The 57,765-nt window shown below is 49.0% G+C and overlaps 1 protein-coding gene and 2 long non-coding RNA genes across 3 annotated transcripts; 1 reads left to right on the forward strand and 2 right to left on the reverse strand.

Annotated features, from left to right (window-relative positions):
* Window positions 1-932: 932 nt before the first annotated feature.
* Gm34974 lies at window positions 933-39,528 on the reverse strand. Its single transcript, XR_001779199.2, has 6 exons — window positions 39,245-39,528; window positions 22,955-23,033; window positions 14,507-14,630; window positions 8,073-9,728; window positions 7,572-7,736; window positions 933-1,786 (listed from the first exon to the last, which is right to left on the reverse strand). It is a non-coding gene; the product is annotated as a predicted gene, 34974 (long non-coding RNA).
* A 5,724-nt stretch (window positions 39,529-45,252) lies between these two features.
* Window positions 45,253-48,069, forward strand: Gm35058. The gene is made up of 3 exons (XR_379526.4): window positions 45,253-45,477; window positions 47,555-47,727; window positions 47,829-48,069. It is a non-coding gene; the product is annotated as a predicted gene, 35058 (long non-coding RNA).
* Window positions 48,070-54,038: 5,969 nt separating this feature from the next.
* Window positions 54,039-55,266, reverse strand: Rplp1 (ribosomal protein, large, P1). Its single transcript, NM_018853.3, has 3 exons — window positions 55,113-55,266; window positions 54,644-54,718; window positions 54,039-54,277 (listed from the first exon to the last, which is right to left on the reverse strand). The coding sequence occupies exons 1-3, from the start codon at window positions 55,182-55,184 to the stop codon at window positions 54,080-54,082; spliced, it is 345 nt and encodes a 114-aa protein (NP_061341.1). The 5' UTR covers window positions 55,185-55,266; the 3' UTR covers window positions 54,039-54,079.
* Between the last annotated feature and the right edge of the window lie 2,499 nt (window positions 55,267-57,765).

Below are 57,765 nucleotides of genomic sequence, written 5' to 3' on the forward strand. Positions count from 1 at the left end.
GATGCCTCCAAGCTGAAGCCACAGGAACGCTTCCAATCTCCAGCTGACCTGCGAGAGGGAGTTGGGCAGCAGAGCTCAGAGGCTCAGAGCACAGAAGAGGACGCAGGGGACGCCCGATCTGAAGTGTGTGTGCTAGGCAAAGGGAAGGGAGGGGTCAAACGTGCACGCGGCGACCTGATGGATCTTAAAGCCACAGGGGAAGGAAACACTCAGACCTAGGACTGTGATTGATAAGCCATTTAAGACTCGAGGTAGGATCATTTTGTGTGTGAACAGGTTAGTAAGAAAGCTTATTGGAATGGCTGCTGGAGACGTGAGGGGGGAATGGAAAGAGGGGGGGTTAACTGCGTAAATGAATTAATAAACACAGGGACTTGTAGAAACCAGCCGCAGTGGAGCCTCGGGCAGGAAATTAACTCAACCCTCTACACCGGAAGTGACAGGAAGCAGCCCTCTCTTCCACCTGGGTCACTTGGGGTGATACCACCTACCACACTACAGCTTTTGAGGGAAGCTTCCTTCAAGGTGACTGGTTTGTAGGTGCTGGTGGCTGGTGCTTGGTTTTATTTTGTATCCAGATCTCTCTCTCTCTCTCTCTCTCTCTCTCTCTCTCTGTCTGTCTCTCGTTCTCTCTCTCTTGTTCTGTGTGTGTGTGTGTGTGTCTCCTGTCTCTCTGTTTGTTTCTGTGTCTCTCCTGTCTCTGTCTGCCTCTGTGCCTCTCTCCCTGTGTCTCTCTCTCGTTCTCCCTCTCTCTGTCTGTCTCTGTCTCTGTCTCTCTCCAGATCCAGATCTGTATGGCACAGACTGATACCCATCCCTTTCCTCTCCAGATCTTCTGCAATAGACCATCTCCCCAGGAAAACCCACCAGCATTCAGCCATCTAATAGCAGATCTACAAAGCCCTCTGGTTGAAATTGCTACCACCTCCTTCACAGATCAAGCCCTCTTGAGTTTCAAGCAGGAATATGAAGGACACTTGCTCTTATGTCAACTATGACACTTCAAGTTGCACATAGCAGCACACAAACAGCTCAAACTCACTGAAATAAAAAAAAAATGTTGTATGCCTGAGCAAGCCTGGTTTCTAACTCCAGCTCCTGCCCACTTTGGGTGGGAACCGCCCAGCAAACCTCTTAGACACAGTGTCCTCTAGTGGTCACTTCTGGTCTTACACCCTCTGCAATAGCTAGCTTGGTAGGATCAGGAAATCAACTAAGGTCTTTGAGCAGATAAGTCTATGAGAGCATTTCTGAGAAGGATTGACAGAGGAGAGAAAAGACACTCCTAGAGTGGGTGGCGCCCAGATATGAGGCTGATGTTGAGGGGAGAGCAATGATGCTCATTTGCCTGCCTTGCTTCCTGTTGATGAGCACATCTACCTCGACATCCTCCCTGAAGCCACCTATTGCTGATGTCAGAACCCAGCTTATTGGGTCTTCTGATATGGTCTGAAGACCAGTGGCTCTCCAGGAATCCCCCAGGCAGTCCAGGCCAGATGAGTGCTGGGACATGCAGCCTCGTAGATTGAGCAGCCAATAGGCAGACAGTTTTGTCTTTTGTAGTATCCGTTCCATCATCCGTTCAGTTCCTCCTCAGCTTCCCATCCTTCAGAGAGGGAGCGATCTCATTCCAAGACGTGACTTACTCTCTTTGGGTCATATGACCATCCAGAATCAACCACCTTGGCCAGGGGAATCTCTGATTAGCTGGGTCTGAATTCTACCTCACAGCTCTGCACAAGGGATGAAGTCACAATGCCTGAGAGTGGGTCCAAATGAAGCTCTCCTGACAAGAGAAATCAGAGAACGGTGAACACAAGAACCAAGTGATACCCAATGGCTCCATCGGTGACAAACACAACCATGTCATGGGACACAGTCAAATGACATTCCTAACCTAAAAAAGGGCTCAGTGCATCTGCCAACCGCTGATATCAGCTCAGCAATGGTAATCTTGGTGGGTTAGGACATATTGTTTATCTTTAAAAACTAGAAATTCTAAACATCAGAAGCTCTGGTAAGTGGGAGCCCTGACAGTCCTCAAGAATTCTTATCAAAGGCGGATCCTGCAGTCTGTGCACACACAGTTTTGTTTTGCTTTCAAGACAAGGTCTCACTGTGCAACTCTGGCTGGCCTAAAACTCATTATAGACCAGACTCATCCCAAACTCACAGAGATCTGCCTGTCTCTGCCTCCTATGTGCTGGAGTCAAAGGTGTAAGCCACTATGCCCACCTACCTCACAACTCCCGAATGAATAAGTACAATGTTTGGTGTCAGAGCAACTGTCTCAAATTAAAGACACTGTGTAAGCCAATCAGAATCTTTGTGAGAGGAAGAAATAGTTCCAGTCCACCAAAAGTCCTACTGATGTGTGTGTGTGTGTGTGTGTGTGTGTGTGTGTGAGAGAGAGAGAGAGAGAGAGAGGCCACATAGAGGCCAGAGGTCAACATCTGTGTCTTCTATTATTCTCCACCTTAGTTTTTTTGAGACAGGGTCTCTCATCAAACCTGGAGCTCCCCATTTGGGCTACACTGGCTGGCCACTGATTTTCCTGTCTCTCCCCAGCCCTGAGACTACAGAGATGCCACCACACCTGCCTTCTATGTGGATACTGAAGATTGGAGCTTAGGTCTCACGCTTGTGCACTAAGCACTTTGCCTACCGCCTTCCCCACCCTGTCTCATTCTTGAAGTCCTTGGTATGTCCAGGTCTTCCTGTGTCATCCAAGACGGGCGTTCCAGAGGCTGAACCCATATACACATCTTGTGAGTGTTCCAAAGATGCCTGGGAGGGTGAACACTTCCAAGTTGGTTATCCCGCCAGCTGACCCACTGGCTGGCTGGCTGGCAGTCTGGCTGGCAGTGCAGCCTGGATCCCAGCAGTTGGCGGAGTTCCCATCTGTCTGCACATCCCACATCCCCAGCCCCACTGCCAACCAAGACTTACGCCCCACCATTAGAGACTTCGTTTGTGCCATTAACGGAGCGTGGGCAACAGCTGCTGGAGCAGGTGCAAAGACAAACAGAGCCCAGCTCTGGAGAGAAATCCTTTGCTCATTGGAGCCAGCTGTAGAGACAGTGTATCAAAGTGGGGGGGGGGGGACTTTCTGCAAGCCACAGAACAGGGTAAGTAAGTGTGATCTGGGCCACTGTCATCTTGGAGTCAATCAGTCTGATGGGCCAGCTGGCTGTCCACACAATCACCCCAGAGCGGAATACCCTTCTCAGAGCCCAGGGTGTTCCCACCTGCTCTTCTCTCTCTACAAAGAAGCTCTCACTCTGCCCCCCCAAACCCCAGAATTTCATCCGGAAGCTTTCAGAGCACGGACTTTCAGGCCCACCCCAGACCTCTGTAATCCAACTTTGCAGCTGAAGTTTTTCCTAATGCACACAAAGGGCTAAGAAGCAGGAGGCTACTAGCTGCCTGGTGCTATTGCAACCACCGAGGTTGCACGGGGGATCACAGACACTCCTTAGGAGAGGAAAGTTCCAGTTTATCAGAAGTCCTGAAGTACTCCCACGTGACCCCGATACACACATACCAGCTCAGACTCAAGTTCTTGGGGAGCCCAATAAAGTCAAAGGAGGGACCTGTGAGATGGTTCAGTGGATAAAGATGATTGATGTTAAAGATAGGACTCACATAATAGAAGGAGAGAACCAACTCCCCCAAACTGTCCTCGGACCTCCTCGTAGAAACTGTGTTTTACTCTTGACAGTCCCCCCATAAATGAGTAAATAAATAAGTAAGTAAATGTGAAATCGAGCAGTGTTAAGGACGTAAGCATGGCGGCATACATCTGTGACTCTAACTCTTCAGAGGTAGAGGCAGGAAGATCCCGAATTCATAGGAAGAGCCTGTCTCAGGGAAAAAAGCAACCCACTAGCGAGTGATTAGTGAACAGGAGGCAGGTATGGGGAGGAAAGGCCTGGGGAGGAAGGAGATGCTGGGCAGAGGGAAGGAGAGAAGATAGCCAATGGTTCTGGCTTATCCAAGGCTAAGGGAATTTCTGGGAGGTGGGACTTACAGTTTGAAAACCAAGACAGTGCCAGGCAAACCAGGGCAGTGGTCACTCTAAAAGGGTGTGGGTAGATGGATGTAGTGGCTATTCCTGGTTGTCAACTTGACTATATCTGGAATGAACTACAATCCAGAATTGGAAGGCTCATCTGTGATCCTCATCTTGAGGCTGGGAGATACAAGTTTCTGACCTGGATCTTGGCATGGAGATCTTGAGGCATAGTGGCTATGAATCCCAGGAGACTAAGGCAAGGAGATCCCAGAGTTCAAGGTCATCTAGGACAAAGCAAGTCCCAGATCCAGGCGTGGTCATACACACCTTTAATCCGGGTCACACCTTCTGCTGGAGACCTACATAAAAAGACTCTCTCTTCTTTGCCTGTTTGCCTGTGGGACTAAGCAACTGCTAGATCCTTGGACTTCCATTAACAGCTGCTGCTGACCATTGTTGGGGAGTTGGACTACAGACTGTAAGTCATCAACAAATCCCCTTACTATATAGAAACTACCCATAAGTTCTGTGACTCTAGAGAACCCTGACAAATACAATGGATTCAGAGGATAGAGGTGGCACCCAACTGGCACCTCATTTCCCAAGAGACTCTCTAGTTGCAGATTTATGGCCCAGAAAGCTCACTGAAATGAAGACTCCTGGGACCTTGGCCAGGCGTCCTGAATCAGATATGCACCTTCACTAGATCCCTGGGGTATCTTGTGCACTTTGGCAAGGATTGGCCTTACTTTGAATTGGTCAGAATTTCATCACTGAGAGAAATAACTGAATGGAGGGAAGATTTGTTTGGGCTCACAGGCTCAGAGGTGTCAGTCCAAGATCAGCTGGTCCTGTCCATTCTGGCCTAGGATGAAGCAGCAGACACAGCATAAGCCATCTCAGACCCCAGTTGTTTCTTAAGTTGTGTATCTTCTTCATTTGTGTGTGTGTTTATGCCACAGCACACACGTGGCTCTAAGATGACAACTCACAGGAGACACTTCTCTCCTTCCACCGTGTGAGTCTCAGGATTTGAACTCAGGTCATCAGGCTTGGCAGAAAGCACTTTTGACTGCAGTCACCTTGCAAGTCCCTCCCCACTCTAGATCACTTCTCAATAAAGCTACCAGCTGGGCACCAAGCCTTCAACTCCTGAGCTTCTTCATCTCCCAACCCTCTGAGTGAGATGAGCCTCTATCTCCGATGAAATGTTCCAGCATTTAACAGGCTGTCCAGTCAATCATGGCCTGAGGGAAAGGCCAATAGGGAGATGCCTGGGATACCCAGATTAGGGGTAAGTATAAGAGTGGCTGCTGGCCCAGCCTGGACACAAGAAACCAAAGGAAATGACTGCACTCTAGATAATTCTCAGGGGCAGTGATACCTTAGGGTTACAGTAAAGAATGCTTCCTCCTAACCCCAGCATCCTCACTCAAGTCACATGTATCTATCCTGTCTTCCTACCAACATATGGGACTTCCATGTGGAAGTCCCATGATGGGGGCCTAGGCCTGCCTTGGGGACCCATTGTCAAGCCAGCCATGGCAAGGCTACATAATGTTCTGTTGGACTCAGGAATCCCGGGAGAATCAGGAAGGACAAGACTGAGACAAGGATGGTACTCAGTTCCCAAAAGACCTGTCCTCACATCAAAACTAAATTCCAATGAGTGCAGAGTGACAGACAGTGCTAAGCACTACAGGGCAAAAGTAAAGAACACCCTGACCCATGTGGTCCTGCCAGAGCCCACCCAGGCCACCTAAGGCTTCCCTTGCCTGTTGGGACAAGCCTTGAGAGCACTGACACCCAAGCATATCACCGCATTAGAATCACCCACTCTACTCCCAAGTTCACCTTTTCTCACCACCACTCACTCAACTTGATCATGCCTCCATCCATGTCCTGCCCCAGAACCAAGCCAATCACCCTGCTCGGCAGCCTGTCTCTTAAACAGCTGCCACTGTAGTCCTTTCTCTGGCCACAGCCTCCCCCACCTTCTCAACTGTGTGTGTGTGTGTGTGTGTGTGTGTGTGTGTGTGTGTGTGTACACGTGCAAGTATGCACATGTTTCTTTGTGGGACTGAATCCAGGTCCTCAAATCAATTGACCAACTACGTTCCCTCCCCAGCCCCTCTCCCTCTTCTTGTAGCGAGCAGCCCAGACATAGAGTCAGAGAGGCGTGCCCACCAGAGCCTACACACCTCTTCCAGACTCCCTCCAGAAGCCTCCAGAACCTAGAAACCTGGGATTCCTGCACATCTGGGACTTGTTCAGCCTTCTCTCAAGTGACGCATACTAAAGGTCATATTACAGGGAGGTCAGCTGCATACATGGGGCTGTGTTGGGGACAGGGACGTCTTCACTAAAGTGTTTACAGAGAGAGGATCAAAGTTGTGGTGGGAAGAGGAGCAATGGCCATAGGTCTGTGTCGTCCTAACACAAGATGCCAATCGTTGTGAAGATCCTCCACTGAGGCCCGCCCTCCAGATAATTTGGCAGATCTGAGTGTTCAGATGAGCAGATAAGCCTATTTCTCAGGTCAGACTGCTCATGAGTCCTGCTTTAGTGGATTTAGACATCTGTGGCCTCTGTTTGCACTTTCACCTTGGGCCTCACAGATGGTCCGGCCAGGCGAATGGCACTCCTCTGACCCTCTGTGGAATACACTGCCCCTCCTCTCCTGGCTCCATAGGATCTGAAATCCATTCAAGACCCACAGAGACCATCAGTGTGCTGCCTGCACTGATCCTTTCAGCTGCTGCCTGAAGCTTTGTTTTTCTGGAAGAGACTCGTTTGTGGTTCGGTATGACTGAGCTCCTAATGGCCAGTCTATTGGAATGTCACAAAAGATACCCCAGCACAGGAGGAGGAACACAGACCAGTCATGGACAAGGAGGGAGAAAGTCCCCCCAAAGAATTCTGCAAGAGCCTCTGGACCCAGCCACATCAGAACATCTTCTGCCTCTGAGCTTCACAATTCCCCAAACCAGTTAGTTACTAGCTAGAGTTGAATTTCTAATAGCATCTCTGATTCATAGAATATGTAGGTTTCAGAGCCTGAGGGGACTTCAGAAACCTTCATTAAAACTTCAGTAGGACTGGAGAGATAGCTCAGTGGTTAAGAGCACTTGCTGCTCTTCCGTAGGACCCAGGCTGAGTTCCCAGAATTCACTTGTCAGCTTGCAATCATCTGTAACTCCAGTCCGATGGCCTCCATAGGCACCAGGCATCTGATACCCATGCAGATGAAACATCCATACATATAAAAAATGTTAACTGTTAGCCTTGCAAACACTCTTGAGGACCCAAATTGAAGCCTATGTTTAAAAAAACCATGCAGGGGCTGGAGAGATGGTTCAGCAGACAAGAGCACTGGCTGCTATTCCAGAGGACCCAGGTTCAATTCCCAGCACCCACATGGCAGCTTACAACTGTCTGTCACTCCGGTTTTAGGAGACCCAACACTGCCACATAGGCATAGGTGCAGGCAAAACACTGATGAGGGTAAGATAAAAATAAATAAGCCCTTTAGGAAATCCAGCATAGTGGCACACACCTGCAATTGCAGCACAGGGAGGCAGAGGCGGGAGGACCTCTGAGGCTTGCTGGTCAGCCAGTCTAGACAAATCAGAATGCCGCAGTGGGAAAGTCTGTGGGGCCAGCAAGATGATCCAGCAGGTGAAGGTGCTCGCCGTCATGCCCGATGACCTGAGTTTGATCCCTGTGGCGGAAGGAGAGAATCAACACCGGTAGGTTGTCTTCTGACTTTTTCACACTCACCATAAAATACACAAATAAATACGTGTCCTCTTTAAAGATTAACCTTGCTGCAAAGGACAGCTAAGGCTGTTCTCTTACCTCTACATGTGTACAAATACAGGTGCACACACACCTACACACACACAACACACACATTGCACCTGTACACACACAATTACGTACACAAATGAATAAATAAGCTTTCACTAGTTGCTGTGTAAAGACTTTGAGACCAAGAAAGGTAAAATGGCTTATCCCTATTCACACAGTACATCTGGACCACAGCCCACGTCCTCACCCTTCATCTCTCTCCGTAGCATCCCAAGATAATAGCCGTCCCTTCCTTCCCATAACAGAAGACTGAGTGCCTTGGGCCCAATCCGCCATTTCTTGTGTCAGATTTCTGTAAGCAGATCATCCGCTGTGTCCCAAAGGAGGGACACAGCAGAGCTCATGCTCTCCCTGACTCAGGGGACCAGCCGCAGTCTGGGCACACTGCAAGGGAGCAAGGGGGCTCCCTAGACTTCAAAGCAGAGCCTCAATGTGTGACTGCCTAACCCTCCTCTTTTCCCCTCTAACAGGAGTCTCTGTGATAATGTCTCCCGGGCCAGCTTCTTTTATCTAACAAGCCATTTCCCTGGCTATTATCGAAAACTCCAAGTAGAGGCAGGGATGCTCTGTGCCTTCTCTCCACCTCCATCTCCCTTTGTTTCCCCGTGTTCTGCCCACGGTGCTCTTTCCCTCCCCGTTCCCTTCTTCTTTCACAGCCCAAGTTGCTAAATTGCACATCGCCAGCTACTCCTGCGAGCTCGGTCCTTAAGTGTTACATGTCTGTAACAGATACCCCGCAAGCTGCACTTATCTTCAGGAGGGGCTGGTGAGGCGTGCGCTAAAATTACATTTCCATTTCGGTGCCTATGTTTTTAAGCTGTTATTTTAGCATTTCTGACTACTTCACAGTTGACACCTACTGATGGAAAATTAAATGAAACTTGGCCAAGAACAAGCCTTCCCTCTCCTCCCCAGGCTGGGGTCTAGCTCATTTTTATAGAGCTACCCAGCTGTAGAGAGGCAGAAGGATGCTCAGACATGGAAACCAAGGGTCACAGCGCAGTCCCAGCTCCTGCAACCGGTGCTCCTGGGGTGGAGGTGGGGAGGGTTGCATGTCACCTGAGCTCTGAATGGTGTCTTCTTACCTGTGACTTGGAACTACACCTGGCCAGTAAGGTTTATGAACTATAAGACATACAATAACTTGAGTATTTTCAAAAGCCCCAGCATATGCTAGGTCAATTATTTCTACTCCTTTTTTTCCTCATGGGTGCTATTTGTCCATGTTCATGTGTGTGCACGTATGCACGTGTACATGTGAAGACCAAAGTTCAATGTTGGTGTCTTTCTCTAGCACTTGGTGCCTGATTTTTTTGGGGGGGTGGGGGGAAGTCTCACACTGAACTTGGAGCTCATTGGTTGCTAGGCTGTGTGTCCAGTGAGTTCTAGGGGTCCTCCTCTCTCCCCTGCCCCAGCACTGGGGTTACAGACACACACTGCTACACCCAGCTTTTCCAAGGGTGCTGCAGACCTGACCCAACGTCCTCATCCGCATGGCAGGCACTTTCCAGACTGAGCCCTCCCCCCAGCCCCTGTCTCTTTTTCCTTCACTATTAAATAAGACAAGGGCTAGACAAGACCATCAGGATGGTCATCAAAGAGAGGCATTTGGGACTGGCTTGTTGTCTAATCTTAAATGACTCCACAAAATAGCTTCCTACTTAACTTGACAGACCATGCCTCAAATGCAGGTGACACCATGACCATGTGGATGACCTCCACGGAGACCTTTAGCAGTCTTCCTAAGAAGAGTGTCCAGACTCCAGACAGCCACACAGGGAGAGAGGTGAGGCTTAGCCACAGAGCGCTGGCCGAACGTGCTTCCGGTTCTGGATTCAATCCCCTGCGATAAAAGCAAGCGCAGTAACAGTGACACTCCAGGCAGCCAACACACTCCAGCTCCCAGCATCCTCTCCTTCTGTCCTCTTCTCCTGTCACACCCCCAAGTGTGCTGTGGCAAAAGCAACTTCCTACCTGCAACCTGGTGGCTCCTCTTCATCCTAAGAAGCATTTTCTGTACCTGCTGTCTTTGTGCTCCCCCTACCTGGTGCTTCTGCCTGAGGACTATCCAGGCGGTCTTGTCTAGCCCTTGTCTGTCTGAAATGTCTCTGTAGTGTTACTACACTTGTACAGTGTTACCTGTAGGGTTAGGCACACACATGTATGAATGTTGGAGGAGTTCAGGGACATACTCCTTTTAAAGGCATAGCAGAGGTAAAGAACAGGACTATCAAATACATCTCACCTGACAGAGTGTTTGCCTAGCATGCATGAGGCCCTGGGCTCGATCTGCAACATCATATAAACCAGGTGGCTCCTGCCTGTAATCCCATCCCTCCGGAGGTAGAGGCAGGCAAGAGGATCAGAAGTTCAGGCTCACCCTTGTCTATATGGTAAATTTGAGGCCATCCTGGGCTACAAGAAACCCTGTCTTGAAAGAGTAGTAAACTCAGTGCTCCAAGGTATGCTAATCATAAAACAGAGAGTGACATTCCTCCACCCACCCACTTCCTGAGTTCAAGGAGTATTTGTTCAAAGAAAGCCACCCTGACCATTACCGGAACCTGCAATGCAAATGTGCTATTGTTAGGGGCTCTTAGAAACTGTCTTGAGAGTTAACAATTACCAGGTATTCCTTGTGACACCTGTGACTTTGTACTTCCTTGTGACTCTTAACTGGTATTTTTGGTATTTTCCAACAACGCCCTTCCCACCTCCTTGAGTTGTGGTTTTTTCCTTTAAATACCCCCTTACTCAGCTACTCGGGGCGCCACGGTCCTCTACCCCTGCGTGGTGTATGACCGTGGGCCCGAGAGCGCTCTTGAATAAAAATCCTCTTGCAATTTGCAGCAAGACCGGTTCTTGTGGGTGATTTTGGGGTGTCGCCTCTCCTGAGTCAGAACGTGGGGGAGTCCTCACGTTGTGGGTCTTTCAGTCTCAGGACAAGAGGGGGACATGAAATGGTGATTGTATATGAAAAAGAAGTAAGAGGGAGAGATTCAATATGTAAACACAGAAACTCAGTTACGTTTACATATATGTAAGTCTGTGGTGGTTTGGATGAGAACACCCCCATATGCTCATGTATTTGAATGCTCTGGTCCACATTTGGCGGAACTATTTGGGAAGGGATAGGAGGTATGTCACTGGGTGGCGGGGGAGGGTGAGGGTTGAGGTTTCAAAACCCCATATCCTTCCCACCTCTCCCTCTCCCTCTCTCCTGCTTGTGGATTAAATGTGAGTCCTCAGCTATTGCTCCAGCCCCATGCTTGCCTGTCTGCTGCCATGCTTCCCGCCCTGATGGTCACGGATTCTAACCCTCTGAAACCATAAACTCCCAAGTAAATCCTTCCTTTAATAAGTTGCCTTAGTCATGGTGTTTCGTCACTATAATAGAAAAGTAAAATAAATTCCTATCCAGATTCCAGTGGGATATTTTTATGAAACTTTAAAAGTTTCTAACTTGTAGGCTGCCTAATTTTGAAATGTAAATTCATGAAATGAACAAGCAAAGGATGCTAATTCATTTTTTTTTTTTTTTGGTCAACTTGACACAAACTAGAGTCCCTGAGAAGAGAGAGCCTCAGTTGATGAAGTGTCTCCATCAGATTGCCCTTAGACAAATCTGTAAGGCATTTTCCTGGTTGATGACTGATGGGGAGACTCAGCCCTTTGTGGGTGGTGCCATCCCTGGACTGTTGACCCTGGGGTCTATAAAGAAGCAGGCTGAGCAAGCCATAGAGAGCAAGCCAGTAAGTAGCAGCCCTCCATGGCTTCTGCATCAGGTCCTGCCTCCAGGTTCCTGTCTTGGCTTCCTTCAATAATGGACTGTAAACCAAATAAACCCTTTCCTTCCCAAGTTTGTTTTGAGTCAGGGTTTTATCACAATAACAACAATAGGTTAGATAGATAGATAGATAGATAGATAGATAGATAGATAGATAGATAGCAAAAAAAGTAATAGTTGCCCTGCTCGATATCAAAGTGTGTTCATAATCATCATCAATTAAAATTGTTAATCCTGGAAGAAGGCACATCAGACAGATGGATTGATGGATCGGACCAAATGTACCAATGATGTACAATGGCCAGATGTACGCCTGCCTATGTGAGACATGGAACAAGTGGTCACATATCTTTTATCTGCAGGTAAGAGTAGCTACAGACAAATAGGTGGAGAGTTGACTTCCAGCTGTCTACATGGGAAAAGCAAAAGCCAGATGCCCTCAAGGGTCATCGAGACCAGGTTAGGCAGGCTACTCTGCTGCCCCACCTCCAGGTCTCTCCTCAGTGCCCCCAGACAAGCTATCTCTGCCTCCCCTGCCCCCACAGCAGCAGGGGTGCTTGACCCCATACAGCCCTCTTTCTTGTACTGCATTTCTGTAACCAGTTTGCCTTCTCCAGGGGACAGTGTATCCCAGAGGAAGAACTGCCTCTCCTGCTGACCTCAGGGCACCAGCCCCACTCTGGGCACACTGGGGGGTGGGGGAAAGGACCAGGACTTGCAGTAAGGGCTTTGAGAAACTTCCCTGCACTCGTGGTTTGCCTGGGCACTGGGCTGAGGGACCAGTATTGATCTTAGAGCAGTATTGAGGTGGGGGGGTAGTAGAGACAGAGAGAGAAAAGCCCAAAAGGCATGGAATTTGCAACTGAGAACACCCTTGATGGGAGGAGTGACCTAATTTCTGTGGGTTGCCCTCTGACCTCCAGGCCCATGCTAATACACACACAAGCCTCCCCATCCCACGAAATAAAAAATTGTCTAGCAGGACAGGAACCCACGGCAACCGAGATGTTTCTCAGAAGAAACCAGTGTAAGGGGTTTGGCAACTGGGAACACAGGAGTGAATGGGGCAAGACATGCTGGCCCCTCCCCCGGGCACCCAGACTATCCAATATGGAAAATACCCCTTCTCCACTACATGAGAATGGGGGCCCTAGCCCTACAGGGATAAAGAGCATCAGTCGACATAGACAAAATTCACCTTGGTCCCATTCCCTCCCGGTGACCTTGGCAACCTCCACTGCTCCCCCAACTCTTCCCCACCCCCCAGGCTTCAATTCCTGGGCTGTAAATTGAGCTCAACCTTTGATTCCCCTCTTGCCTGCCTTTTGAGGAGAGCCCTAGAATTTTCCATGGGGCAGTTGCACAAAAGAGAGCCATTGAGAACTAGAGCTGATGCCTGGTATAGGGACCCTGGACTGTGCTCTGTCCCTGAGAATGGCACAGACTGCAGCTGGGGACCACAGGGACGCCTCTGGAGGCCCCGCCAGTGGCACCGCCTGCCCAAGAGGCTCCGCTCTTGTCAGAATATTAACACCCTGGGTGCATTTGTGTGTCACTCATGATTGCAACCACGGTTCCAAAAGAATTATGCAGCATGCATATTTATGAGACAAGCCCAGACAAAGACTACCGCATTTTAAAAGATGCAATTATCTCTAAAAAGTTCAGCTTTATTTTCATGCTAATGAATACAATATTTTTAAGCAAACCTAATTGGTTTGCCTGGGCTGCTCTAAAGGCCCTCAACTCATTAGAGCTCCGAGGTCCCCTTCAGAGGGGGCTTTAGAGGAACCAGGGGATGCAAAGGGGGCTGAGGCACAGTGCCCCAACCCCCTTCCTGAGCCCTCTGTCTGGGTGACCAGGAGGCCTCCAGGAGGGCCACCCTGGTAGTCTGGGAATGAGGAGATCAGGGAAACTATGGGGCAAAACGAATATCCTCCCTCCTCTGCAGGGTAGAAGCCACACCATCTACCACAGAACTTGAAACTCTGGCTCCCTAGCAGTCACTGGAGTGACATTTAGAAAGGGAATCTTTTCCTAGCCGGCTATCAGCCAAGGGCTTCAGGTCGAAGTGGGTCAAAGGGTGGCGAAGCCCAGGGCCCTTATCCCAACCCCCACCTTGAGTTTTGATGTCCTCTTGCGGGCTGGACCTGGTGCTAGCTAACTCCAGAGACACTGTCTGCTGTGGAAGCCTGTCTCTGCCTGCTCATCACGGCCTGCTGAAGGTCAGGTTGCCTTCACTACTTTACACACGAGGAAAAGGGGCCGATGAAACAACCTGCAGACCCTAGGTGTTCTCCGAGACGAGCCTAAATGACCACCCAGCCTCCTTCTGTGTCTCAGGCAACTTCCTGCAGTTTAAGCTGGGTCCTTTGCTTACATTCCTGCTTATACCCAGACCCCCAAACGCACACAGGGCACAGGGCACAGCTGTGCAGGCTGTACACCGTGCAGGCTGTACCCTATACCCACACTGATGTGGTCTCTGAAGTCCTGCAGCCGCACTATACCCAACTCAGCAGACCTTACTTCTGCTGGCTTCCTGTGGGGCCATTTGAGGATCGTATGCCTGAAAGTTGTCCGGGAAAGATTTATGGGCCCAACCTGCACATTTCTGCTTGAACAACTCCCCTTAACCACATCCTCGGGGCCAAAATCCAGGAGCCCAGAACAGAACGCTGTTCAGGAAATGACAGACAGGCTGCAAAGGCCGGAGGCCGGGAGGCCAGCAAAGCACAAACCCAAGCAAGCATAGGCTGGGAGTTGGGGGCAGGGCAGCCTCTAGCCTGGAGGTGAAGAGAGGGAGAGTCCAACTCTGAGATTTCATGCCTCACCTTTCCCATCTGCAGATGAGGAGCCTGTACCCACTGATCACTCTATGCAGACGTCTTCCATTTCTAGGAAGGCTTTGCACAGAAGAGCAGAGGAAAGAAGCTACACCTCAAAGCCAGAGTCAATCTGTAAAAACAAGCAAACAAAACAAAACAAACAGAAGGGCTGGTGAGATGGCTCAGCGGGTAAGAGCACCCGACTGCTCTTCCGAAGGTCAGGAGTTCAAATCCCAGCAACCACATGGTGGCTCACAACCATCCGTAACGGGATCTGACGCCCTCTTCTGGAGTGTCTGAAGACAGCTACAGTGTACTTACATATAATGAATAAATAAAATTTAAAAAAAAAAAAAAAAAAAAAAAAAAAACAAACAAACAGAAAAATAGGACGAGCGGGATGCTTGGTACCAAGTCCGAGAAGTTGCCCTTTGACCTGCTTGAGCATACACACACACACACACACACACACACACACACACACACACACACACACACACACACTAATTTTTAAAAATAAAAACAAGAAAAAAAAACCTTTATAAATAAGCCACCTAGGGCATGATTCTACCCACCCCTGCTGGGGGTGCACTCTCCATGTCTACCTCCTAGCTGCAGAACTGCCAGAGAAAACTGGTTCAGCAGAGGAAAAGTGGGTGGATCTTTAAACCAAGTCACTGAGCAGAGAGGAACAAGGAGGTTTCAGCCAGGGCTGGGTCCCAGAAGCACAGGGAAGACTGAGGCAGAGAGCCACAGGCTGTGGCACGGTCAGACTCTGCGGAAGCAAGGTTTCAGCGCTTGCAATAGCCTAGAAGCCTTGCTGCTACCTAAGAGGAAACACCTCCCACTACGTGAGGAGGTCACTGGGAAGCAGGAAGGCTGGTCTGAGGCTAACTCGAGCCTACCGTCTGCCTAACACCGCCACTCCTTCCCATTTGGTTACTGCTTTCACCAAATTACCACAGGCTAGAGATGCAGGACTTTGAGCAAGAAGATTAAGATGTGCCCTGGAGAGCTGGGCATGGTGGAACATGCCTGTAATTCCAGCAGTCAGGAAGCAGAAGTGGGAATGTTAGGATGTCAAAGTAACTGGGCCACCCAGAAAGACTCTGTCTCAAATAATCGAGGTCTGGGGAGGTGGCTTAGTCAGTCATCAACGTGCTTGTCCTCAAAACATGAAGTCCTGAGTTTACATCCCCAGAAACCACACAATTAAAGGTCAGTCATGGTGCTGCTTGCCTGTAATCCCAGTCCTAGGGAGGCAGGGACAAGAAGATCCTTGGAATACATTAGCCTGGCTGAACTGGTGAGATCCAGGCTCAATGAGAGAATCTATCTCAAAAGGTAAGGTGGACCACTATCAACAAAGGCATGAATGTCAACATACACAAGCACATACACGTGTACACACACACAAGCATGTACACACCCACACCCACATACCCACACACCCACATATGTCTCTAAGCAAAGGGATGAACTGGAAACCCTGCTCTGAGAGTGTTCGCATCAGAGGCTGGGACAGCCTAGCCAGGGTGAACCTGATTCTGAGTCTAGCCATAGAGTACAAGACTCTATACTTCTCTCTGTAGAAACTAGGCTTCCTGCTACCCACAGGGCCTTCCAGTGGTCAAGTCTGTAAATCAAATGCTTCAGGAGCTGGACTCCTGACCTAGGGGTGTCCCAGCAGGTACCCAACCAAAGCTCAGAGCCACCCCCACCCCCTAGAGTCTCTACACCCGCCTAATAGGCTTGGATTTATCAAAGTAATTTTTAAGGGGGAATTTTATATGAAAGTAATTATGCTCCACTGAACTAATTTTATTAAATAGTGCTGCCTTAATGACAAACAAATCTGTTATTAATTTGTAACTGAGCAGCTATTTCTTTCAATTTGTAGCATCTATAATGAGCCCTGTGGCCATTGCAGCCCAGAAGCACTGTTGTTGGGGGAAGCAGAGAGGCCTGGGAACAGGCAGAGCCCTGAGCCTGGCCCTAGTGCAGCTAAGGACACCATGTACCTCCAAAGGACCCTTCTTTCTTTGGGCTGTTTTCCTCTGCAAGATGAAAGACTGAGCCCGCAGCGCCCTGGGGACATCCACAGGACAGCATTAAGGGGCAGATGGTACTAGGAGGGGCCTTGAATTCTTCATCTTTAAACCAGAGATAACAACAGTGCCTGTCAGGGAGCTGAGTGCTGTGGGCTGAGCATTAATTAAGTGTGCTGTAAGAGCTTAAGTCAGCAGAGAGTGTCACATAAATCCCCCTCCTTCTCCCTACCTGGAGACTGGCCGGGTAGCTCAGCAGTTGAGAGAGAGTACAGGGTTCAGTTACCACATTAGGCGGTTTACAATCTATGTATAACTACAACTTCATCCATCTAAGACCCTCAAGCACACACACACACTTTAAAAAATAAATAAAATATTTTCAAGTAAAGATGACAGGGACCCAACTAGAGACTTAGGATAGCTAGGCCACTGTGCCTACCATCATAGTCAATTTTTATCAACCTGACAGAAACGTAGATATACCTGGGAAGAGACTCTCAACTAACGAACTACATCCATCAGACTGTCCCATAGGCAAATATGTGGGGTATTTGCTTGATTGATGTTTGATATGGGAGGGCCCAGCCCATTATGGGTGGTGCCACATCTGGGCAGTGGTTCTAGGTCCAATAAGAAAGCAGGCTTAGCAAGATATAGAAAATAGCCAGGCAGTGGTGGCGCATGCCTTTAATCCCAGCCCTTGGGAGACTTCTGAGTTTGAGGCCAGCCTGGTCTACAGAGTGAGTTCCAGGACAGCCAGGGCTACACAGAGAAACCCTGTCTCAGAAAAAAAAAAAAATAGATACAGAAAATAAACCAGTACACAGTTCCTACCTCTAAGTTCTTCCTTGGTTTCCCCTCATGATGGATGACATCTGGAAGCTGGAAGAAGCCCTTTTCTTCCCAAGTTGTTTTTGGCCACAGTTTTATCACAGTACCAGCAGCAGCAACAACAACAACAAAACTTAACACCTACCCGATGCTAGCACCTCCTAAATCTGGGTTTTCTTTCATCCACCCCCTCCTCCACCCACTCCCCCACTTCTAGAAGGGCAACAGCCTTCAGCACAGCTAACAGAAAGTGTGGAATTCAGTCCCAGCTTCCATCCTTCTTCAGGTCACCTAGTGGAAAGATGGCCTCAGGGTTTTTAGCTATCCAAAGTAGATCATCTAGGCTGGCACAGCACCATCCTAGAGGACAAACAGGATCTACAAGTGCTCTTAAATGTGCCACCCAGTAGAGACAACCAGAAGTCTGATGGGGAAATGTGGTCCCCTTGCCCAATGCCCCCCGTGACTCAGTCCCCCAGATATCTAAGGTGGGGTGCCCCCTGGAGAACCCCAGCCTCTCTGGCCGTTTTCTGCAGGTACCACAACCTCCACCTGTGCTGGCGAAGGGAAAGGGCAAGAGCTGCAGATGGTGATGGGCACTGTCAGGGGGACATCTGCCAGCAGAAATCCGCAGTCAGACAGTGAACAGGGGTTGCAGCAGGACACAGAACCAGCTCTGGTTTTAATGTTTTGTCTCTTCTATATAGGTGAGAATGGCTCGAACTCCTGAGTCTCCTGCCTCCACTTCCAGGGCTGGAATTACAGTGCTGCCGGGCTTGGTTTATGTGGTTCTAGGGATGGAAACCTAAGTCTTTGTGCAAGCTAGGCAATCGCTCTACCAACTGAGCCGTCAAGAGAACAGAGCCCAGAGGCCCAATCCCCAGCCTAGAGACAGAGCCTCACTGTCAGTGCCCAGGGCAACAGTGCCCCACCCAGCTGAGGAAGCGGTCCCCAGTCCCACTTAACGACCTGCGCTTGATTTAATGTGAGCAGCTGATCTCTCTGCTTCCATTGCAAGTTTAATTTGGTGGGAAAGCGAGTTGGGGAAGTTCTAATAACACGGAGCCGCAAATAATACCAAAGAGAGTTTGCATTACGATAACTTTCCAATTAAAATGGATTAATGGAGGGGAAACAACGGCGGCGGCGTCTAGACAACATATTACCAAGTCCTTGGAGAGGGACCCGGAAAGGAGCTGGGGGAATGCAGGATCCAAACAGGTGAACTTCAGAAGCCTGAAGCACGTCTGGTGATGTGGCGATCCGAGGGACCAGCAGGGGCGCCTGAGCCCGGGTGTCCCATCAGCTACAGCGCCTGGCTTTCTGCCATTTGGGGGAGGGGTGATGATCAGTGCTTGAGGCCCTAGAGGCCTTTGGTCTCTTGCATTCTTTATTAAAATGCAAATAGTACCTTCACTCTGCTGGCTGGCTCCCGAGTTGGGAGGAGCCTGCAGCTACCAGGGGGCACTTCCTGTAGGGGCAAAGGCTACGGAGTTGGGAGCTTCAGGGCAAGACCTCGAAGGATTCCCCACATTTGTACTAGAGTCCCCACATCGCTGAGAGATCCAAGATGACCATCCTTACTCCACCGCAGCCCCCCACCCTCCCCCTGGAACCTGAGTCTTTGGCCTGAGAGAGATACCAAGATCTGGCCACTAAGGCTTGGGCTCCCTTAGGCAAGCAACAGGAGGAAAGACAGTCAGGGACTATGGCTGAAGTCCCTGAGCTGCCTCAGGCTCTCTGCCTCTCACCATCAGGCTAATCAATTCTCCATTCTATGGGGTGCTATGGCAACCAGGGTCCTCTCCTTTGCAGGCTTCTTATTCATTCGTTTATTTATCCACTTACTTATTTTGAGCCAGGATCTCATGTATCCCCAGCTAGCCTCCAGCTCAATGGGTAGCAAACAAAGTCTACCTTGCTTCCTTCTTTCAAGTGGAGGGATTACAGAGGAGTGTATCACCACACCCCTGAGAATTGAACCCAGGACTTTATGCATGCTAAGCAAGCACTCTACCAGCTGAGCCACATCCCTGTCCACATACATAGCTAGGCATCTTCAGAGGCCTTCAGGTAGAGTTTAGCTAATATGTCGCATCTTTTCTGCAGAACTTGACCTGGCTGGCTTTTGATTACCTTTCTGTAAATTGGGGAAACACCCGCCTCTCAGCAGCTTGCCCCCTGTGTTAGTCAAATGGGACATAAGAATTCCATCTCATTTAGGTCACACTTGGCTTTGAAGAAGATTTTAGCAGCGGTCCTGGGGCTGAGGAAAGAGGCTGGCTGGTCTACAGAGGCTAGGAGACCATGAAGTCCAAGATCCCTCCATTTCTCCAGCATCTCCATCCCACATCACATCTCAGCATCCCGAGCTCCTTCCTGAAGCCACCAGTTCCTAGGCCTGGGAAGGCTCTGGTTTCCAAGCAAAGCCCGCCCCAAGAAGCAGTAAGCCAGTGAGTGCTCATGGGTGAAGTGCTGGCCTTGTGCTGCCCCCTGCAGGCCTTTGGTCCTCATTAAGTCACTGAAGAGTTGAAAAAACAAGACCCTAGTGGTGTTTGCTAGGTCTGGATAACTCCCTTCCTGAACCTTAGCTTTCTCCCTTGTAAAACAAGAATGTAGGACAGCAGGGTATCAAAGGCCTTTTAGAAAGAAGTCCAAGTAGACGAGAGTCACTAGAGTCTGGGCTGCAGTGGAGTTCATAGCAGCAGGTCACATCCATCCCTGCTCTGTAGTGTGTGTCCCAGCCCCATTATTTCCCACTACTAGTACTCCTCCAATCTGTGCCTTTTAAAAAAGCAACATGTAGGGGCCTGGTGAGATGGCTCAGCGGTTAAGAGGGCCGACTGCTCTTCCTAAGGTCCTGAGTTCAAATCCCAGCAACCACATAGTGGCTCACAACCATCCGTAATGAAATCTGATGCCCTCTTCTGGTGTGTCTGAAGACAGCTACAGTGTACTTACATATAATAAATAAATAAATAAATAAATGTTTTTTTAAAAAGCAACAAGTAACTTGGCTTACAATTGTGATTATTACAAAATTATTGTGCACAAAGCACACTCACAACCATCTCACTTTGGAGGGAAGAGGAGACTAACCCCAGAGAACAGACTGTCCCTCGGCTCCAGCCAGGCTATGAAGTAGCATGTCTGGTCTGGTTCAGTGGCCTCCGATGCTGCATGCTCACCAATGAATAACCAGGAAGAGGAAATAGGATGAGGGAGGAAAGGGGCGGAGGAAACTCGCATCCTTTATTGATTTAATACATCCTATATTGATCTAATACTGCAAGGTCTCCTAAATGAACAACCATGAGGTGAACTCAGAGAGTAACAAACAACTCACTAACATTTGCAACATCCATGCTCTGCTCTGAAATGAAAGGCCAGTTCTGCCTTCCACTGCCCTGGGTCCCTCTGCTATTCAGTGAAGCCTGACTCCCTTCCTCGGTAACATCTCTTTGCTGGCTGAGGACCCTCTTGACCAGCCCTAAACCCCACCACTCCTTTCCATGTAGATAGGAATGTCATGATGGCAAAACAACAGTTTGTCAGAAAGTTAAATATAGAACTATCACATGTCCGCCCCAAGGGTATTTACCCCCCAAAGATGAGAACATATGTCCACATAGCAACTGCTAAATGGTTGTTCATGACAACACCTTCCATCCTAGTTGAGACGTTAAAAACAACTTTAAGGTCCAGAAGTCAGGAAGTGGATAAACAAACTTTGGTATACCCATTCAACCAAACAAAAGAAAATATTGTCACGTGCTACAGGTAAGCCAGACACAGGAGGCCACATGTAGTTACTTCATAGAAGTAAATATTCAGGAACCCCAAGTCAGAAAGCAGGGAATTGACGGCCAAAAGCTGGTAGGAGGAAGAGGTGGGGAGTAACTAGCTGGTGGGGATGGAGCGTTCTATTGGAATAAAGGGTATAAAACTGCACAGAAAGAGTGACTGCTCATTACTGGGAGTACACTGGGAGCCGCTGGATTATACATGTTAAGATACTTGGCTGTATATCACAGGAGTTCTGATTCATCTCAATTTCCAAAAAATTAAAAAACCTGAAGTGACGGGCTGGCAAGGCGGCTCAGACGGGCACTTGCCGTCAAGGCTGACGGCCTGGGTTCAAACCCCAGAAACCACACAATAGCAGGTGAGAACAGACTCCCAGTTGTCCTGACCCTCATATGCATCCCACATTTGCCTTCCCCCACGACACATACAATAAATAAATGTGAAACACTTAATAAAATATGTTTTTGGTTGCTCAAAGTGACCTAGGTCCAATGAGACAGCTGCACGGGTAAAGAAACACTCTCTACCAAGCCTGATGACCTGAATGCCATCCCTGGGGTCCACGTGGGTGCAAGGAGAGAACTGACTACAGAGTTGTCCTCTGACCTCCACATGCACGCCATGGTCTATTTGTATCCATAAGCATGCACAAACAAACACGCATGTGCACGCGCACACACGTGCATGGGCACACACACATACAGTAAATAAATCTAATTTTACAAAGACTTTTTTTATTAGATATTTTTTTATTTACATTTCAAATGCTATCCCAAAAGTTCCCTATACCCTTCCCCCTCCCTGCTCCCCTACCCACCCACTCCCACTTCTTGGCCCTGGCGTTCCCCTGTACTGGGGCATATAAAGTTTGCAAGACCTAGGGGCCTCTCTTCCCACTGACAAAGACATTTTTAAAAGACCTAGAGACAGCTAAGTCAAAACAACAACAAGGATGGAGAGAGAGAGAGAGAGAGAGAGAGAGAGAGAGAGAGAGAGAGAGAGAAGAGATGAACAGTCAGGACAAACCATAGCCCATTACCAGAAATTTATTTGTGCTGTTCGGTCAGCGGGTTGCCAGCTAAATTTAATATGGATCTATATACAAAGAAAACTCCTTGTTCTACATAATGAATATTTAATCATGCATGGGTCAGGCAATTTCACAGAAGTAATTAAAAGCAGTCTTTTGTTTATTGCTCAAAAATGATAGCAACCTGCTGCCCCAAGCCGCAGATACACTGACACCCTGAAAACATTACCCACTGACACATGTTATTAAAGAGGAATTAAAGGTCACTTTCTTCCTGTCCCCTCAGAAGTTAATGGTTCTAAGCCCTTCTGTCTGCTCAGGCGCAAAGTAGAGTTCCAGGGAAGCTTGCCCCCAGACAAAGCTAGAGGCTAGGGAAGCCTCAATTGATCCACATTTTTCCCAAACATAAATCAGAACATACGTGAGAGACACGTAGGAAAACAACCAGTCAGCTGGGGAGGTTGCTCGGTTGGTAGAGTTTGCCTGACATGGATGACACTCTGGGTTTGATCCCCAACACTACACGGAAACAGATAAACAGGTATGGTGGTGCACAGCTACAAATCCATGAAGGAGGTAGACGAAGAGAGACTAGACGTTCAAGGACATTCCTGGGTACATAATGAGCCTAGGCTGAGCGACATAAGATCCTGAAGAAGAGGACAACCTACAGGGGTGGGGGTGGAGACTAGAACCCATTTCCCAGGTGTTGTGAGAAGCAGTGAGATCACTCACCTTACACTGTATGATGGCTTGAATGAGAAGTGCTCCTCGTTTTGGGCCTTTGAACATGTGGTCTCCAGTTGGTGGCACTCTGTGGGGAGATTTAAGAGGTGTGTCCTGCCTACTTCCAGTTTTTACTCTCTGCTTCCAGCTTGTGACTCCAGGTGTGAGCCACCAACTTCCTGTCTCTGCCCCCGTGCCCACTGCTTGTTGCCATGGCTCTGCCCATGGAACCGGAAGCCAAAAGAAACCCTCTTCCTTACACTGCTTCTAGTCATGGTGTTTTATCATGGCAACAGAAAAGCAGCTGTGTACCATGCATACAGAAAGTGCTTCCCCAAATGCTAGCCTTTGTGCTTTGTTTTCAATGCTAAGGATGGACCCAGAGCCTTCTGTATGGCAGGACAAGGCTGTACCACTGACCCAAACCCATACCCCTGTGATGTTTCTTTATCACTTCTTCAAAAATGTGGAGCCTGATCCCTCTCCCCCTAGCTGTGCACCAGGCTCAGTGACAGGCTTCTGGCAAATAGAGCGGAGTAACTGAGGGTGGGTAAGCTAATACCAGGTCGTAAAGGACATCACTTCTTTCAGCTTCTCTCCTTGGGTGGGATGTTCAAAGGAGCAGCTGGCTGTCGTGACATGGGCACACCCCAAGAGCCTGGAGGAGGCTTAGGTGGGAGGGAACCAAGGTTTTCCGCCAATGACAGACAGGTGCTAACTTGAAAGCTATGCGAATCCTGTCATGCAAGATGACACCCATGTTCTACCTGCATCTTCAGAGATGACATCCCAGGTAGACAACTGTCTACCACCTGAGACCCCAGTCAGCCCCTGTGTCTCTCCTGAGCTTATCTCTTGGCCTACAGAACCATTCATGGGTTTCATACACAAAGATCTGAAGTGATTTTTTTTTTAAGAGGAGAAACGTAAGTAATTCAGTCAGCATTAGAAACAAGAAGAACCAAATCCATTCTCTTTAAATAAGGTTCGTGTTCTACTGCTCCCCAAAAGCCATTCAATTTCAAAGGCATTTGTTGGGGTCAGGGAGATGGCTCAGTAGGTGAAGGCACTTGCTGCCAAGCCTGATAACCTGAGTTTGAACACTGGGCCACATGGTAGAAGAAGAAAATAGACACCTGTAAGTGACTCTCTGACATCCACATAACTGCTGTACCATTCACCCTTACTTCCTTTTCTTTTCTATTTTTTAAGTTTTATTTATTTATTTTATGTATATGAGTACACTGTCGCTGTCTTCAGACACACCAGAAGAGGGCATCAGATCCCATTACAGATGGTTGTGAGCCACCATGTGGTTTCTGAGAATTGAACTCAGGACCTTTGGAGTCCTGAGCCATCTTTCCAGCCCTCTTACTTTCTTTATTAGGGTTACTATTGCTGTGATGAAACACCATGACCAAAAGTAACTTGGGGAGGGAGGGGTTTATTTGGCTTACATTTCCACATCATTATTCATCACTGAAGGCTGTCAGGACAAGAGCTCAAACTGGGCAGAACCTGGAGGCAGGAGTTGAAGCAGAGAACATGGAGGGGTGCTGCTTACTGCCTTGCTCCTCATTGCTTGCTCAGCCTGCTTTCTTATAGGACTCAAACCACCACTTATAGTCCCACCTCACAGGAGGCTGAAGCAGGAGAGTCACCAGTTTGAGCCCAGCCTAAGATCAGAAAAAAAGATGAGTTTATACTTGAGTGGGGTGAGATCCTTAATCTAATATGCCTATGCCTACTGATATGTGTGTGTGAGAGTATATATATATATATATATATATATATCTTGTTTTTAATTATATTATGTGTATCAAGTATCTGTGTGTATGTGTGTGTGTGTGTGTGTGTGTGTGTGTGTGTGTGTGTGTGTGTACATATGAGTGTGGGTGGCTACCTGTGAGTTTCAGATGTTTGTGAGACACTAGATGTAGGTGCTGGGAATCAAACTTAGGTCCTCTAGAAGAGTACCAAGTGATCTAACTTCTGAGCCATCTCTCCAGCCCCATAGTGTTCTATAGAGAGAGGAGACTCCCAAAACAGTCATCCTGGAGAAAAAACAGCCAGGAGACAGCAAGACGTAGGAGCTTCAAGCCCAGGAACATCAAATACCACCATGAGAAAGGGATGCAACCCGTCCTTCCCTGCAGTCCTTGCAGAAAACACAGCTCTACAGATGCCTTGGCCTTGGCCTTCCAGCCCTCCAGCTCCCAGAACCCCGTGTCTGATTCAGGCAATAGTGGAAGCTGTGGTACTGCACGGTAACAGTCCTCAGAAACCGATGTACGGCTGTAGGAAGCCGCTTCCCGGATTATAGTGGTTGAGACCTTGCCTGTCCTGTTTCAAAGGAAACATGCCAGTGCAGATGACAAGGCAGGCAGAACAAAAGGATGATGACAGGCAGAACTAGGGCAGTGGGCTTGGGAAGTGACAGACTGAGAAGCTGTGGAGGCCCTTGAGCGCCAGATGCAAAAGTCAGCAAGCCTGCCTGCATCCCAGGAAGCCAGCTCCTAAAAATAACCCTCTGTGGTGCAGGAGCTAGCTCATCAAGGGACCCCCTAGCCTCTGAACCAGCTCAGGCCACCCCCTTTACCCTCCAGGGTTGAGCACGTGACTATAATTGCAGCACAGAGACCCAGATGGCACCTGGAACCCAGGTAGATAATTCTGCTGCACCCCAACCCTTGCTGAGCCCAGAGACCCAGGGAGCTTTTGGCTAGAGCCACGGAGCAATCAAGTCCTCTCTGGACCGAGGCGCGATATGATGACCTTTGTGCTCGAAGCCCTCTCCTTTGCCGGGATGATACGCATAATTGAGATCTGCGAACAAAGAAAGATGAGACAGGAAGGGACTTGAGCGAATGACACCCTGCGTGCTGGGGCAGGGCAGGGTTCACGCCCTCACTAGCAGAGCTGGCCCTCAGCCCAGTATCTGCATGATGAACATGAAAGCCACCAACTCAATTACCTCAAAGGCCTTTTCTGCCTCCATTTTTTTCTCACTACAGGGACTATGCACCCTGCCAGAGGCCTTGTACTCTCTCAAGTCCTTCATCCTAGCCCGCCCACGCCTCCCCCCCCCCCAATTCCAAACCCGTGGTTAATGGCTGCCATGCTCCTGTCACATCCCAGGTTGCACAATGCCGAGCAACAGGCAAAAATCTGGAAAGCTGGTCAAGTGGGGAGAAGAGCCACTGAACCTCACTTTAAGATGTTGCTGTGAAGACGCCTCTAGGCTGGAGAGGATGCGGGGTCTGGAAAGTGCTTGCCTTTTAGCAGGAGGACTTGAGATGGACCCACAGAACACATGTCAAAACATCCAGGCGAGTGTGGTGGCATGCTTGTGCCATCCCAGCTCTGAGGAGGCAGAGACAGGTAGATCCCTGGGACTATCTGGCCCAACATCCTAGCCTAATTAGTAAACCTCAGGGCTCAGTGAGAGACTCGGCCTATAAAACAAGGTTGATGGTTTCTAAAGAATGATGGCCAGTACCAGGTAGACTCCCATACATACATGTGTGGGGAGAGAGACAACGAGAGAGAGAGAGAGAGAGAGAGAGAGAGAGAGAGAGAGAGAGAACAGGCCACTGAGAGCAGGGACTACACGCCCTTTTGTTCCCAGCAGAAGCTCCATCCGCAGCTACAGACCTGACCCACAGCAAAGGCTCAGTAAATATTTGTGGCATGGGCCAGAGACCACTTTATGCATAGTGCGTGTGGACATGCAGAACAGAAAAGGGAGCAGGGCTTCATGGTCCCTGTGGTAGGGTCAGGACCCTGCCGGGCCTTGGTGTGAGTGAATACCTAGTGTGTTCCTCCTCAGGCCCTCACTCCTATTCTAAGGAGCACCATAGCCCCAGAGACAAGGATCTTGACACAACACCCAAAGCTGGCCCAGAACACATGACTAGCGTGGCTGCGGGCTTGAGCATTTTCTCACCAATCCGGGCTAAATATAAAACGGGAGAAATGAAAGGGGATGTGGACAGGACATGTGGGAGGTGGACCAGAAGGAGCGATCAGAGGGAAGCTGGCCACCAGCCTGTTTGGTAGTAAGCAAGCTAATCACAGAGGAAATTTAAAGTGAGTTTCCTTGAAGGAACAGGGAGAGAAAAAAACTACAATTGTTCCCCTCTGCTCTGTGTCCCAGCCCACGCCCTCCATCTGGACCCAGAGAAGTTATGAGAGGTCAGAGGACTGACCTTCTGAAACACTTCCAGGCAGCCAAGAAATGCAAACACATCCACATATGCATGCGAATATACACATATGCACATCCATAAACACACACTCATATGCATGTATACACATACAAACATCCATAAACACACCCACTCACACATGCATATATATATACCCATACACATCCATAAACACACACATTCATATGCACATATATACACATCCATAAACACACACACGTTCACACATATACATATATACATACATACACACACATGCATACATACACACACACTCACACATGCACATATATACATACACACACTCACACATGCATATATATACACACATCCATAAATACACACACGTTCATACATGTACATATATACATACATACACACTCACACATGCACATATTTACATACATACATACACACACACTCACACATGAACATCTATACATACACCCATCCATAAACACATACACACACTCATATGCACATATATACATACACGCATCCATAAACTCATACACACAAATGCATATACACATACACACATCAAAACCCCACATACTCACGAGCACATATACACGTATAACACACACTCCGAGAAATTAAAAGACATAATATAAGAAATGAAAAAAACACTTCAAGGCTGTTGTTGCCTTTTGCTCTGTTCCGTGTTATTGGGCAGTTTTGTTGGGTTTTGTTTTGTCTTACATTATTTATTTATTTGGAGACAGCACATGCATGCTATGACACACATGTAGAGGTCAGAGGACAACTTGAGAGAGTCGGGCCTTTTCTTCCATGGTGTGGACCCTGGAAAAGAACTCAGATCAACAGGCTTGGCAGCTTAGTGCCCTTACCCACTGAGCCATCTCACTGGGCCCTGTGTTAGAGGGAGCTTTGTGTGGCCTTGTTTGTTTGTTTGTTGTTTCGAGATAGAGTCTTGTGCATCCCAACTTAGCCTAGAGCTCAATTTGTGACAACCACTGTCCTCTTCTGCTCGGGACCTTCCCAGGACCCCCCTCTGGCTTATTTGACAAAGCCTGGGGTCCTGAAAAGAGCTAACAGTAACCTCACCTTCCACCCTGACAAAACCTCAAGTGACTGACTCTCTGTGGCCTACGAGACAGGCCATCTGCTCCCTTCCTGCCTGGGTTTGTGACTCCCCCTCTCTACCAGAAGCATTTTTTTCTCTTGTCTACCTCACCAGCCTCATGCACCTGTTGAGGTGGGTCATCTTGACTAGCGTCCTCCCCACCTCCTTACCTTCCAGGGCTCGAGTGTGGGAAGCCTGAGCCCCTGCATGTGTCCCCTCCCTTCCTCTGTTCCTTTGCTTTCTCCTGTCAATCATTCATTCATTCATTCATTCATTCATTCACGTCTCAAGGCACAGCACCAGCTTCTCCCCTGTGCCCCAACCAAAACAAGCCACTTCCCGCTCAGGGCTAACGGCCACTCCTATACGATGCTGGCCACCCTTCTGGCCTGGCCTGTGTGCCAATGCACCATGGAGAGCCCCAGACTGGAGGGGAACTGCACTCCTTGCCCCTTGTCATCACTTTCTGGGGTTCTTTCCTGGCTTCTGTCCTCACATCTCTGCCAGGTCCAGCTGCTGGGACCATCTTTGAAGACATTCCTGTAAGGTGGGACAATTCACCATGTCAGCTCCAGTTGCAGAGAGCTGGTCCCAACTCCCAGTGGATGAATGCCAGAGCCAAGCTCCCAGACCCTCCGGAGTTGCCATGCAGGCAGCCAGCCAAAGGCCTCTAGAGGAAGATCAGGGAGGATGCCATCGTAGATGAAGGGGTAATGCAGAGTGAGGTTGGACGGCAGCCAGAGAGGGAAAGTGCCGTGTTGAACGGGATAGAATGTTCTCACAGGGTGAGTCTGCCCACATCATAGCACAAGACCAGCCTAAAGGTGAGGAGTCAGAAGCAGGATGCAGGATTCCTTACCCCTGATCTCCCACGAGGCTGCAGGAGTCTCCTCCCTCTCCCTCTCTTCCCTCTCCCCTTCCCCCTCCCCCTCCCCCTCCCCCTCTCCCCTTCCCCCCCCCCTCTCTGTATTTATGTCTGCATTTGACCATGATGAGCACGTAGAGGTCAGAGAACAGCCTTGGGTATTGGATCTTGCCCTCCACCTTATTTGAGACAGGGTCTGTAAAATTTCTTACTGCTCCATGCTCCAGGCTAGCTGGCCTGTGATTTTTCATTGAATCTCCTATTTCTCCCTCCTATTTCACAGTGGGAGTATTGGGATTACAGATGTGCACCACATCTGGCTCCGTGTGGGTTCTGGACAGGTGTTCCAGCCTGCATAGCAAGTGCCTTTATCAACTCTGCCGTCTCCCTAGGCCAGCTTTTAATCTTTCTGAGGACTTTTTTTTTACATACTAAATTTATTATTTGTGTCTCCTGCTCCCCAACGAATGTAATGGGGGATAGGCACATGTGTGGTGATGGTAAGAGTCTGGAGATCAGACCACACTCGTGAAGTCTGGCTCTCCTTCCACCTTATGTGGTTCTAGGAATCAACTGAGGTCACCAAGGCTTCACAGTGAGAGCATTCTCCCACTGAGCCTTCTCTTGGCCCATGGCGACCCCTTCCTGTAGAACGATCCCATGATCCCCCTCTCTGGAGTCTATCTGCCTGAGAAGCTCCTGAGAAATGTTCTTAATTTTTATTTTATTATTTTATGTGTGCAGGTATGTTTGCCTGTGTGGATGTCTGTGAACCACATGAGTACCTGGTGCCCAGAGTCCAAAAGAGGGCTTCAAATCCCCTGAAACTGGAGGTTCAGATGGTCATGAGCAACCATGTGTGTGCTAGGAACTGAACTCAGGTCCTCTAGAAGAACCGCCAGTGCTCTTAGCCACCAAGCCTCTCCTGGCAGGTTTTGATATGTGCATTTGCGGGCTGCTGCAGCTGAACTGTGCTGTGAAGTAGGAGGGGAAGGAATGTGACAGCCAACGCAGGGAAGGGGAGTACATTACATACATACATGCATACATACATACGTAAATTATAGAGGAAGAGAAGCCAATGGGAGGCGGGGAAGTTGAGAGTGTAGGGTAGGAGAAGAGATCCCAGCAGGATTCTAAGTCAGGTGCCCAGCCACAGGCTTCTCTGAGTGCTTCGGAGAGTCCCCCCACCCCCACACGTGGGTCTCTGTGAGCACATGCTCTTAGATATGGAAAAAAGCAAGGGGCTGATTCAACTCTGGGCCTCATCTGTACCTCAGGAGCTTGGGGACCCTCAGGGCTCAGTTGGAATCTGTGCATAAGTGAAGGGGGCTTCATCTTAGAGGTTCCCGGCTGACAGCCATCACAGTGGCCGAACACTCAGTATCCCATGAACTTAGAGGATGTGTGAACTTGGTGTGATGTGTCAGACACTCCTTCCTTATGCTTGGCCCAAGACCACAGCCACCCAGGGTTGGAGGTGTCCACAGAGAACAAGGGAGGCAGGAAAGGGAAATAACTTTCTGGAAAGTACACAGTTCTGGTGGAGAGTGCAAACCCACATCTCCTGACCCCTAGGTTCATAGCCACTGTGAGGGAGGTTGCAGGCAATATGGGTTTGAGGACGTTGCTTCAGAGTGTGTGTCCTGAGAGTCAGGAGGGAAGACAATCAGGCCTTGTTCCCTAAGTGACTCCCAGCGAACGCATTCCTGAATCCCTGCCACCATGCTGGAAGCCAGACTCCAAAAGTTATAAATGGGCTTTGTCTGTCAACAAATAAGAGAGCCACAGAATGCTGGGGTCCAGAAGAGACGGGCTCTCGGCTGTCTCCCCTGCCAACCTCTGTACGCCCTAGGAATCTGAATTCTCGGCCAGACACCTTTCGAGTTCTACTCATACATAATAATTGCCTTCAGCAGCTACTCCCACACGGTAAATATTTTAAAATCTATTTTACTTCCTTTATGAGGGAAAGACAACAATAGGCATTCAATGAACTGCAGTCAGTGTTTTGCAAAATATTGAATTTATTCAACCCATCAAGAATCCGTTTCTTCCAGGATGGCAGAACACTGAGGGTTGGAGGTGTAGCTCAGTAGAGGAGTGTTGAGCCTAACATGTGAGAGGTGCCACGTTCAAGCCCCCAGCACGGGAGGAGTGGGGAGGCAGAGGGGGTTGAGTGAATCGTGTACATGTTATGTCATTTTCTCTTGTGTTGTGTTGTGTTGTGTTGTGTTGTTTGTTTGTTTGTTTGAGATAGGATCTCCTGTTACCCAGGCTGGCCTTGGACTTGCTATCTAGTCAAGGATAACCTTGAACCTTTGATCCTTCTGCTTCTACATCCCAAGTGCTAGGATTATAGGTTTGCCTTACCACACCCCATTTATGCAATGCTGGGAATGAAATCCAGGGCTTTGTCCATACTAAACAAACCTCTATCAACTGAACCACATCCCCACTCCACTCTGTGTGTGTGTGTGTGTGTGTGTGTGTGTGTGTGTATTTTAAGCCTGCATCTCACATTAGTATTTGTTTTTCTATTGATTAGAAATGGGAGGGGAAGGGATAGTTCAGTGGTCAAGAGTCTATACAGCTATTTCGGAGGACCCAAGTTCAGTTCCCACCCAGTACCCACACTGGATGGCTCACAACCATATGTAACTCCAGCTCCAGGGGATATGGTTCTGCCCTCTTCTGGCATCCTTAGGCACTTGTATTCAGATGAACATATTAAGACACACACAAATACACACCTTTAGTCCCAGCACTCAGGAGGCAGAGGCAGGTGGATCTCTGTGAGTTCAAGACTAGCCTAGTCTACAGAGCAAGTTCTAGGACAGTCAAAGCTACAAAAAGAAACCCTGTCTTGAAAAGCCAATAGATAGATAGGTATAGGTAGGTAGGTAGGTAGGTAGGTAGGTAGATAGATAGATAGATAGATAGATAGATAGATAGATAGATAGATAGAATAGTGTCTAATGGAGCTCTGAGGGAGGGGTGCTGAGCACACAGAGGAGCCTCACTAGGGCACCATGAAGCAAAGAAAACTGGTAAAGCGAGTGTGGATCCCAGTTGTCCACTTTTCAAGGATGTGACTCAAATTCACCTCACCACCATTCCATGTCCTACAAAAGGGGGACACCTCACCTGGATGGTTGCTGGAGGAGTCTCAAAAATGACCATGTCTGGCTTGGCTTGGCAGCATATGCCTTGTAATCCCAAAACTCTAGAGGCCAAAGCAGAAGTATTGTCGTGCAAGACTAGAGTGAGGTACATAGCAAAACTCTACTCCCAAGACAAGACCATGGCTGGAAAGTACCTGGTCCACGGCAGGCACTCAGTAGGTCCCAGCATCTGTCTTCCAAAGTCCCACGCTTCCCTTAATGGTCCTCTATAGATTCCTTTCCTCTGACAACTTCATCTTCCACAGAGAGCAAGCCAGCAGAGCTGGGAAACCCAGGTGACCTCATTTGGTCAATGTGTAGCAAGGGCTCAGCGTGGCTGTTCTGAGAACCAGAGGGACAGCGATGGTCCTTGGGCCTTTGCCCCACATAGTATAGCTTCCAGCAGAGAGGTGGGGAACAAACAGAATGTGACAGTGAATAGTGAGTGTCTCACAGTGAAGATAAAGAGAGCAGGGCCACTATGGAGACCCTACTTTATGAGACAGGTGGAAACAAGCAATTTCACCCAAAGGCACTTGAGGCCTCAGCTTCAGGGTGACTTGCTGGCTGGCCCATCCTGTGGCCACTCCAGATCAAACACATTGCTCGGCATCGTTCCCTCTTTTTCTAAAGAGAAATGCTCAAAGATTATACAACTGGACTCCTGAAAGAGCTCAGTAAATAAAGACACTTAGGCTAAGCCTAACAGCTGGCATTCAATCCCCTGGGCCAACATGTTGGGAAGGAAGGAAGGCACAAAGCAGCTCCCAAAATGGCCTCCATGTGCATGTCCTGGTATGGCCCTTCCTCTCCTGACTGATACGTGAACTATAAAGAGTGTTTTAAAACTGTTTAAACCCAGGCCTCAGCAAGCCTCGCTTCGTTCCTGGTAGTCGTGAAGGGCCTCTAAGACAGTGGCACCGGGACGTAGACGGCGTAAACAGAAAGTAAATACTTCTGAGCCATGCCTTCTGGGGTTTTGTTTGCTTGCTTTTACTGTCTGCTCTCTTTCCAAAACAGAACTCGAACTTCTGTTAGCTGGGCCAACAAGATGGCTCAGAGGGTCAAGCGTCCGTGGCACAAACCTGACAACCTGGGTTTGCTCTCTGGCACTACACAGGTAGAAGGAGAAAACCAACTCCACAAAAGATACCTCTGGCCTTCCCACACACAGACACATGCACACACACACCATATACATGCACGTAATAACAATAAAGCTTAAGAAAGAAAGTCGCCATCGACAAAAAGCAAGCAGAGTTCCCAGCCCTGAGAGAGGCAGCCAAAGGATTCTAAAAGGCCTGGACACTCTGCTTTGGTGAATTAAAGGCTCCATTTGAACTGCTCGCTCAGGCCAGGCGTCAGAGTCAACTTGGTCCTGGAATTCCCACATCTTGACTGCCTGGTACCCTGCCAGGGCTGAAGCCAGGGCTGAGAAGCTGACCCAGGAAAGAGGTAAGAGAGATGAGAAGCTGGGGTGTACCTAGGACGCCAGGGGTTGGACTCTGGAGGATGAAGAAGGACAGACAGACAACATGAAGTGCTGATGAGGGTGTGGGATAACCGGAGTGCTCATCACTTCTGAGAATGCAAAAGGGTACAGGGTTGTGGCAAACAGACCCACTGCTTCTTTTAAAATGAGTCACAGGGCTTAGTGACGTGGCTGAGGGCATAAAGGGCCCCGCCTCCAAGCCCGATGATCTGAGTTCTATCCCCAGAATCCACGTGCTAAGAGGAGAGAACAGACTCCCACAAGCTCTTCCTCTGACCTCCACATGCTCACCATGGCACACACACAGTAAACAAAATAAAATTAGGCAAGTATGTAGCATACATCTGAGGTATGTACCTCAGAGTATAAAAACTTACAGTCAGGCTGGAGAGATGGCTCAGCGGTTAAAAGCACTGACTGTTCTTCTGAAGGTCCCGAGTTCAAATCCCAGCAACCACATGGTGGCTCACAGCCATCTGTAATGAGATCTGACGCCCTCTTCTGGTGTGTCTGAAAACAGCTACAGTGTACTTACATATAATAAATAAATTTTTGCCGGGCAGTGGTGATGCATGCCTTTAATCCCAGCACTTGGGAAGCAGAGGCAGGTGAATTTCTGAGTTTCAGGACAGCCTGGTCTACAAAGTGAGTTCCAGGACAGCCAGGACTATACAGAGAAAACCCTGTTTTAAAAAAAAAAAAGAAAAAGAAAAAGAAAAGAAAAAAAGAAAAGAAAAGAAAAGAAAAGAAAACTTACAGTTATTCCAAAATCCATATACAAAGATAAACAGAACCTTTATCTATAGCGGCCAAAAGATGGAAGTTGAGTCAGAAACTGTCCAGCTGTCCATACTGAGGGCCTACCCAGGAGTAGAGACTGCAAGCGTGACAAGATACCAATGGCTGGTACCCTGTCCCAAGTGTCATGAACACAACACAAGAGAGAAGGTAGATGCAGAACTCACCTGTACCCTCATTAGAGGAGTTCCCCAATCATAGTCTGAAAAGCAGACAGGAAGTGGGGGATACTGACTGGCAGGGGCAAGGAAGAACTTTCTGGAGAGATCAAAACATTAGACATACATTTAGCAAAATCCATTGAGCCGTGTGCTTCAAATGAGCGTGTTTTTCTATCCGTGTTATAAAGTGAACAGGAAAACCACACCAAGCTGAGGTACCAGTGTGCCCCTGTTGTCCCAACTCCTGAGGAGGCTGAGGTCACCAACTTGAAAGTGGGTGGGATGCTACACACCTGTAATCCTGGCATTCAGGAGCCTGGGACAGGAGAATCGCCACAAGTTTAAGGCCAGCCTGCGCTACAGACTGTCTCAGAAAAACTAGCAAATTAGTACAATGAATGTATATGAAGATGATGAACCCATGAGTTCAAGAGAAGCCCAGGCAGTGTACAGGAGCCCCCTTCAAAATGGAAACAAGGCCCCTGAGATGAGTGGCCAAGGTCGCATACAGATCGAGTGAGTGCTATTGGCAGTGAATACTTGTTAGTTGTTGGAACTGGTGGTGGTGGTGGAATTTTGGGTTGGTTTTATTGTGGGATGGGTGCCATGTATCCCAGTTGGCCTTAGAATTGCTAGGATGATCCTCCTGCCTCACAAGTGCTGGGATTACAGGAGTGGACCACCACCCCTAGTCTATGTGGTACCAGGGATCAAACCCAGAGCTTCTCGTGTGCCAAGCAAGCTCTTTACCAACTAGGCCACATGCCCAGCTAGACAATGAGGAATTGAATGGCTCCTGGAATTCTTGCCCACAGCCTTTGGTTAGCAAGTGTCTTGGGCCACAGCCGTATTGCTGACGTAGGATTACAGACACCTACTCTAAGGCCCTAGACCATTAGAAGACACGGTCAAGACCACACGGTGACCTACCTGCATGGACGGCTGCTGCCAGTGTGGGACTATAAATGTTTCCCTCTTCCTCACACACCTTCCTCCAGGCAAAGGACAGCTGGGAGGTTCTAACTGACTCCCCAGTGCTCAGGGCCCAGCTAGGTGCTCCCCACAGGCAGAGGGAACTGAGAGGAGGACTCACAGATTCTTTGAGCTTTGGGCGACTGTGGGCTGACCACCGTCACCAGGAGGTGCTTCTCGCCCTCTGGCCTGGGTGAGTAGATGAAAGAACAGCCCAGGCAGGCTTTGCTCAGAAAGATCTGGTTTCACCTTGAAGCTTTTTCCAGCATAGCTGGCCAGCAGAGATTAAGATCTCAGAGACCAACGTGACTGCTGGAACGGTGATTGGTCCGTTCTCCGGTGCTTGCCTCCTGAGAAAGGCAGTTTGTTTGAGATCTGACTCCAACCCGCAGGGGGAAACTATGCCAGGCCACACTGGAGCTGACAAGTGGAGAGAGAGAGAGAAAGAGAGAGAGAGAGAGAGAGAGAGAGAGAGAGAGAGAGAGAGAGAGAGCCACGCTAGCTAGCTAGAGAGGACCCCAATCTGTGCCTCAGGCTCTTCCTGCGGTCAGTGGGTCCTCTTGGGAGAGATTTCCAGCCTAGCAGTTGCCTTGATTCTACTGGAGCCAGTCTGTGTTGCGAGGAATCCAGTTGGAAAGGCAACCTGAGTTCTGTCCCTTCCTTGCAGGAAAGAAACAACTTCACAAAGCTGCCCTCTGACCTCCACATGCACACCTAAGCTCCACACACAACAATGAGTAAAAGTGATACAGAGGGGCTGAAAGCCTGCAAAGATCTATGACAGAATGGAGCATACAGCCTTCTAGCACTCAAAGACAGGGTCTTCTCGGGCTCTTTCGCTCTGTGCCCAGCTCAGTCTGGATCTCTAAGATTCATCCCCTCCACTCCCTTGTACCCATGGCTTCTTGGCATCGCTCAAACTCCTCGGCTTCCCTCATCCAACTGGCCTTGAGGCCACCAGCTTCAAGCTGCCAGGTATCATCTGCTAATTGCCACCCCCCCAACACACACACACACACACACACACACACACACACACACCTTCCATCCAGCCCAATTGTCCAGCCTGAGAGGCTAAGAAGTAGGACCTGACTGGACACTGTCCTAGAGGTCCAGTGGACTCAATGCATCAAAGATGGGGTGGGAAGATAGAGTCCTGAGCAGTGACAGTTTCCATGAGGAAGATTCCCTGTGGGCAGCCTCCTGCTGGGTGTCCCCTGCTGATGTAAGCATCCATCCTGTTCTTCCACTCCCAGGAAGTGTTCTAGAGATAGGCATGGCCCAGAGCCTGGGGAAGCCATCTAAGAGACCTACGGAGCATCACACCAAAAGAACAGCGAAAACACATTGTGGCTCTGTCAGAAGCCAACAGCTCTGTTCTCCCCACGACAAACACAAGCACAGACAGGTTTCTTGTTTGTTTGTTTGTTTGTTATTGAGACAGGGTTTCTCTGTGTAGCCCTGGCTGTCCTGGAACTCACTCTGTAGACCAGGCTGGTCTCAAACTCAGAAATCCACCTGCCTCTGCCTCCCAAGTGCTGGGATTAAAGGCGTGCGCCACCACTGCCCAGCCACAGACAAGTTTCTAAGAGACCCTCACACACACCTCAGGTCTGCTTGCCCAGGCCCTGAGCTGGCACCGGCACTCTGCCTTGCTCCCAGGGAAGTGCCTAATCTGGTCTCCAGCCTGAGCTCTGTAAACAACCAGCAGGTGTATTTACTGAGAGCCCTTGACCTTCTGAAGGGAGGCAGGGACAGGATCACAGACAACTCCTTGAGTGCAGCCAGCAGTGTCCATATGCAAAATGACTTGTCCAGTAAACCAGTCCAGTGCCCTGCATTAATTAGCACAGCTCCAGGACAGACCTGAGGTCCTGAGGCAAAGCCCAGAGTCACCTTAAACCCAGGGAGCCTGACCTCCCAACTGAATCTTGCCACAGTCACCACAAGAATCAGGAAAAGGCCCTGGACCTCTTGGTCTCTTCCCAGTGCACCGAGTAAGGTCTTGCAGGCTTGGAAGGCATCAGTGGCGCATGCCTCCTCCTGTGCACGGAGCACAACCTCAGGTATACCCAGGAGGTATAAACAAAACAGTATGTATGAGAGGGATGGAGGGACTTCCCTAAAACAATTAGTAGACTGAATTAAGTTGTATTCTAAATTACTTGAAGGTGAGATGAAGGGAAAGGTGCCCTTGGCCATTGCTAACGCTGAATGGCAGAGTTCTGTGCAGAGTGACCAGTGACCGCTTGTTAATGTCCCTATTAGTCTTGCCGTGACCAGGAAGCAAAGCCATAAGCTTTTTACAGCCGGACATGATTGTGTGTAGCGCATATAAACACGCTGGTCTGTTTTTCCTAGATTTTAGAATATTGGTTAAGAGACTTGCCCTGACAAGTTACAATATAATTTTCCCCCTTGAAAAATAATAGAAAAGTGGGGTATGGTGACTAATACCCATGACTCCAAAACTCTAGAAGTAGAGGCAGGAGGATCAGAACTTCAAGGTTATCTTCAGCTACATAGTGAGTCTGAGGCCAGTCTGGAATATATGAAAGTCTGTCTCAGATAAATTTTTCCTTGCTGAAACAAAACAAATCAAAATATTAAAAACAAAAGTTTTCAAATATGAAACTAAGGGGCTGTGGAGATGAGGTTTCAGTAAGTATTAGACCTGAGTCCAGGTCCCCAGAACCAACTCAAAAACCAAGCAGGGCTGCGAGCAGCTGTCACCCCAGCACTAGGGGGACAGAGACATCACGCGTGCTTGCTGGCCAGCAAGCCTAGCTGAATTGGTGAGCTCTGGGTTCCATGAGACACTCTATCCCAAAAACCCAGGTGCAGAACAGCAGAGGAGGACCCCAGATGCTAACCTCTGCTTCCACAGAGCATCCTAGTCACACACATTCAGACTCTCACCCCCTATTTCCCAGAGACTAATGAATTCACACACTTCCAGGTCAAGGGATTTGTGTCATCTAGGAAAGTAGAATCACACAATATGTACCTAGCTTTATCACTTTCAACGTTCATCCCCATCCCAGACAAGTGAGAGATTGGAGGCTGGAGAGATGGCTCTGTGGTCAAGAGCACTGGCTGCTCTGCCAGCGAGTCCTGGATTTGATTCCCAACAACCACATGGCGATTCACAAGCATCTGTAACTCCATTTTCAGGGGATCTGATGCCCTCTTTTGGCCTCTGTGGGCACCAGGCACACATATGGTGCATAGACATTCATGCAGACAAAACACACACACACACACACAATTTTATATATATGTATATATATACATATACATATATATATATATATATATATATATATTTCTGAGGAACAACACTCAAGGCTGACCTTTGGCCTCTGCAGACATATTCACACATATGCATGCATGAACACACACACACACATACACACACACACACACACACACACACACACACACACACGGTGGGGGGGGGGGGAGGCAGGTCGACAAAGCTGCAAGAGGTTAAAAGACTTACCCAGAGTCACAAATCAAGAAAGAGGAAAGAAGAGATTCCAAAGTACCTACCTTATGAACCTCCGGTCCTCAGCTCTCAGGCAGAATTCCCTCACTGGCCTCGTCCAGGCTGAGCCTCTTTCAGAAAAGCCCATCCCTTCTCTGGAAAGCAGCGGCTCTCTGCTGGTGCCACGGCGCCCCCTGCTGCCCACTCTCATTCCCTCCTGCTGGATCAGTTCCCACTGTTCAAAAGACGATCCTGATCTCCACTTTCTCACTAAACTCCTTTACCCTCTTGAAGTCCCTCCTGGAGCTTGGGGGAAAAAATCAGGGAAACGTGGACATCTCTGGTCTTCCAGTCTTTGACAAAAAGGACAAAACACCCTCGTATTCTCCCACCCCTCCAGCCACCAATAAGGAAAAGAGCAACTCTGGATTCTGTCAGAGACTGGCAGGGCACCCTAACTCCAGCTCTTCCTACTCTTCAGGCGTGGGTAAACTGAGTCTTAAGTTCCTCATCTGCAAATCAGACCCCACATGCAGGGATGGGGGGTGGTGGTGACAAGACTGTATGTCTAGCACCCAGAGTCTGGCAAGTACCAAAGACAGACCCTCTCTTTCCTGACCCACTTCCTCTTCTGGCTAAACAGACACCATAGGCATCTAGCCATCACCTGCTTTCCTTCAATTATCACCCTAGGATACAAGGCACAACAGAGAAACTAAGGCTCACGGGCATAGAGCATTTTGCCTCAAATCATGTAGCTGGCAAAAGCCAATGACAAGATTTCAACCCAGGCGGCCTGACTCTAGTTGCTAGACTCACAGTCACCTTGCCACGGGGTATTCCACTGTGCAGCAGAAACCATGATGATGTCTCATATACTGTCGAATGTGTGGAGTCCGTGCCAGGAAGGGTAGGCAACAAGAAGAATTCACAGCACTGAAGAATTTACTATGATAAACAGGGTGATGGGGTCCATCCCTGCAGGCATCCTAGAGAAGGCACAGGCTGAGCCAAATCTCAATACAGCATTTCTGGAGATTTGTGGAACCAGCTGTCCTCCTGAGAAATGTGCACCCAGAAAGGCTGACATCTCCCAATGTCACAGGATCCTAGGAGGGAAAAATGGCTGGCTGGGTCTTCGACATAATGAACACATGGGTGGTGTATCCACCCAGGCCAGGCACAACGTCAAGTCATCACCCTGACTGTAGCTGCCACTGCCACTCTAGTGCCCTTGCACCTGAGAAAACAAGACATCTGAGTGGGTGGCTTTCTCAAGACCTCAGTTTCGAGTGACAACTCAAACGCAGGCAGCCCAGAGTCAGAACCCTGTGCCGCACACACCGAAGCCTCATGCGGCTCCCCTTCCTGGGTCCTCACTCTCCTTTCAGCTCTATACGGATGATCCTCCTGGGCGCGCTCCCTGGAGACTTCGTAAAACTCAATTAAAAAAACAAAACAAAACAAAAAACAAAAAACTGAACTCCACCTCTTTCCCAGACTTCAGAAAGAGCCAAAGACGCTTGGATAATGAGGAAACCCGATCTGATCCGACGAGTCCCAAGTCGCTGCTGCCCCCTGCTGCCCAAAAAGAGAACGCCACGGACTCAGCCCTACAGAGTACCTGGGAGGCCGCCTGTGAGAAAGGCACAGGTAGCCCTTGAGTTTATTTATTTCTATCATCAACCGACAGATGATGATGGTGTATATTTTCAGTGTACCACGTGGCATGTGATAACTGTAGAACAAGTGGAGATAAATAACGTATCCATCGCCCACAATTCTTATTTTCCACGGTGAGAATGTTTTAAGCTCACACTTTGTAAGTTTACAACACGTTAGTGCTAACTCTAACCACCACGCCATGCAACAGACCTCAGGAATCTCATCCCCTCTGCCTGAATGATCCATAGAGCCCAGTTCTACTACCACTCCCCCCTCCGTTTCTGCTAAATACCATCCTACATGCTCCATTCTGAAGCCAGGTATGATGACACACCTTCCTGTAATCCAAGCACTGGGGAGTCAGAGGCAGGAGGATCACCATGAGTTTGAGGGCAACCTGGTCTATGTAGTAAGTTACATAGCAGGACTTTGTCTCAACTCCCTCCATCCCCACCAAAAATATATACGTTCAGGTTCACCATTGCTGCTGTCTAGTACCTGGCTGATAGGAAGCCACGTTCTCAGTGGGGAGAAAGTAACTCTCTGTCCCTGAGCTGCATCCTCAGCTCAATTCAGCAGTCTCTGACTCCACACAAGCAGTTTCTCATGTCTTTCCAGGCTGCTATCATGAGTGACAGGACTTCCTTCATGAAGGCTGACTAATAGGCCCCTGTGTCTCCGGAAAACTTCCAGCCTACTGTGTGTTGATTTACTTTATTACAGGGGACCCACAGACCACAGCACGCATGCGGAGGTCAGGGGGCAACTTTTTATGGGTTCTGGGGGGGTTCAAACTTAGGTCATTGGGTTTTTGGTTTGTTTGTGTTTTGTTTTGTTTTGTTTTGTTTTGTTGGTTTTTCAAGACATGGTTTCTCTGTATAGCCCTGGCTGTCCTGGAACTCACTTTGTAGACCAGGCTGGCCTCGAACTCAGAAATCTGCCTGCCTCTGCCTCCCGAGTGCTGAGATTAAAGGTGTGCACCACCACGCCCGATGTTCATTGGGGTTTTATAGCAAACACTTTTTATTCACTGACCCATATCACCAACTTCCAATCTATTGAGAGCCGATGGTTTATGTAAAATGGAATAAAGATTAATTAGAGGAAGAGGCAAGAAGGCAACTGAGCACGAGGTCTGTAAATCCAACAACTGAGAAGGCTGAAGCAGAGGATAACAAGCTCAAGGGAAGCCTGGGATGCAAACTGAGTTCAAAGCCAGCCTAGGATCCTGTCTCAAAAGGAAAGCACATTGTTGTACTCTGGTAGGACTCTTATTTGGAACCTGAAAGAAGGGAAGCGGGAGGAAAGAGAAGGGAGAGGAGGGAAGAAGAGGAGGAGGAGGAGGAGGAGGAGGAGGGAGGGAGGGTTAGGAGGAGGAGAAGGGATGAGGAGGAGGGTGAGGAGGAGAAAGAACCAGAGGCTGCTTGAAAGGCGTCTTTTGTATTCAGTAACTTAGCCACTTTTTTGCGAGCCAGCATGTGCCCCCAGGCCACAGTGGTCCTAAGCACACAAAGAAAGCCAGAGGTTCCTGGGCCAGCATGAGGGCTCCATCTCCTGAATAGTTAACCACTCATAGGCAGCAGGGCTCTCTTGGGCCACTCCTGTGACTCAGCTCCAGGTCAAAAGCAGAAGTGGGGATGTCTCAGGGGCCCAGGGGATACCCCTGAGGACAGTGGTCCCTGAAGTAGCTGGAACTACAGGTGTTGTCCACAACCACACTGTAGGCTGTGTTAGTGAGGGAGGCATGAGATCAGTTCACTGTGCAAGACTTGCCCGGGGTCAAGGCCAGCAGAGTCTCGTGTCTCCAGGAATGGTTTCTTAATAGCTGAGGCAAGGACCTAAGAGCGCAGCGCTATGGAGAGTGTGCAGGAAGCACAGGCAACTGAAAGCCTCCTGTCTAGAAAGCAAGGTATACTTGCCCTTCAAAATCAGCCCAGGAGGAAGAAGATGGCTTGTCAAAGACCCATTCACCAGCCCCACCCTCAGGAACCCATTGGTCGCTTTGAAAACCTCCTTGGAACAGGAAAGATGGTTCAGTGGTGGTTAAGAGCAATGGCTGCTGTTGCAGAGAACCCAGGTTCAATCCCCAGCACCTATATGGTGGCTCACAACCATCTGTAACTCTGGTTCCACAGTCTGACCTCTGCAGCCAGCAAGGATGCACAGAGCAATCAGACAAATGTCACAGCCACTAATCAGGAATCTTGATGCTGAGTCCTGTGGCCACACATCAAGTACTCTCCCGGAACACCATCTTCAAAAATGTACATGTACCCAAATGTACCCAGAAGGGCTGGGTGCACGGAAGTCCCTCCTAGATCTAGAAAGTCATGCTCCTTTCAGAAGCCTAGCAGCCACCCTGTGTGGAAATAGCCAGCCTAATGCACAGCCAAGAGGAGAAATGAGGCAAATGGGCATTCACAGGGTTTCAGTCTGCAGAGGGGGGCAAGGATGATCCAAAGCCTGGGAGACAGGGAAATGCTCTGGGCTGGGTGAGCATCGAGATGCTGTGGAGAGGAGCTGAGCTAGGGGTTGCCTGGCAACAGCATCGGCTGGCCCTAGCAGCATCTGAAGAGAAATGAACCACACTTGCCACAAGAAGCGCCCTTAAGACCTGGCCCCTAGCCCAGAGACTTGCTTCTACGTTTTCCTCACCAACACCTCAGCTTCCAGAAAGGAAGCAAACGCCTGTGCGATGAGAAGCGAACGTTTCCCACCCTAGGGGCCAAGGTGAACAGCTATGGAGTTCCTGCCGACAGAGAAAAGTAATCAATTTTTCATTACCCAGGGAAGGCAACAGGATGTCTTGGATGTCAACAGTTTCTGGGCAACAAAGACAAACCCAATACACAGGGCACCTCACCTGAAAAGACATTCCAGTTACAAGCACCTGCTGGGATAGAGAGGAGGGGAGGAGGCAGGAGAAGCAGCAGAAGCCACCTCAGCCTCACAGCTGAACCTGTGATAGGCAGATCCTGTCAGACGATGACCCAAGTAGAGCCACCTTAGGGACGGTTTGGACACAAGATGGCACAGGTGGAAGAGACCAGTCACTGCGGTGTGCTCATTCACTCAACGAGTCGTCTTGAATACTCCAGCATGACGGCTCAGAGGTACACACCCAGACAACTGCCCTGAACCATAAAAATGGACACCGAGACCAGGTGTGATGGTACACATCCTGAATCCCCAGCCCTTGGTAAGCAGAGGCAGGCAAATCTCTGTAAATCTAAGGCCAGCCTGGTTTAGATAAGGAGTTGTCCAGACTAGCAAGGAGCTACATAGTGAGACCTTGCCTAAAGAAATAGAGCAAAGGAAAAAAAAAAAGAAAATAGAAGAGGAGGAGAAGGAAGAAGAGGAGGAGGAGGGGGAGGAGGGCGGGGGAGGAGGGGGGAAGGAGGAGGAGGAGGGGACACTGAAAGCCAGAGAAAGAAAGGGACTGTCCCAAGATCCCAGGACCACTAAGAGTACAGATGGAATTGAACCCACAGCCCCTTGGGCTGTGGGAGTGTGCCATGGTCCCCAAATATTGCAGGATCACATGTGGTCTTGTAAAGAAAAACCAAGGAGCCTTTCAGAGGCCTTCGGAAAAGTGCTCAGCTGCTGAAACCCAAAACCTAAAGGAGAGCTTTGTGCTACCAGGGTTGTTAGGACCAGACAGAGCCTGGGCCCTGTTAGTGCCAGAGAGCTACGTTTGGCCACCCCCACCTTCAATAGGCCAGTCAAACAAGCAAGTCACAGTGAAGAGACGAGAAGGGGGATTTTTTTCAACATGGATACTTTGGGGGGGGGCACATAATGAAGCCCAGAGAATGCCCAAGTCCATCTTGGATCTTGACACAAGATTTAGGCTTAATTAGATGGCAAAAGGTATGCCCAGGTGAACAGCTCTGGCCAAGCAGTGCTCCTGCCCATCACTGGCTGGGCTTCCCCCTGGCTGGCACCAGGTCTGACTTTTCCTTCTCCCTTCACAAAATCCTGGGGGGAAATTCCAACTTCTTGGGGTCCACTGTTTAAATAGTGTAAAAGCCAAAGTGGGGGCACAAGTGTCTCTTTCGGATGTCCTCATTCCTGCCGGGACAGTTTCGAGTTGGAATCTCTTCTGTGTGGACAGTATTATTTTTACCTCAGGGGGTGATTCTAACCAAAACAGATAGCATGGCCCTTTCCAGGCAAGTTCCTAGCGCTGTGTCAGGCCCGTGCTCCCAGGCTGTCTTCTGTGTTTGTGTTACCCGGTGAATGTCAACGAAGGCTCAAGAATAAGTCAACACGAGGCTCCCTGTCTATGCCAAGACTTGTTAGCAGAGTAAACGGTGTGCTTAGCCTGTCTTAGAAGAATCTTTGCTGAGTAAACAGGAGGAAGGGTTTGCTTGAGAACAAACAGAGCGAGGAGCTGAGGTGGCCCTGGGGCAGAAAGGTGACTCCACCACCCCAGCCAGAGAGAGAGGGAAGCCAAGCTGGGAGTCCTTGAAAGTCCTTGGTGAAAAGGCCAGGAGGTTGAGGTCCAGGGAAGAACTGAGGCTGGCCAATGTCACACCACAGCTCCCCCTTCAAGAAGCAAAAGAAGGCCTCTCTCTTCCACACAATCTCCGCTCTCCCTGTTTCCCGCTCCAGGAGCCACCTCTTCTAGTGGGTAAGCAAAAGCCCAGAGCCCGGCAGGATCCCCCGGGAAGCAAAAGCCCAGAGCCAGGCAGGATCCCCCAGGAAGCAAAAGCCCAGACCCGGGCAGGATCCCCCAGGAAGGAAGACCAGAATCGAGCTCACTGGCTCTGAAGTCTTAAGACACTGATGTCTTGACCTCCTCAGGAAAGTGTATTTCAAGAGGGCTACAAGGAAACCAGGCTCCAGCTTTGTAATTCCAGTACTTGGTAGGAGCAGGCAAAGAGGGGTAGGTGAAGAAGGCAAGCCTTGCCTATATACCAAGTTTAAGGCCAGCCTGGGCTTCAGGAAGCCCTGTCTCAAAAACAAAACAGAAAGCTGAAATGGTGGCAGCTGTGACCCAGCAGAGGTGGGTGTGGCTTAGTTAGGAGAGAGGCTGTCTTGTATACATGACACTTTGGGTTCCATCCCAGATACCATATAAATTGGGTGTGGGAGTGCAGGCCTGCAGACCCAGCACTCAGAGGGAGGCAACAGGATAGGAGGTTCAAGGTTACCTCAGTTACATAGGCGGTTCAAAGTCACGGGCTGAGTGAGACCCTGTCTCCAGAAAATAGGATGGAGGAGGAATACGGCAGAAGTAGGAACACACTTTTGAAGGTGTTTATTTATTTATTTTGTGCTTATGTACACGTGTGCACGTGTGTGCATGCCGTGGCATACCCGTGGAGGACAGAGGACAGCGTATAACGTGCATTTTGTCTTTAAGTGTTTACCCTGATTCAATATTGTCAGGCTCGGGATGGGGGAATGTTGTTGGAGGCACTGTGAATAAGGAAACAAGCCTTAACAGCACCGGATCTCATAACATACCTTTCCACTTCCTTCTTGGCATCATTCACATAAGGTTCTCATTTCCCCAAGTAAAGAGACACCTCGGCCTGAAACCCTTGGCCCATATAAACCTGTCAATCTTAAAACTAACTTGGATCCAACCACCGGCTAACATTGTCTCAAAGAACTTATTGTCACAGATACACACAGAACCTCCCAGTGTTCCGATTCCCATTTAATATACGGAGTCCTCCATCCTTGTTCACAAAGGGACTTAAAGGCTTAGATCAAAGTGCAGATATGCAGCCAAGTCAATGGAAGAGCCAAGTAAATCAACCAAGAAAAACCAGCATCAAGGAGGGGAGGAGGGAACAGAGGCACTGTCTGTGTGGATCATTTCTGCCAAGAGATGGGGCCATCAATCCTCCGGATGAATTTCCCAGTGGCTGAGAGACTAAGTCACAAAGCGCCTGTCGTGCTAAAAGGGGATGGGCTGGCAAGGTGGCTTGTTCCTGAACAAGAATGCAGACTGTGTTCAGATACCCAGAACCCACAGAAAGGTAAAAGGAGAGGACTAACTCCTGCAAGCTTCCGTGCTCTGACCTCCACATGCGTGTCCTCGAACATGCGCACACCCACACCATGTGATAGTGATTTAGAAATAAAAACAAGCCGGGCAATGGTGGCACACGCCTTTAATCCCAGCACTGGGGAGGCAGAGGCGGGTGGATTTCTGTCTTCGAGGCCAGCCTGGTCTACAAAGTGAGTTCCAGGACAGCCAGAGCTATACAGACAAACCCTGCCTCAAAAAAAAAAAAAAAAAAAAAAAAAGAAAAAGAAAAAAAAAAACCAAAAGAAATAAATAAATAAAACAAATAAAAGGGTTCTAGAGAGACGGCTCAAAGGATAGGAGTGCTTCCTGGTCTTCAGAGGACTAGAATTTGGTTCAGGCCCAGCCTAGCCTACAAAACAAGTTCTAGAACAGCTAGGTTACACAGAGAAACCCTGTCTCTCATATATATATAAGACCTGGAGGTTCAGGCTTTTATTCTCAGCACTTGAGAGGCAAAGACAGATGGATCTCAGTGAGTTCAAGGACAGCCTGGTCTAAATAGTAAGTTCCAGGACAGCCAGATCTGCACAGTGAGACCCTATCTCAAAAAATAAATATAATAACATAAAAATTAAAGGAAGATAACAATTATAACAATCAATTTTCCAGATGACACAAACTTTGTCCCAGGTCTCTATTTCTCAAGAACTTTTCTTATTTACAGAACACAGCAACATTTCTGAAGGTTCCTGGCAAAAGCAGAACTGGTCCTCACGTGGCCGTTTCTTCCAAGAAGCCGGGAAGGGCACAGGGCACACCAGTTTGCAAGATGGCTCAGCCAAATCTTTGGCTCAGACTAGAGGCGCGTTTGAGAGTACGAAGAGGAAATCCAAGCGTGTGAGAGTAAATTACGAGGGAGCTAAGACCAAATTCAAGTGTGCTTGGCTTCCTCTGGACAAGACCTCAGGTTGACACACAATCTTGTCTTCTCTTACCAGGGTATGGGCTTCCCCACCGGCCACTCCCTAGTCAGATAGCACCACCACCACACCCAAGCATAGGAGCGCCCAGCTGTGAAGCTGTTCCCATGACTGGCCACCACTGTGAGGCAGCACTGAGCCAGCGTCCTTACAAATTCATTTGTAAGCAACCCAATCCAGCATGCATGCAATCCTACCTTCGTTAATCCCGAAATCTCTGTATCTGACTTTCCTCATAGTTAAAAACATATAAACTAAAAAGGCTCCTGCAAATTACTTCTCTAGTTTCCTTTTCAATAATTTAAAAATCATTTTTACCATCAGTTTGGAGGCTGCTGCTGTATGCAGGGTGACCTCAAATGCAAGTCAGAGCAAAAATTGTGGGAGTCATTTCTCTCCTTCCTATATGTGGGTCCCAAGGATGAAACTCATACCTTCAGGTGTGGCAGCAGGCATTTTTAAAAGTTTATTTACTTATTCATTTTACATCCCAATATCAGCCTCCCTCTCTTCCCAGTGCCCCCCTCAGGCAGAACCTTCCTCCCACTCCTCCTTCCCCTTGTCTTTTGAGAAGGGGGAGCCCCACCTCTAGGTATCACCCCCACTCCCACTCCTCACTCCCCCATCCCTCCACCCCAGCACATCAAGTCACTGCGAGACTAGGCGCATCTTCTCCCACTGTAGACAGATAAGGCAGCCCGTTTAGGGGGAAGTAGCCCAGAGGCAGGCAGACAACAGTCAGGGAGAGCCCCCACTCCTCTTTTGGGGGTCCCCACATGAAGATCAAGCTGCTCATCTGCTACACATGTGCAGGGACCTAGGATCAGCCCGTGCTCACTTTTCATTTGTTAATTCAGTCTCTGGGAGCCCCAAAGGGTCAGTTGACTCTGTTGGTCTTCCTGTGGAGTCTCTGTCCTCTTCTGGTCCCTCAATCTCTCCCCCAAATCTTCCACAAGACTCCCCAAGTTCCATCTAATGTTTGGCTGGGGGTCTATGCATCTGTTTCCACTGGCTGCTGGGTGGAGCCTCTCAGAGGACAGTAATGCTAGGTTCCTGTCTGCAAGTATCATTGATAGTGTCCTGGATTGGTTCTGGCCCAGGGGATGAGTCTCAATGTGAGGCAGTCCTTGGTTGGCCATTCCCTCAGCCTCTGCTCTTTGTCCTTGCACATCTTGTAAGCAGGACACATTTTGTTTAGAAGGATTTTTTTTTTTTTGTGGGTGGGTTGATATCCTTATCCCTCCACTGGGAGTCCTGCCTGGCCACAGGAAGTGGCCACTTCAGGATCCATATCCCCCAGTGCTAGGAGTCTCAGCTAGAATCATATCCATAGACCCCTTGGGGGTTTCCCCCATCCCAAGGTCTCTGGCGAGTCCAAGAGGTTGCCCCTCCACAGCCAATCTCCCTTCTCTCCTGCTCTCCCTACATCTGACCTCCTCTCCACCTACTCCCTTCTCCATCCCCTCTCCCACGCAGTTCCCTTCCTCCCCCCACCTCTGATATTTATTTTATTTCCCCTTCTGAGAAAGATTCAAGCATCCTCCCTTGGGCCCTCTATGGTATTTGGCTTCTTTGGGTCTGTTGATGAGAGCATGATTATCCTGTACTTTGTGGCTAACATCCACTTGTGAGTCCATTCCCTGCATGTCCTTTTGGGTCTGCGTTACCTATTCAGGATGATATTTTCTAGTTACATCCATTTGCTGACAGCAGGCATCTTTACCCACTGAGCCATCTCGCTTACTTATTTGCTTGCTTGCTTGTTTGTTTGTTTGTTTGTTTATTTTTAAACAGGATCTCACTACGTAGCCCTGGCTGACCCTGCACTCTCTATGTAGGCCAGGCTGGCCTCAAACTCACAGCAATCCTCTTGCCTCTGCTTCCAGAGTGCTGGAGTTTAACGTGTGTCCCAGGACATCCTGCTCAGACTGACTTTATTGGTAATTATATGTGGATGACGGGTACATGCCAGTGATGCCCATGGGATCCAGAGGCTTCCGATGCCTTCTAGAGCTGGAGTTACAGGTGGTCGTGAGCTGCCCTGCATGGATGGCAGGAATGTCCAGGATGTCCCCCGAAATGGCAGTATGAGCTCTTCACACACCCTGCACACACACCCCCTCCCTTTCTCACCATGTGGGTCCAGGATTGAATTGAAGTCATCAGGCTTCGCAGCCAGTGCCTTACCTGAGCCATCTCAACAGCCCACTGAGACCACACCCGAGACCATTCACTCATACCTTCATGCATTCTTTCAAACGACACCGGCTATGCTTGATCGCCTCAGTGGGCACACTGGGTAACACAGGAGCTCCACCAAAGTCCTGCTCTTCACTTGGGCCTGCAGAAAAGCTTAAATGGTGGCCTGGCAGCCTTCCCCTTGGATCCACCTCCTTAACTCTGGGACAGACTCCTGCTGGGTTCAGCCTGTCCTTTCATCTAAAGCCTGGAACCTTTCCCCTTTAAGGCAGAAGTCACTGAGATAAGAGAAAGGGAGACGCAATCAACAGATCATCCACAGCAGACTTCTAACACCCTGTCCCAGACCCGTAGAACATCTAACCCTTCCAGAACGAGCTGGAGTTTGCAGGCAGATCATCCACAATGAGGTTGTTCCTCTACTCAGGAGCACTCACCTTGGAATGGAAAACAAATTGCCCATTCAAGGGACAACTGCAATGACTCTTCCCAGAGCTCTACAGAACCAGTCTTGTGATAATTATCAGTCAGATTGAAGACTGGTGACAAGCAAGGTCCCTTGCCCACACACACCCTTCCCTGTGTAATCGTGTAGTGTTTGTTAGTCCTGAAGAAGGCTGGGAGCCTAGATCATCCCCTTGCCCCCAATATTAATACCTTGACTAAATTCTTTTTCCTGCCTTTCCCATTTGATTTAGAGGAAAGTGGCCAGACTCTACTTGTTGGGACCCTCCAAATCAGGCCTATGGCTCCAGTACATAGGGAACTGAGTTTGCTCTTCAAACAGGGACCCTGCATGTAGGTGGTATGGAGACTGTCTGCACCCTCTGAGAAGGTCAATGCACTGTGGAAGGGCCTAGGAAGCTGCAAAATAGTTTATTCTTTTTGCCCCTTTGCTTTTAATAGCTTTAATATCTTAGCTGGACATAGAACCTAAAGTTCCACAAAGCAGTCATGTGGAGTATAGCTGTCACACCAGCCACCTGGAAGTCTGAGGCAGGAGGGTTTCTGGAAGGTTCCAGTCCACTCTAGGCTACATAGTGAGTTTCAGGCCAGCTTGGGATAGAGAAGAACACCCTGATTCAAAAATTTAAAAATAAAAAATTTAAAAGCATCTTCTGTTTTCTCTGGGCAAAATAGCCTTCTGCAACGGAAGATGTTAGAACATCCAAGATGCAGGAATAGACAGGACCGGCAGAGTGCAGGTTATCACCCATAAAACCCCAGGATACTGTTTCTCACCCACCACCCAGCACAAATGGGACCATTATTTCTGGTTTAGATATTGGTCCTGTCCCTGTCTTGGTGCTTAATGAAAATTGGCACATCTCAATTTACAAAAAGAACAGTTTCCTTAATGCAAGACCCTTCAAAATCAAGACTACGGACACCCATCACTGATAACAGGCCTACGAGCGCTCCTAGCGGCTCATAGGCAGCCGCTTGACTTGGCCACGCTCAGCCCCCAGCCCCGCCCCCTTCTCAACCAGCATAGAGCCCAGAAGGCATAAGCGCCATACCCACCACAGACAGCAAACCTAGCTGGAGGTTCAGACTTCAGGATTCAACCTTCCGTACATCTTCCCCCAAATCCTAGAGCTGTGCACAAGTCATCTTAGCCTCTGGAGCCCCGTGTCACAAAGTTCGCGGGTGCCCAAGTGTCATTCCTCTGCATCTTTTAAGAGCGCCCTTATCATTCCCCACAGCCGGGCTCTTCCTCGATGTCTGGTGGGCAGTAGGTAAGACTTTTGACACCTCGCGCTGAGCTGAGGCCACTTTGTACCAGTCTCAGGGCTTACTGACAAGAGAGCTGTCCAGTGCTGCGAGCTAGGTGAATGGATGAGGCAGACAGGCTTTGCCCACCTACCTGCAACTTGTTATCATAAAGCGTATTTGGTGCCCTTAGGACTTGGGTCCCAGTTATAGCTGGTGGGCCCCGTTCTCTCCAGACTGCAGTTTGTAAAGGTAGAACTCTGATAACTATTTTCAAGACCAATGAGCTGGGGGTGGTGGCGCACACCTTTAATCCCAGCACTCGGGAGGCAGAGGCAGGTGGATTTCTGAGTTCGAGGCCAGCCTGGTCTACAAAGTGAGTTCCAGGACAGCCAGGGCTACACAGAGAAACCCTGTCTCGAAAACAAAAACAGGCCAATTACAGCAGTGGCAGACAAGCAATGTCACATAGGTGGACTTAATACTATCTTCCTATGGCAGTGGACAGGGCTGGGGGCAGAGCTCGGTTGGCACAGCACCTGCCTAGTATGTCCATGTGCAAACCCAGATCTTAAGAGCCATTCTTTACTACATAGTTAGTTCAAGGCCAGCAGCCTAGGGGATTTAGAGCAGTAGAGCTAATCCAACCTGGGGTGGGCCTCCTGATTAGCTTGAGGAGCATTTTGGTTTTAACAGTAGGTTCTCATTCTCTCGCTAGCTCAGCGTGGTAACAGCAACATCTATGTGTAAGGCCTGTGTGAATTCTCAGCTTTGAACCAGATAGCATCACCAATCTTGAGTTCCCACCTCTGTGGTGCCTCCCAACACTCTTTGCACAAGCCTCTAAACTGGCAGTGGGAAAAAGCCAGGCTGAGTCCTGCCTCCTGGCCTGACTACAGGCTGCTGACCATGGAGTCCCACCCATCTCCCTAAGGTGAGGTGGTCACTACACATTTGCAGCTATCTCCCAGATTCAGGCCCTAATGCCTTGGAGTTTCAGTGCTGGACAGCACCTCCCAGTTCAGCTCTCACTATCACCAAGCAGAACACTGCTGGGGAAATCCAATATATTGAGTTGGACAGAGGTACCCGTGCTGGAGTCTGTACTCTTCCCACCTTAACATGGTCAAGGGCTGAACCAAGCTTGCCTGAGAGCACCTTTACTCTGACCCATCTTACCAGATCTAATGTCATACAACCCAAGTTAGACAGCCTTCCACTCTCAAACACTGGGATTAAAGTGCAATAATTAACCAGGGTACCAGTCCCCTCGTTAAATTCCAAAGGCAGGTGATTTCCAGACTAGCCAAGGCTACACAGTAAGACCCTTCCTTAAACTCTAACCCCCACCCAACTCCACAAAAGGTTACCTTGGGAAGACAATGCCCCATCAAGGAGGTGAGCCTCAAGGACCAGAACATCCATTTTCATTGGGCAATACAATCCTTAGCATTCCATGTCAGAAGTGTAGACGTCAAATTGAGCAGAACCTGGAGGCCCAGAACTATTTGAGCTAAATAACAGCCTATGGCCAGGCATGCTGTGTCCATTATCCTACACGTGGGTGGCAGGTTACAAGATTATAAGCCCAGGTTCACAATACTATCACTGGGCCATATCAGTTTTGTCTGTGTAGCCCTGGGACTCACTTTGTAGACCAGGCTGGCCTCAAACTCAGAAATCCACCTGCCTCTGCCTCCCAAGTGCTGGGAAATGAAAGGCGTGCACTACCACCAGCTCAGTTAATTTCAATACAACCAAAACCATACATAATAAAACTTATGTTTTGTAGTTCAGGCTGGCTTTGAACCCACTCCCTAGCTTCTTCACTAAGGCAGAGGCAATGGGGTACCTGGCACTGTCAGCCCCAAGTCCTAAACTTTCTACATGAAGTTGTAGTTACACACCAAGCCTTGCTGCGTGACTGAATCCTTTAGGCTGCTGGTTTTACACCAGTGGACTGGTAGGTTCTCTGGCCCTTCTAGATGCTTCTGAGATCCTCAACAACTGTCAAGTTCTTCACACATGAACATCGGGAGACCCAGAGGTTATTTTGTTATTCTTGACAGTAAGAGTTAGCTCTCAGCCTGTCTGTCTGGCACTAAACAGGCTCTCTGAACAGTTGCTTGAAGGGGCTTCCTGGAGACAGACCCACCCATTCTCTACCCAGATCGTCTAGTTCTTTTGACCCAGGTCTTATTTATATAACTCATGGTGGCTTTGGTCAAGACCCTCCTTCCCTGACATTTTTTTGGGACCTGCTACCATCTCTGAAACTCCAAGAGCTTTGTGGCTTACAAGTGAGACCAGTCCACCTACAGGTTCAGCTCTTTATTAGCCAACTTAACAAAAGCAGTTTAGTCAAAAAGACCGAAGCCCATGTCATCTTCAGACTCCTCGGACTCTTCCTTCTTTGCCTCCACTTTCTTCTCCTCAGCTGGGGCGGCGGCAGTGGATGGAGCAGCACCACCAGCAGGCGCAGCTCCAGCTGCTGGAGCGGGCCCACCAGCCCCTACATTGCAGATGAGGCTCCCAATGTTGACATTGGCCAGAGCCTACAACAGAGACATAGAAAAGGCTTTTAGTTTTGTGCTGCAAGATTTAATGATTCAATTAAGCTCTTTTCACCCATGAGACCAAAGCAATGTTCAGGACTACAGGGAATCAATATACAACTGCCACCAGTTGATTGACCCCACTTGCCAGAAATAAAGCTGTTTGTATAAATAGAATGTAGCTATCCACTTTGCATGAATCTCACTGCTTCAAATGCCCAAACTTAAGAGGCAACAAAACTCATTCTCAAGCCATGGACCGTGAAGGCCTGACATAAAAGCCACATCAATAAGTACAAACTAAGATACAAAAATCAAGGCTGGTGGTGGAAATCGTACATTACCAAGTGTAACCCCAAAACTTACCTTGGCAAACAAGCCAGGCCAGAAAGGTTCGACGCTGACACCAGCTGCTTTAATGAGGGCATTGATCTTATCCTCCTGGAACACAAACGCCAACCCGTCAGAACGATCAGAATGCGGCTAAAACTCAGTCACTTATACAGAGTTAAGTTTCGTACTTGGGCTAAAGTCAACCTTAAAAAAGACAAGGCCAGGTTTGAAGGCTCAGCGGGCTGTGGGATTGTCCCGCAGGCCTGACGACCTGAGTTCGAGGCCTAAAACTTAGATAAAAACAGCCCACTCTAAACAGTAGGCCTAACATGCGCGCTCGGGACCGCCATTCACCTGTCTCGGGTTGGGCCGCGCGGGGAGGACAGAGCGCATACGCCTCACAGGCCTCCAAGTCACCGAATGCCTGAGAATGCGAAGTCCGGGCGGAGCCGGGTGTCCGCCGCACAAACACGTGGCCGGCCCGGGGTTATCCCGCACTTACCGTGACCGTCACCTCGTCGTCGTGCAGGATGAGGGCGGAGTAGATGCAAGCGAGCTCGGAGACGGAAGCCATGCTGTAGACTGCCGGCACGGTGCTAGTCGCCGGATGAAGTGAGGGCCTCACCCCAACGCGGCCTTAGCTTCCTCGGAAGGACCGAGCACCTTGGCGGCAGCTGAGGAAAAGATCATATACGCCTGCGCGCAGCTTCTTATGGGACCGCGCCGACCAATCGATGCCCGACTCGAGACGGAAGGGGCAGGGCCAAAACCGAGAGGAGGCGCGTCTGCAGAACGCAGTTCCGGATTTGCGCGTTCGACTTCCGGTGCGATTGGCCTTTGGGGCTTGCGAATATTACAAGTGCTCAACAGTAGAGATTAACAGGCTAAAGGGAGAGAGCTATCGGGGGAGACGTACTGCTTAAACTGACAGGCGCGTTCCCACGGCTTGGGTACACTGAAAAGTCGCTCTCCGCCTCAAGCCTTGCGGATCACGTGGTGGACTTCCCAACCCACCCTCACCCCGGGCGTGCGCGCCGTAGTAACTGTGTCTGTGATGAGGTTGATAAATACCACCCGGGACCCGGAGTTGCATATCAAATGCAATATATCGTGGTTAATGTTTAATTCATTACATTGAAAAAGCACAGAGGGGCGGAAGTTAAGCCATCTTGCAGCTCTCAGGTTTGGCTCCCGCACCCCGAAAAGTGCCAGGAAATCCAGTAACAGGGGCTCTGATCCTGACAGAGGTCAGCAGACACGCTCAAGTACACATAAAAGTAAACACTCTTTAAAGTGTCACGCGAGGTATGGTGAGGAAAAAACCCACAGAAGTAGGAGACCACGTGATAAAATTCGGCAACTAATTATATAGAACCCCTAGAAAACCAGGAGAGTAACTTTGATGCGCAGACATCAAAAGCAAGTATCAATAAACAAACGTTTTCCTTTGCCTCTCTTTTAGTGCATGGTACTTTGTCACAGCAATAGAAACCCCAAGTGCTCATATACACAATTAAATAAAAACACCCCTCAGGTTAGGGTACAGCTCGTGTGTGGTCAGCTTGTGTAGAGGTGACCTTGGTGCTAGAAACTTGCAACTAGAATGTAGTGCATACTAGATTAAGTGGTTTCTTTAAAGTTAATAAAATTCTAATCTCAGGACCACAAAGAAGCTATGAAACAGCAAAAGGAACCTAAGTAGAGCAATATAGTTTTCACAGATAAGAGCCTAAAACGGAGAATTTTCTCCAAGTAATATAGTTCCAATCAAAATTCTGTTCATGATCTCAGTGGAATTTGACATGGCCTTCAGTCTAAACACACACACACACACACACCCTGACAGGGTGTCATGTACCTCAGCTGGCCTTGAACTTGCTATGTGGTTGAAGATTACCTGGAATGTTGGATCTTCCTCCCCTGCCTGGGATTGATTTTAAGTATCCAGGTCATGCTGGGCTAGGGATTAACTCCAGGGCGGGTACACACTAAGCACTCCAGCCACTCAGCTACATCTCAGACCCCCTTAAGCTTACTTTGAGACATGCTCTTTTTTTTTTTTTTTTTTTTTTTTTCTTTCCGAGACAGGGTTTCTCTGTGTAGCCCTGGCTGTCCTGGAATTCACTATGTAGACCAGGCTGGCCTTGAACTCAGAAATCCACCTGCCTCTGCCTCCTAAGTGCTGGGATTAAAGGTGTGCGCCACCACCGCCCAGCTGAAACATACTCTTACTATACATTTCAAGCTGGTCTGAAAGACGTCCAGGCTGGCCTTGAATTTGTGGTAAATCCTTGTCTGAGCCTGCTGAGTGCTGGAATTAGAGGCTTACACTACCGCACCTAGCCCTAGGTGTCACTGGCAATGCAAATAGATTTGCAGGCTACAACAGAGAGCCCATGGGCACACCCTCATGCTACTGAGAATTCGATAATGTCAGCAGAGGTCCAGGGAGAGTAGAATGGGTGCTTCAAACCAAAGAACAGGCATGGATCTGGTGGTTGAAGTACTCTGCACACTGAGGCTCTGGAATCGGTTGTCCCTACCATCACAAATAAAGGTGCCATAAAATAGAAACGACATGGGCAGGGAGATACAAAGTTTCAAGTTGCAGAGGATATGTAAAGTCCCACACACCCAAAATCTTAGTTTTATTGCAAGGACTCTTGTATCCTGAGAAACCAAACCCACGTCTTACTCATTAAATCAGTGAGATCCTACATGGAATCTATCGTTCATATAAGGTAACTCTGACACCAGGAGAGGATGGCAGAAATTCAAGAGCTACTAGTGAGAATGGTAAGCTGGCAAAAGAACCAATGTGTACAACACTGGTTAAAGCTGGGTGTGCACACAGCCTACAAGCACTTCTAGTCATGGCCTCCACCCTCAACACTCCAGAGTGTATGCACAAGGTGGAAAGTGCAAGGCTATTCTCTGCAGTACACGGAGAACTACACTCTTGAGGGGACAGGAAGAACATCATAGGACATCCTGCAGTCACCTTGAAATGTGTCAACTTGTGCCATCTCAGAACTGAGTTACGGCGTACACTGGAGCACACTGAAAAAGAAATCCTATCCCCACTCCCCCTAAGGCTTTGACTTTGAGCACTTACATTTTCAGAATGGTGCCAACCAAAATTAGCCATTAGGAGC

Source organism: Mus musculus, chromosome 9 (assembly GCF_000001635.26).
Source record: "Mus musculus strain C57BL/6J chromosome 9, GRCm38.p6 C57BL/6J".
Classification (NCBI taxonomy): domain Eukaryota; kingdom Metazoa; phylum Chordata; class Mammalia; order Rodentia; family Muridae; genus Mus; species Mus musculus.

What these genes read in the sequence shown, in the direction of transcription:
- Rplp1 (NM_018853.3), bottom strand. Translation starts at nt 55,184, where the DNA reads ATGGCTTCCGTCTCCGAGCTCGCTTGCATCTACTCCGCCCTCATCCTG. An exon ending in ACGACGAGGTGACGGTCACG is followed by an intron (nt 54,719 to 55,112) that starts GTAAGTGCGGGA and finishes TTTGTGTTCCAG; the next exon opens with GAGGATAAGATCAATGCCCT. An exon ending in GGCCTGGCTTGTTTGCCAAG is followed by an intron (nt 54,278 to 54,643) that starts GTAAGTTTTGGG and finishes TCTCTGTTGTAG; the next exon opens with GCTCTGGCCAATGTCAACAT.